The sequence below is a fragment of the Alnus glutinosa genome, chromosome 5 (assembly GCF_958979055.1).
Source record: "Alnus glutinosa chromosome 5, dhAlnGlut1.1, whole genome shotgun sequence".
NCBI classification, from domain to species: domain Eukaryota; kingdom Viridiplantae; phylum Streptophyta; class Magnoliopsida; order Fagales; family Betulaceae; genus Alnus; species Alnus glutinosa.
Window position 1 is genome coordinate 24,824,536 of NC_084890.1, and position 72,089 is coordinate 24,896,624.

The 72,089-nt window shown below is 36.1% G+C and overlaps 5 protein-coding genes and 3 long non-coding RNA genes across 8 annotated transcripts in view; 4 read left to right on the forward strand and 4 right to left on the reverse strand.

Moving 5' to 3' along the window:
• Positions 1-6,569: 6,569 nt before the first annotated feature.
• On the reverse strand, positions 6,570-7,643 carry LOC133869146 (phospholipase A1-Igamma1, chloroplastic-like). The gene has a single exon (XM_062306106.1). It carries the CDS (start codon positions 7,641-7,643, stop codon positions 6,570-6,572), a length of 1,074 nt encoding a protein of 357 aa, XP_062162090.1.
• An 11,823-nt stretch (positions 7,644-19,466) lies between these two features.
• Positions 19,467-21,207, reverse strand: LOC133869147 (uncharacterized). The gene is made up of 2 exons (XM_062306107.1): positions 20,989-21,207; positions 19,467-20,342 (listed from the first exon to the last, which is right to left on the reverse strand). Exons 1-2 carry the CDS (start codon positions 21,205-21,207, stop codon positions 19,467-19,469), a joined length of 1,095 nt encoding a protein of 364 aa, XP_062162091.1.
• A 14,174-nt stretch (positions 21,208-35,381) lies between these two features.
• On the forward strand, positions 35,382-37,108 carry LOC133869148 (beta-galactosidase 15). Its single transcript, XM_062306108.1, has 5 exons — positions 35,382-35,715; positions 36,011-36,131; positions 36,631-36,743; positions 36,846-36,912; positions 37,001-37,108. The coding sequence occupies exons 1-5, from the start codon at positions 35,687-35,689 to the stop codon at positions 37,106-37,108; spliced, it is 438 nt and encodes a 145-aa protein (XP_062162092.1). The 5' UTR covers positions 35,382-35,686.
• A 76-nt stretch (positions 37,109-37,184) lies between these two features.
• On the forward strand, positions 37,185-38,004 carry LOC133867580 (uncharacterized). The gene is made up of 3 exons (XR_009900111.1): positions 37,185-37,346; positions 37,433-37,521; positions 37,624-38,004. It is a non-coding gene; the product is annotated as an uncharacterized LOC133867580 (long non-coding RNA).
• Positions 38,005-39,133: 1,129 nt separating this feature from the next.
• LOC133869594 (tyrosine decarboxylase-like) lies at positions 39,134-40,654 on the reverse strand. Its single transcript, XM_062306627.1, has one exon. It carries the CDS (start codon positions 40,601-40,603, stop codon positions 39,134-39,136), a length of 1,470 nt encoding a protein of 489 aa, XP_062162611.1. The 5' UTR covers positions 40,604-40,654.
• Positions 40,655-41,564: 910 nt separating this feature from the next.
• Positions 41,565-44,424, forward strand: LOC133867940 (uncharacterized). The gene is made up of 3 exons (XR_009900238.1): positions 41,565-41,829; positions 43,915-44,050; positions 44,144-44,424. It is a non-coding gene; the product is annotated as an uncharacterized LOC133867940 (long non-coding RNA).
• Positions 44,425-60,488: 16,064 nt separating this feature from the next.
• On the reverse strand, positions 60,489-70,915 carry LOC133869149 (tyrosine/DOPA decarboxylase 5-like). The gene is made up of 4 exons (XM_062306109.1): positions 70,885-70,915; positions 66,009-66,447; positions 60,825-61,033; positions 60,489-60,764 (listed from the first exon to the last, which is right to left on the reverse strand). The coding sequence occupies exons 1-4, from the start codon at positions 70,913-70,915 to the stop codon at positions 60,562-60,564; spliced, it is 882 nt and encodes a 293-aa protein (XP_062162093.1). The 3' UTR covers positions 60,489-60,561.
• Positions 70,916-72,061: 1,146 nt separating this feature from the next.
• Positions 72,062-72,089, forward strand: part of LOC133868451 (uncharacterized) — a 1,645-nt gene continuing 1,617 nt past the window's right edge. Inside the window, exon 1 of the long non-coding RNA XR_009900340.1 lies at positions 72,062-72,089. This exon is cut by the window's right edge and continues 57 nt beyond it. This is a non-coding gene — a long non-coding RNA (uncharacterized LOC133868451).

Genomic DNA, 72,089 nt, shown 5'->3' on the forward strand with positions numbered 1-72,089 from the left:
CTCAGTGTAACCCTCAATAATCCCAGCACCTGACGTTAAATGGGCATATACAACTTCACTGGACCATGATTTGCCCAACAGACACTTCTTACAGGGACACACAATGACCCCTTTTCTATTCGAATGTTCGCGTGCAAATTTCACAAACGCCATAACCCCGCGAATATACTCTCGCGAACTTCGCGGCAACTTCATCCAACTCTTGTCCATATTTAATTCTAACTACATCACAAAATAGTCCAAATATTTCAAGTTAAGATAATGCAAGAGTACTAATTAACCCCTACGATAGATTGGGAAAGAGATAAACACAAGACTCATACAAGAGTACTAATTTCAAGTTAAGATAATGCAAGAGTACTATTTGTTTGCTTTTGTCATTCGCTCAAGAAAAAAAGTAAATAAATAAAAATCTAGCTTTCTAATATATTAGTTGAAACTTTTTTTGTCGATCTAATGTTTAGTTTACATAATGGAGAATTGTTGGTGTAAGAGAAGTTCAATCCATATACTCGATCTCTAACATGATTCAGTTTTATTTTTATATTTTTATCCTCATGAGCACCTCCTATTGGAAATATTGAAGAAACTAACAAAAAGAAAACTACATGGATATTCATTCTTTATCACAATATTTTAACCTTTATTTATGTAAATTTTTACAGGGAGAGGAACTAAATAAATTAGTACAACTGTTCCGATCCCTCCAATTAAAACCGAATAGTACTAATCATGCAAGGATTTTTATTCCATTAAAGTTAGCTAATTCAATTCTCCTTATAATATATATATATATATATATATATATATATATATATATATAAGCTTAGGAGCTAGCCAAATAATTCTCTTGAAAAACCTAGAGTATATATTGGAGTTCCTTATTTTGTGGAGTACTGTAAATTACTCTATACGGCCACTGTATATATCCCTCCATCATAAAATGAAAAATAAAAAATAAAAAATTTCTCAATAATAAAAATAAAAATAAAGGGGAACATTATATATATAACTAGAGAGAGTGGAGAAACTTTCATAGGACGAAAATCTGTCCGCTTTCTTTATCAATTAGGTGTAAACTCGGATATCCATCCATCCATCATGAAATTGGAGTCATTATATACAGTGATCTCATAAGCAATTGAAGGGAAATTTCACATAAGTTGTTACTTGCATTGACTTTTGATCAATCTTTTAACCTAATACTTAAGCAGTTGCATGTTTAACAAAGAGTGACAGAATGATGGTACGTTAGTGTTCAGATATATATCATATATGAAAGTGAAAATATTACAACATCAATTAATTAATTGTTAATTTCCACTTAGAGCCTGTTCTAGAATCTAGATATGTTTCATAAATAAATTTTTACAGGGAGAGGAACTAAAGAAACTTAATCATTCCTTCAAACTTCTCAAATAGGTTCCCCCATAAATTAATGATACCCCAAATGGGCCTAACCATATAACCATTTCCATTCTAATCTCAAAGCACTCAAAACCAAAATCAATTGAAGATCCAACACCTGTTTTAAGACCTCAATTCCATAGGAGCACAATCAATTTGAAGAAAATCAAACCGGAAAAACAAAATCTCTATATCATTTATGCTATAGAAACACACCAGAAATGGTGGTTCTGTGTGCAGCATCAGTGTCAAGAGGCAGTTTATCCACCATGAATTGAATTTGGAGGATCTCTTAGATAAGTTGGTTTGGCTTTTGAAGAGATTCTACTGAGATGTTTCCATTGATATTTGATTGTATTGCTGGTATAAAATTAATGTGAAACAAATCTTTGGACATCATTGATTTCCAGAGGATTCCTTATTTACCACATAAGAAAGTTTTGAGATTTCATTTAACATTTAGCCACTAAGTACTCTATAGACAATAAAATTCCTAGAGCAATTTTGGACTAGTGATAAGTGGTTAGAAGTTAAGTTACCAAAACAGTTAGTATGGTTAGGCCTTCCATATATGGCATGTACAAGGGCAAATCAAAATTTCAGATCATCTATTGGAGTAAGAAGTTTATGGGAATGAGATATTTGACATCTGTAAGTTCATTTTGATGAAAGTGATATTTGAGTTTTAGGTAGTCTAATCTATTCTCGTAGGCATATATATGTTTAATGCAGCCGATTTGTTCTTCAAGCATATATAATCATTTTGATAAAATACTAGTTCAGCCATGTGTTTCCATATTTGATTTATATGACATAATTGATGGTCTGAACTTACATTTAACAGCCTGGAAAAGGCTCGCCTGATTTTGTACTTGTTCTAACAAAAAGTAGTAAGTAACCATTTCCATTCTAATCTTAAAGCACTCAAAACCAAAATCAATTGAAGATCCAACACCTGTTTTAAGACCTCAATTCCATAGGAGCACAATCAATTTGAAGAAAATCAAACCGGAAAAACAAAATCTCTATATCATTTATGCTAAAAGGCCTAACCACAATATTCCTTCAAATAACACCAATACAAATTAAATCAAGCAGAATAAACATCATAATGTAAAATAACGGACTTAAAAACATAGACAATATTATTCAAGTTGACAAAAATAAATCCATTTCAACACATATATCATACGGCCAACCCCCAAAAATTACCAAACTTGAGCATCAAAGGGCCAATCGGCCATTCACAACCTAGAACCAAAACCCAATCGGTTTGAACCAAAGAGGACCCAATCCATTCAACAGAAATCAAAGAGGGAGAGAGTGGATGATTTTTAACACGAAGTTGAAAGGAAAAAAAACCAACCTTTAAATCGGAGAGAGCGCCGGCAGAGGGAGAAAGCGCCGGCAGAGGGAGAGAGCGCCGGAGAAGGGAGAGAGTGCTGGCGGCAGCGGGGTATGAGAGACTCTGAGAGGGAGTGGATGAACTTTAATTTCAGCTGGAGAACGTACGTGCAGATCGATTCGAGGGTCCTGTGCGTTTTTTCCCCATTTAGATCTAGGGCTTCGACGGTTTGAGAAAACCGTCCGGAATTAGTAATTCCGGACGGTTTTCTCAAACCGTCTATAAATAGTATAGACGGTTTTTAAAAAACCGTCCGGAATTAGAAAATTCTGGACGGTTCTAATTCCGGACGGTTATTTAAAAACCGTCTATACTATTTATAGACGGTTTTAAAAAAAACCGTCTATACTATTTAAGGACGGTTTTAGTAAACCGTCTGTATATCTTTTTTCCCGACAGTTTTACCAAAAAACGTCCAGATTTTTTTTTATAGACGGTTTTTTAAACCGTCTATAAAAAAACCGTCAATAATTCCCCTTTTTTTTGTAGTGTTTATATAAAATATTCATCTCAGTTGGTCCGCACCTTTATTTTTTATAATGATAAATGATACCAAAATGTCATTATCTGACTAGTTATATGCTAAAAAATAAAATAAAAGATAAAATAAAAGGTCAGAATCTAGACAGCCGACACCATACGGTTCCAAGCCAAGTGAACCAGGATAATGAACAGGATAATGACTTTGCTATATATATATCATTAGTGAACCAGGATAATGACTTTACTATATATCATTCCAAGAAATGATAATGACTGTACTATATATCATTACAATATACAGGAGTGCGAAGGAACTGAGTTACGAGGTACTTTCGAATCAATATTATTTAGAGGCTATGAAGTCTAAAGAGACCTCTTTCAATTTAGTCTACAAAAATATCGTATATCATTTTGTTTGTGAGAAGCGCATATTTGTGTTTTTTTTAATTTAAATATGAAATTTCATTGATTGAAATCTCAGATTTAATTATAGCTAGTTTTCCGACCCCGGTACGGCGGCACAGTAGAGTTGGTGTACATGTTGAAAAAGGACGTACGTGTGTGTATCGGGTAGCCTCCCCTTCCCTGCCATGCCAGCTTTGGGCTTTAAGGCTTGTGAAGCACATGTTTTGGTCCCCCACTAGTTGTACGGCCCAATAAAGTTTTACAAAAAAAAAAAAGAGTCATTCAACATGGAAGAACAGGAATGTTACTGCTACGAGCATCTCTAATTTAGTTATTCAATATATATATATATATATATATAAAAGATGATGAATAAATCAATTGATGTGATTTAGGAGCACTAGGAGTAGTTTTTCTTACACATTTTTTTTTAATTTAATGAACTAAATTACTTTTTAGTTCTCTATTTAAATATATTCCACAATAATTTTTATTATCTCCTCCTTATAGCATTTAAATATTTTTTAAACTAAATGCTATGAGAAAGAAAAAAGAAGGATAAATTATTTAAATATTGTTTCAAATAAATGCTAGAGGAATGAGAAAGAAAAGACAAATTTTTTATATTAAAATAATGTTAAGGGAATCACTTTTACTTCCTTATATCTAAGATATAACTTTTGGTTTCCTTGGTAGTTCTTTAGTTTAGGGAACAATAAAAAAATCTGATTCAATGGAAATTTTACGAGTTTCTCTATATATAAGGAAAGGAATGAGATTTAAGGAAGCTTTTGTTAGTGCTCTAAAATGTATGTTTTTAACAAAAGGGGAATGTTTGGTAAATAGTTTTTAGACTTCGAGTAAGTGTTTTTATAATTTTCTCTAGTCCAAAGAAATTATTCATCGAAATAATGAGTCACCATTGATATCGATACATTTGAGATTGCCAAATGTTCGGAAGTTCCTCCATTCAATCCTTTTCCTTTTTCTTGTTGCTGGATAATCTTGATCATATATATGTATAAGCTCTTTGACACTCTCTCCCTTAGAAGCTAATTTTTACGAGTAAGTTCTACTTAAAATCTGTATCAAGCTTCTTTTTTTTTTTTTTTTTTTTTTTTTTTTTGGTGTATGATTCAGTGTATGATTAGTACTTGAATTTAGAAATAATACAGAAATGGAATAAGAAAGAGTCCACTTCAAATTCACACTTTCAATTCGACTAAAGATATTGTTTTCAAATATATCATTTGTTAAAATTTGAAAAAAGTGTCTCCTTTCGATAAATAAATGCACAAAAGCATCCTTCTAATTAAGTAATGAATATTATTAGGATTTTGAAAGTAAAGAACTCTCTACATTCCTAGCTAGATCAAGCCCAAAGAAAAAGATCTTAATTAAAACTCCCGATGGCAGTACTGTGAATTTTCAGGCGGGGTTGACGTGTAGTGGCAGCAACAACATTGACGTGCATGGACTGCTTAGAGAGAGAGAGAGAGAGAGAGAGAGAGAGGAAAAGGGAGGAGGGCGCGGGACATGCAAAATGTTCCGATCCCTCCCCAAATATTTATTAAGTAACGACAACACTTTTTCAAAAAAATTATGTCGTTTGGAACCAAAATAGCGTAATGTTTTTTAACAAAATGTCCTTAAAATTTATGTCATTTAGTAATAATAATTAGTTTACGTTGTTTTCTAAAACGGCACAAACTAAAACAACACAAATTGCCGTTTTTTTTTTTTAATGCACGCACATTCCCAAGCTCAAGGCTTATGTGGGAACACGATTATCATCTTCAATTAGGAAATAGTCTTGCAATTAGGTCTTCCATTTTTAGAATATTGACACTTAAATTGTATATAATGCCTAAGAGAAATGATTCCTACACTCATTTCTCACAACAGCCCCACAACAAGCTGATGTGGCGGATAATATTTTATTATTTTTTTTGTTTTCTTTTGTTTTCTTTTTGTAAAAAAATAATAAAATATTACCAGCCACGTCAGCTTGTTGTGGGGCTGTTGTAAAAAATGAGTGTAAGGATCACTTCTCAATGCCTAAAGCATTCATCTGTAAATTATCAAGAAAAGTATTATAATACTAGTACTCCTTTTTATTTTCACTTAATTACCACCGCTTAAGTCAACCGTGCTCATTCCATTTACGGCTGAATGAAACCCATCAAAGGCGGAGATTTTTGGTTCATCCATCCCAATGTACCTGTTTATTCTTTTGATTTTAAAAGGAGAAACATTAAATATTACGCATCCATCCTACTAGATTGACGTGGCAATGCTAATCGACTCTTGCATTTTTTTTATATATTAAAAAATATATATTTACCTATAACTCATGATCTTTCATTACTTCTGCAATTAAATATTCAAACTTTAAAAAATGTCAATTTAAGGTATCCATCTTTTAATTTTAACCATTCCCTTAGAATTTTCCTTTAAATCCTATCAAAATTTTCAAAATACCATTTTTTTTTTTTAAAAAAAAATAAAAATAAAAATTTTCAAAGATTTAGGCATGCGTATTTTTATAAATTTCGTTAAATTCTGGCCAACACTTCAATCTTTGCAAATTTTTTTTCTTTTTTTTAACAAAAATTTCTAATGAATCGAATGAATGAAATTTAAAAAAAAAAAAAAATGATACTTTAAATTGACATTTTTTAAAGTTTAAGTACTTAATTACAAAAAGTAAAAAATTAAATATTAGGAGTTATAAGTTTAATTTATATATATATAGTTTGAGTATGTGCATGCTAGCTGGATCTAGCTAATTACACCAAATATGTCCCAACATAATTTACGGTTTATATATATATATATATTACAAACTAGAGCATATAGTACAGATTCATTAACTGCGCGCATCTTGTGCTTGCATTCCAACTGCAAGAACATTCACGGTACTTTCTTCCCTACCAGCAGGTGAAGGTATGTCTTCTGCATCTCTCTTTGGTTTTACCCATCTACCATGAGCATTACGTATTAATCCCTTGTTGGCCAATTGGTACCAACAACGTGGGATCCTAAGCTCATCCACCAACATATCACACGCCTTGTTCACTAACGCAACATCCCTCCTCGCACCAGACCGAAATGTTGTGGCACTACTAAGAAACCCGTCCACAAGATGAAGGTATGTCTCCAGGCTATGGAACCCCATCAAGTCGAACCCACGCTTGAGGTACGGCGATGACCGAACGTCGAGCTTCAGTTCGGCTCCGACGTGGGTGTAAACCCATTCCAATGATCCGGTGATATCATCAAACTTTTGTAAGCTCTCGTTGAAAACAAGCCCCGGCATCCGAGGGACTACGTCTTGCTTGATTACCACCCTCAGTGTTTTGACTCCCAGCTGATGAAGCTCGTCTCGGAAACCAACGTTGCCGACCCTCGGTGCGCCGAAGGAAATCACGTTGACGGGAAGGTTGGGAATGGTTGCTGCGGCTTCGTAAGCATTGAGCAGAGCCAGCGCGCCACCCAAGCTATGTCCGGTGATCGTAAGGCTTACTTCTTCACCTTTTTCCCTGTACATTTCCACAAGCCTTGTCACTTCTTTCATTGCTTGCTCTGAGGCACTTGTCTTGTTGTACCTTGTAGATTCATTCTTGCTTGTGTAAAGGCTAAGAAACCCATGTTCGACTTTAGCATCCCCTTGCCCAAATGGCTTCAACTTCCTATGCATATCCTCGTACCACTCCGAGGGTGCCACGGTTCCACGCCACGCCACCACAATATCCCTCCGCCCGATCCTACGTGTCTCCTCGTTGTCGCTGACCGCCACATAGCCGATCCAGTTGGAATCTTTGCTCCACGTGTCAGCCAAATGTGACCTCTCCAGCCACTGAGGCATATGTATATGCGACATGGCATAAATATAGTTGCTAACCGTGTAGCCATTTCTTTTAAGGCCTAGTTTCTCAAACATGTTTCTTGGGTTGTATCGGCAACTCCCGCAGTACTCGGAGAAAGAATCAAAATCAAAAGCGTCGTATGTTGCCTGTGCGAATTCTCCATATTTGACGATCTCTCGTCTGAGCCAAGGCTGAAGAGGATCCAAAAGATTGTCCCAATCCGAGGAACCGTGTACGTCATCTTACGAATAGAAACATTATTTTTTTCCATAGAAAAAACTGCTCTCTTTACATGTATATATAATATTAGACATTAGGCCACTACTCCTGGTTTCATGGCTAGAAACAAGGATAAAAGATAAATGATTGGTCCCATGTATGTATAATATTAGATATCTATTCCTAGGCCACTACTCCATGTTTCATGGCTAGATTATTAGACATCTATTCCTAGGCCACTACTCCTTGTTTCAAGGATAACAACTCACGCCTACACTCCCCCTCAAGTTGGTGCATACAAATCCTTAATGCCTAACTTGTCAAGTGAGTTGTAGAAGTTCTTGCTGGACACTGCTTTGGTGAGTACGTCTGCTAGTTGATCTTCAGATTTGATGAAGGGAAATCGAATTATCTTGGACTCTAGATTCTGTTTGATGAAGTGTCGATCTACCTCCACATGTTTGGTTCGATCATGTTGGACAGGGTTATGTGAGATATCAATTGCTGCTTTGTTGTCACAAAAAAGATCCATTTCGCAACTAGGAGCAAAACCAATTTCGGTTAATAATCTTCTGAGCCAGAGAAGCTCGCAAAGACCTTTAGCCATCCCCCGGAACTCAGCCTCAGCACTTGACAAAGCCACCACGTTCTGCTTCTTACTTCTCCATATAACTAAGTTCCCACCGACAAACATGATGTACCCTGATGTGGATTTTCTGTCTGAAATATTTCCTGCCCAATCTGCATCCGTATATCCCTCAACCTTGAGATGATTATTCTTCGAGAACATTAGTCCCTTTCCCGGAGATGACTTTAAGTATTGAAGAATTCTGATCACTGCATCCATGTGCTCATCACTAGGATTATGCATGAACTGGCTTACCACGCTTACAGTATATGCAATATCTGGGCGTGTGTGAGAGAGGTAAATGAGTTTTCCAACTAATCTCTAGTACCGTTCTTTGTTTGTGGGTACTTGGTCTGGGTGTTCGCCAAGTTTATGGTTTTGGACAATTGGTGTCTCTGCAGGTTTGCATTCTAATAGCCCCACTTCAGATAGTAAATCTAAGGTATATTTTCGTTGGGAAAGAAATATACCTTGTTCTGATCTCGCAACTTCAATTCCCAGAAAGTATTTTAGTCCTCCCAGATTCTTCATTTCAAATTCTGTTCCCAGCTGTTGTTGGATTCTTGATATTTCTTCTGAATCATCACCAGTAATAATCATGTCATCTACATGGATTATTAACGCAGTGACCTTGCCCAATTGATGTTTCAAGAACAGTGTATGGTCTGAGTTGCTCTAGATATAACCATATTTCTTCATTGCCAAGCTAAATCGCCCAAACCATGCTCTGGGTGATTGCTTCAACCCATACAGTGCTATTTGTAATTTACACACCACCTTAGACTCAGAATTGGCTGTGTAGCCTGGTGGAACATCCATGTAGACTTCTTCTTCAAGATCACCATGGAGAAAGGCGTTTTTTACGTCAAACTGGTATAGTGGCCAATCAAGGTTTGTTGCAAGAGACATCAACACTCTAATTGTGTTCAATTTTGCCACTGGCGAGAAGGTCTCTTGATAATCTATGCCATATGTTTGTGTATAACCCTTTGCTACTAGCCTTGCTTTGTATCGATCGATTGAGCCATCTGCTTTGTGTTTGATAGAGAATACCCATTTACACCCCACTGTCTTTTTTCCTTTGGGTAGCTGGACAAGAGTCCATGTTTCATTTTTTAGTAGTGCTTCCATTTCTCCTTTTACTGCCTGAGTCCACTTTGGGTCTGTCAGTGCTTCATGGATATCGGAGGGGACCCGACATGAGGAGAGCTCATGTATGAATGTCTTGAGTGGTTTGGATAACCTGTTTGTGGACACATAGTTGGTAATTGGATACTTTGTGCTCCGTTCTCCAACATCTGGGGAATATCTATTTGGTGGTTTGCCACGATTATGCCTGAAAGGTAATGTATAGCCAACAACAGGTATCCCTATATTGTTAGAGTCTGGTGGTAGTGAAAAAGAGTTTACCTCAGGAATATTCTCAGGAGATGGGCCTTCTGGTACTGGTGAGTGAGGGGGGGTGTCTCTCTCTTCTTCAGATTGTATTGGCCTGTCTCTGGAGTCAGTCTCTGGGGACATATCAAGCCCTGTGTTTGGTCCTTCCTCTGTCGCTTCCTCATTACTGTTCGGCCAGTCGAGCTGTAGCCAATTCGGCTCTTCACTATTAATCTCCCCCTGACGAGCAGAATTGGGTGCTGGAAAAAATGGTTCAGTTTCCAGAAAAGTGACATCCATGGTCACATAGGTACGGTTGTGGGCCGGATCATAGCAGCGGTATCCTTTTTGATGTACGGCATATCCCAAGAAAAGACATCGAATGGCACAAGGGTCCAGTTTCGTGCGCTGATGCTTAGGAAGATGGACAAAGGCGACACAACCAAAAACCCTAGGAGGTATCATTAACATCGTGGGTAAGGAGACATATGTGGACAACGTATGTAACGGAGTCTTAAATTCCAATACTTTGGAGGGCATCCGATTGAGGAGGTGCACAGCTGTGGCCACGGCATCAGCCCAATGTCGGCTCGGCAGATGAGACCCTAGTAATAACGCCCTAGCAGTCTCAAGAATATGGCGGTTTTTTCTTTCAGCCACTCCATTTTGTTGAGGGGTATGGGGACAGGAGGTTTCGTGAATAAGGCCATGTTTTTGGAAGTATTCATGAAACTCCCGATTGATGTATTCCCCGCCATTATCTGATCTCAAAATCTGTATTTTAGCTGAAAACTGGTTTTGAACCATAGTGTGGAAATATTTAAAGACACTTAGTACTTCAGCTTTGTGTTTCAACAAATAAAGCCAGGTCATGCGGGTGCAATCATCAATAAATATTACAAACCATCTAATGCCAGAAACTGTAGAAATTGGAGATGGACCCCACACATCTGAATGAATTAACGCAAACGGAACATGACTTTTATTCATACTCAAAGAATAAGAAGTTCGATGACTTTTAGCAAGAATGCATGTTTCACATTTGAGGTCAAATAGGGACATGTTGGAAAACAAATCAGGGAATAAATGCTTCATATAGCTAAAAGACGGGTGTCCTAACCGACGATGCCAAAGCCAAATTTGCCGCTCTTTATTGTCAACTGGATGATGCATGTGATGTGCGCGGCCCATGCTGAAATCATCTACGTAATAGAGTCCCCCCCGTCTAGTACCACGCCCAATGATCTCCTTGGTAAGAATATCCTGAAGCAAGCAAAACATAGAGTACATAAGTACAACACAATTTAGGGAAGTGGTGACCTGGCTCACGGATAATAATTTATGGGAAAGGGAAGGAACAAGTAGGCAATGGGTCAGTGATAAAGTGGGAGACAAGGTGACAGTTCCGGCTCCTGTGACTGGGGAAAGTACCCCATTGGCATTGGCAACACAAGTTCGCTTTGGTGGGGTTTTTTCTGCAAAATCTCGGTCATCAAACGTCATGTGATCTGATGCTCCAGAATCAATAACCCATGAGCTCTCATCACCCACTGGAGAGGAGCTACACAGGGCAGTGCTAAATTTACCTGGGTCTGCGGTTGGTGGGTCACCGGGGGCTGTCTCGACCAGAGGAGAAATTGAGAGTTGAGGTTCAGCCGTAGCCACTGTAGCCTTGCCACTCCCTCCGTCAGAACCTGGACCATCATGACGTTTCCGTGCTTGTAGTTCATTCCACCACTCCGGGTATCCATGGAGTTTAAAGCAAGTGTCACGGGTATGCTTTGAATTACCACAGTGAGAACACTTTGTTCCATCAGAGGAGGCACGTGGTCTTGAGGGAGTGCCAGCTTTCCCACTGCCGAGAGACAGGGACTTGGTCGAAGGTGAGGAATGTTGACCGGGCTTGAAGCTCTTTGACGCCAGAACTGCTCCTGGATTTTCTGTAGGGGCGCCAGAGATCATCTCAGCCTGCCGGACAGCTTCCCGGCGGACATAAGCGTATGCCTGTTCAATGGTTGGGAACGGCTTCATCTGCAGAATATCCCCCCGGATGTTATCCAGCCGATCGTCCAATCCATCCAGAAATGTATACACCCGATCTTCCTGAATTATGGTGTTGTAGTGCTGGATATCGACCACACACTCCATCGGGTTTGGGCGGCGGAAATCAATCTCACGCCAGAGGCCCTGTAGCTCGGTGAAGAATTTTTCCAGTGAACCACCTGCTTGCTTCAGACAGGTCACACGTCTCCGGAGATCATAGACTTGAGAGGTATCACTCCCGTCAAAGTACGTCGTTGCAATGGAATCCCACACCAATTTTGCCGTTGGAAATCTGATAAAATTCCCAATCAACAATGGGTCCATTGAGTTTATCAGCCAACCCTTGACAATGGCGTTGTCCATGCGCCATTTTCGAAAGGATGGGTCCGTTTGTGGGGGTTGATGGATGTCGCCGTTGATGTAGCCCAGTTTGTCCTTGCCCGAGATGTACATCTCGACCACCTGGGACCAGGGTGCATAGTTGGAGCCGTCCAACTTGATGCCGATAGCTGCTGTATTTTCTGTCATTGGAGTTGAAGCTTTGGTCAAAGCTTCATTCATTCGGGTGGTCAATTCGGTGAGGATGGATGCCGATGGAGGTTCATTAGTTTGGTCAGTTTGGTCAGGGTTGCTCATGGTTGTGGATGAGTGGAATTATTGGGTAGGTTTAGAGAAGAGAGGTTTGGGCGGCAGGGTTAAACCATGCTCTGATACCATCTTACGAATAGAAACATTATTTTTTTCCATAGAAAAAACTGCTCTCTTTACATGTATATATAATATTAGACATTAGGCCACTACTCCTGGTTTCATGGCTAGAAACAAGGATAAAAGATAAATGATTGGTCCCATGTATGTATAATATTAGATATCTATTCCTAGGCCACTACTCCATGTTTCATGGCTAGATTATTAGACATCTATTCCTAGGCCACTACTCCTTGTTTCAAGGATAACAACTCACGCCTACACATCATGCCACTTGTGCGCTATGACCTCCTTGGGAGAAGTTGTGGGAGTGGAGTGTTTCTCTTCGGTAAACGAGCTCCAAATTGATTGGTGAAGATCGGTCCGGGGAGGGGTTTGAACATGGAGGTGGAGGAGATGTGAGAGTGATTCGGCGAGACGTAAAGCCGGATTTGATGGTGCCTTTGCTTGGGGGCGATCGAGAAGAGCTTCTTTATGGGCATGGATTATAGAAAGCCTGGATTGTGTGGTTGCACGAAGATGAGTGTAGATCATCGTGGATATTGCCATGATTAATTGGTTGCCGGCCAATTAAGCTGATTAACGTATGATCACCTTGGGAATGCTTGGAATTGTTGAGAGAATGTGGGGGAGATGGAGTGGGTATATATATATTGCTAGAGCCTAGAGAGTTGAACTCGCCAGGACAAACATGGTCTTGGAAGACTTTTTGTCACGCGGAGTCGTACGTGGACTAGGAAATGTTAAAACCTTGACTTGTCATATCTTATATATATATATATATATATATATATAAAGAGTAAATTGTTTGGTTAGCATTTTAATACCACAATGTGCTAATTACAGATAAAGCGCGGGAACTGCATGATTTTTGAAGGCGTACGTACAATTTGGAGTTGAATTAACATCAAATTAAGAGAGGTAACTAAACTAATTTCCCTGGTTAAATTAACATATATAATATTTAGTACAAGTACACACGAAGCTGCAAACCTTTTTGACTTTTTAACAGGTCGGCGGGTTGGTATTTTTACGTCACATGTGTGTCATAAAAAAAATAAAAAAAAAATAAAAAGAATTCAGTCAATTACTTTTTATTGCATGCAAGGAAAAATTTAATTAATCCCACAATTTTCTAAGGAGAAAATTAATTTAAGGGTTATATAATAATTAGAAACATTTACAAGTACTAAATTTTCCTAAGTTTTCGGTTTTTTTTTTCATCTACTATCTTCTAAAACGTCTTATTAAGTACTCATCAATTTATAAATTAAATCCATATCTGAAAATTCATTCTCTCTTTATCTCCGATATTCCAAATGCATGCATGGTTTCATTAATTAATTTTTGGAAAAAGTTCACTTATAATTCTTGAATTTTCACATATTTTGAAAGAATGTACCTAAACCTTAAAACATTTCAATTTAGAATATTCAATATTTAAAAAGTTTCAATTTCAGTCTTCCGTTCAATTTTTTTCGTTAAATCCTGTCAAAATTTTTAAAATACCACTCCTTTTGTTTTTAGGAAAGAAAGAAAAAAAAATTGCTAGAATTTGGGTGTTAGTTAGAAATTAACGGAATTTGTAAAATTACTCATGCCTGAATCTTTGATAATTTTTATAATTTTTTTTTAAAAAAAAATAAAAAAATAAACACATGGATATTTTGAAAATTTTGATAGGATTTTAACAGAAAATTCTAACGGGAGATTGAGATTGAAACTTTCTGAAAAATTAATAAATACCATAAATTGAGACGTTTTAAAGTTTAGGTACATTCTTTAAAAAATGTGAAAGTTCAAAAATTATAAATGAAATTCTCTCTTAATTTTTTAATGAGTTGAATCATCTTTGTAAAACTTATTATTTGCATAGATTAATTCAATGAGTCTAATTTCTTTGATAAAGCAAAGGATCCATTCTAGACCAAATATATATAGTATTAATGCTTTATTATTTAAGGTTCTTTAATTTGAACCAGTCATTTCAACTTTTATGTCGTTTACAAACATATATACATGAAACTGGAAAAAAGAAATGAAAGATTTTATTGCCAAATGTGTTTAAATCAAAAAGTTTTCAATCTTGAAAATACTTTTCAAGGAACAAACATCATAGAAAAGTTCTTGCTCAAATTTTCAAGATTGGCCAGCTCCGAAGACTCAATGAAGAAAATCAAAGTACGGAAAACGGGACAATACATACAAGTTAAAGTGAGAAGAGATCGAGTGAATGTTAGCTAGAGGCGAGTAATTTTTTACTTTGATTTGTGAATTAGACAAAAACTTAAGATGAAATTAACGGGTTAAAATTGAGAAATTTGATCTATTTAATTAATTAAGTCGGATTATGATTGACCTATATATATAATCTTACATCTAAACTTCGACTTACATGATCTAAATCTAACACGCGAAATTTAAAACTGACAATTTTTAACACGACTCATGAGCCCGACACGAACTCAACACAAAATTAACGAATTAAGATTAACAAATTTAACACATTTAATTAAAATGATCGAATTAAAATAATAAGTTGTATCAACACGACCCACACATAACATGCATATATGCAAAGATAAATTGTTACCCTAAGTTGCTATTATTTTAAAATCAACCCAGTAAGTTATTAGTTTTGGAGAGGAGTGTCTTTAATTTCTTTATTTTACCGGCCCAATTGAGTAGACGAAAGAATATACTATTGGGTAGAAGTAGACAAGAAGCTGCAAACTTTGTTGACATTCAACACGTACACCTTGGCATTCCAACTTCCCTGTGTGAATGAAGCATTCAGTCAATTACTTTAATCACCTTTCTTTTAAGCCACACGTCGCCTTTTTTTATCCAAAGTCTTCTTCTTTTGTTTTTTTTTCCAAAGTCTTCTTATTCCTTTAGGCCCTTACATAGAAGACACATTCTCCTTCTCTCTTTCACGTGTCTTTTTCTCCGACTCTTCCCCTCTCAAATGTCCTTCCCTCCTCAAACAAGAAGCCACTTACCCTTCCTTCTCCAGCAAAAAAATTATGCTTCTATGAAATTTCAAGAGGAAACTTTAGAGCAAGCAATTGTAACATGAATTCTCAAAAGAATTATGTAATCTTGTATTTTTATATAATCTGTTATGTCAACCGGAGTACTTAATTTCTTCTATTTGTAAAACTTTTAGTTTTGAAAATGAATCTAAACCATCAATATGAGAATAAATATCATGTTTGAGAAAACTTTCAAGATTAAGACAATACTTTTGCAAACTATCATCTTCTAGTAATTTTAATATCTTGAAATTAAATAAAAAACTAAAAATACTTTTGTTTACATTAACTGACGCCTTCATTGTTTTTCTTCTTTTTTTTTTTTTTTTTTTTTTTTTTTTTTTCTTAGTGACAAAGAACCGTTCAAAGGTTCGGTCGACATTTCGTATACCCACCCCTGCCGGTTAAACCCAGAGCCCCCTCTTCACACGGATCAGATAATATTTTGACTTCACCGATAGACATAGCTTCAAAGAATTATTTGCACACAAGGAGTCAAGGAGATTCGAATCATAAACCAAATGAGAATGCATGCCACAAGACCAAGACCCTTACTACTTAAACGAACCCCTATCATTTTAAAATCAGTCATGCATTTTCTCTAGATTAACCACATTTTATTTCTACCAATGCTATTAATACAACTACTATATAGGGGCCTACTATAAGCCTTAGGCACATGCCGAACTCGTCTAGTAGAAAGCCGGCCCCATGATAGGCCCATAAAAGTTGAATTTTATTTATTTATTTTTCTCTATTTTACATAAACTAGTAAAGCCAAGTTATTAATATCCTTTGTTGAACATGTTGAACACGTTGAAAGGTACGTTTCTTAAATAACAAAAAATAAGGGACGTGTTATTTTTACATCACATTATCTTACATTAATTCTACACTAAGATACATTAGATGTGGGATCCATGCACTACAAGAATTTTGATCATTAGCGGCCACATTATTAGCGGCCAACGCATAGTGGCCGCTAATGATCATATTATTAGCGGCCACTTTTAAAAGTGGCCGCTAATAATACACTATTAGCGGCCAAACACAATTGGCCGCTAATAGTCGCCGTTATTTGTAAACTATTAGGTGGCCGCTAAAAATGGCCGCTAATAACTTGGCGGGGGAGGTGCGGAAAATTCCGGGAAACTATTAGCGGCGATAAATATTTGATATGCAGGAAATATTGGTTAATTTTGATTCAGCAGTCAAGTAGTCCTGTCTCCAATGAATGCCATAATCTATCTTAACTTCCAAAGGAAATACTATGTTATAAATATTCAGTGCACAGATCTTAAAATAAACAATGACAGTTGCATTATGCATAAATTTTTGTATGAAGTTGATGTTGCTGTTAATGGATTTCAATGAGGCAGTCCTGGAAGCCTCTTGCCTAGCAAAGAATGTATAAATAGACAATACCTTTATTATTAAAAAAAAAAAATTGAATGCTTTGCTTTTGAGTATTACGATAAAGTTCATTTTTTTCCTGTCCAGGTCTCTTCATGCAAAAATTTACGGGCCTTTTCTATAATAACTTTGATGTAACATCTCTATGCATTTGTTTTATATCGAAATGTAAGCAGTATAATCAACTTAGACATTTTTCTGTTCATTTCAAATTCCAAATTTCATCTTTTCAGCCTGTTTGTAATATGTAAAAAGTTAGAATTGTATTAAGTTTCCCATCTATTTGTATGTTTTATCCTTTTCTTTCTTGTGTATAAATTACGAAATGTGTAAACGAACCTAATCATTTTTAAACATCCATATGACAGATTACTGATTAGAAATGATAAATGCACTCGATATTGCATGCACTCACATAGGCACATGCATTGTTGTTCAGAAGATTCTATTTGTGATGTACACTGGTTTCTCATGTAGAAGTTCTTCATGAATACAATTTGTGCATGATTTACAAAGTTACATAGCTTTGGTGTTTATTAAACATGGTACATAAGCCTTTTCCAAAACTGAGATGCACTTTCTCATCCTGCAGGTTTCGATTATGTGCTACAAATTGTGAACCTTGTCGGTTTCTGTGTGAAATTATATATTGGTACTTGTGGCTCTCCCAAAACTCCTTTATGGTGAGGGTCATTGTTGGACTATAGAACTGAACCTTCCAATTGTCTCAGAGCTGTATAAGTTGTACATTTTGTTATTGACTTCATTTGTAGGTGTTATATGATCAAGCTTGATACTGGAACAAGTGTTTTCTTTAGAGAAACGATTTACGCAAGGGTGTTTAGCATATAGAGATTTAATTAATGCAGTGAATATATATATATATATATTTTTTATTTTTTATTTTTTCAATTTTTTAATAGTATTAGCGGCCACAAATGTGGCCGCTAATAATTATATGTGGCCGCTAATAATTAAAACAATCGGGTATTATTAGCGGCCACATACGTGCGGCCGCTAATGGTAGACTATTAGCGGCCACACATGTGGCCGCTAATAATACTCGACAGTTTTAACTATTAGCGGCCACATACGTGTGGCCGCTAATAGTCTATTATTAGCGGCGATTTTAGACTCAGTTAACAATTATTAGCGGCGGATAAAATTACTTTTAGCGGCGAACTTGGTGGCCGCTATAAAACAATTATTAGCGGCGAGCAAAAAAAGTGGCCGCTAATAGTCTTTAGCGTCGGACTATTAGCGGCCACTCTTTAGCAGCCAAATTTGGCCGCTATTGAGCAATAGCAGCCAAAATAACATCATTAGCGGCCAAATTTGTTGGCCGCTAATAAGCAATTTTTTTGTAGTGATGTATATGAGACACACATATATAGGACCCACATGGATGAGTTTTACACCCTATATATTTTGGTGTAGAGTTAATGTAAGATAATGTGACATAAAAAAATCATTTCCTAAATTTTTATATTTGACTGAAACAACAAACAATAGCTACTGCATGCGCATCACTGAATCAGTACTAGACTAGAAAGTATCCTAACAATTGGCTTTTAGAGAATACAACCTCATGAGAAGATCCAGTCCAACTCATATATATATATGTGTGTGTGTGTGTGTGTGTGTGTGTGTGTGTGTGTGTGTGTGTGTGTGTGTGTGTGTGTGTGTGTGTGAGAATACAACCTCATGAGAAGATCCAGTCCAACTCATATATATATATATGTGTGTGTGTGTGTGTGTGTGTGAGAATACAACCTCATGAGAAGATCCAGTCCAACTCATATATATATATGTGTGTGTGTGTGTGTGTGTATATGTGTGTGTGTGTGTGTGTGTGTGTGTGTGAGAATACAACCTCATGAGAAGATCCAGTCCAACTCATATATAACATCTGGCTTTTAAAAACGATGACCCTACAAGACCCTGGTCCAACATCTGGCTTTTAAAAACGATGACCCTACAAGACCCTGGTCCAATAATCCATTTCTTGACGACAAAGCTCCATATATACCTACCGCTTGACAGTCAAATGCGACAGATTCCCATCATAAAGTTAATAAATAATAAATCCTTCCTTCGTCGGAGTTATATGAAGCAACAAATTCATTTTCTAGATGACTAATACTTTTTGTGGTGCTTCGTGCAGCCAAAACATTATCTTCATAATCCCGAACAATAGTGCCAAGCCCTATACATATATCCCTTATTCTAATCCACAGCTACATCCCAATTAATTTTAGTCATACATGTGGCGGGGGATTTCTTCCATTGTATTGGCATTACTTCTAGGGTATGACTCCACGCATCAGGCTCTCGTGCATTGATTCTCTTAAATTCATCAAGAGAGTTACTGGTTTCTTGAAATACTTGGTTTGGGTGTGTGAAGACTCCTCCATGTACTACTGAATTCCTTCGAAACCGTACTTTTCTTGCGACAACCACCATTAACTCCAGTTCTACCAAGTCACATCGTCCCAACATCTCCTCAACCACATGGAGAAAAGTGAGTCCTTCAAATAGGTTGGAAGTTGTTTCAGCTCTAAGATTGGTGCCTGGACAATAGACGGAACAAGCGTAGTGTTAGTTGGCACAAACAATTCAAAGGGAGGTGCATACTTACTTGGATGAGGTTGAGAGGCTTCAAGGAATTGAATGACTTCAATTATATCATCATTAACATTCTCACAATTTGACTTAATGTCTTGCTTTGTGAAATTGTGAGTGAGAGTGGCTTTCATTGGATCACTATGATGTACCTGAAAAACTTTCTCCACAACATTTTGAATTAGACAGATATTAAAACAATCAAGGTTGTATAGGGGTAATTTCAATGCATCAAAGACCTTGAATTCAATTTTCTCCCCATTAACTTTCATGCTCACTGTACCCTTTTTTACACAAATTTTTGTATCTGCAGTTCTCATAAAGGGTCTTCCCAAAATAATAGGTAGAGGTAATGGCATAAGGGATTCTTCCATATCCAGCACAATAAAATTAGTAGGCAAAATAAATTGATCTACCTTTACTAAGAAATCTTCCAAGATACCTCTCAATCTTTTAATGCTTCTGTCTGCCAATTGTAAGGTGATTGAGGTTGGTTGGAGCTCCCCCAAACCTAATGTCTCATATACAGTGTATGGTAGCAAATTGATGCTTGCCCCCAAATCTAGCAATGCACAATCAAAAAGTTGGTCACCAATCTTGTAAGGAATAGTGAAACTACTTGGATCTTTCAGCTTTGGTGGCAACTTCCTCAATAGTACATCACTTACTTCTTTTGTTAAAGCAACCTTTTCATGATCCCGGAACTTCCTTTTATGAGTGCAACAATTCTTCAAAAATTTAGCATAAGAAGGGATTTGCTTAATTGCATCTAATAAATAAATGTTTATTTCAACTTTTCTCAAAGTTTCAAAAATGTCCATAAGTTGATTTTCTTTCTTTGGCTTTACTAAACTTTTAGGGAAGGGTGGTGCATTCACCTTCTCCTTTTCTCTTACCTTGGATGTTGTGGTCACTTTAATTTGTTAATCTTCTTGATTTCCACCTAACCCTTTTACGATCTTTCCCAAATATTTTAAAATGATCCTGGATTTTCTTTCTCAAAGTAATTGATGGGGAAATTTGAATTTCTTTTGAAGACTTTAATATGTAAAATTAATCCCAAAAGTGAGTAAAATTTCATTAATTTTTAAATCACTCTTTTTTTTTTTTTGGGATAAGTAAGTAGAGAATTTTATAAAAAGCGTAAAGGCGCCCCTAAGCATGCAGGAAATATACAAAATGACACCAAAACAGGAAAGAGAGGGGAAGGGGAAAACACCTGAAAAACCCAAACAGAAGGAAACCCAAAAACCCCCTACAAAACCAGCCCACAAAACCTAGAGACTAATACATCACATTAGGTTGCTTTGCCTTGCCCCGGCTAGAACCAAAACCTCTGGCATCATAATTAATCGAGCACTCTAGGTTCTTCACTTCACGACTCCCTTTAAACTTATAAGAGGAAACAGGAGCCTCTAGACGATGTTTCGCATCAATTAGAGTCATGAAGTCTAAAAAGTCCTTCACATTCCCCTTGTGGGAGACCCCTAAAGTATTAAAACAGAAGTTAAGATCAATCGCTGCCTCGGGAGGACCACCAATCTCTTCAAAACCACCTCCCCGCGAAGATTCACTCACATCTAAGAAAGACATAAAAGGCGGGCACCCAAGCACAGGCTGGACCGAAGAGAGTGGAACCACACCCACTCTGACGAAGGAAGAGCCGCGTCGCTTGGGACAAGGAAGCCACGTCGAAGGAGAGGCTGACTGCCCTTGTCTTGAGCAGGCGTAGACTTAGCAGGAGTTGACAAGGGCTTGGGGACAACCCCACATAACGGCCTAGAAAGATCCTTGGGAACACTGAAAGTCTCAAGAGCCTCCGCAAGTAGCTAGATGCTTATCCAATTTGCTAATCTTGTTCTTCCAAGAGTATTTAAGCACCGATTCGGATTCTGATGGGTAAATAGGCGCGCCAGACTCTGACATCACAGGGAGAGAGTAACACAACCTTTCACCTAGAGCATCCGCGCCTGAAGAGCATGGTCGCCGAGAGCTGGATCAAACCCAACAAAAGCCGGAGAAGGAACCGTCTTAGACGAAGGCTGCAAAGGAGGATCCCCACACAGAGCTGACCTCACCAAAGCAGAGATAGTCGGTCGAACACCCAGTGTCGCGGCCCTTGAAAGGACACCAAAGCCCTCGGAAACAGAAGTATCGTCCGTCGACGACACATTAGAAGCTTCAAAACTGGAAGGAGTAGAGGACTTTACCACGAGTATCTCAGTGGCAGAAAAAACCGGAGGATAGGGAGAGGAACGCTTTTTCATTGCCAAAAAAGAGACTGATGAAAAACCCACAGCTTCTGGCGCCGAGGCACCCAAGCCCGAAGGAACAGAACCCATACCCGCATCAGGACCTTGAACCGGAGCTAACCCACATTTCTTAGCCTTCTTAATGTAATCTACTCTTCTAAGACCCAACTTAGTGGTCTTTTTAGAAAAATACCTACAGCCCACCCTTCTGGACCTAGCCCTAAAACGCATTCTGCCCAACCCAAGGCAACACTTAGTCTTGCCCATGCTTCGCTTCAGCCCATCAGAGGAAACCCATCCCAAATGAGACCTATGTGCACAAGCCCAAAGAAGCCACTTTTCAAAAAATCAAGAAGCTTCCTGAATATCCCCAACTCCTGCACTGCAACGTCACCTACAACCTCAGCAACATCGACTGCATCCTGCTTCTTCGAACACGCAAGAAGGTCCTTACCCAGAGGACTGGGAGAGGAACTCTCCAGAGCATAGCAGTCGACCGCAAGGCCTTTACCCAGAGGACCAGAGAAGGACCTCTCCAAGTCGTAACAACCCACCGTGACAGCCTTCAGGAAGTTACTCTCTTTTTTTTCTTTTTTTGATTTTTTGTTCATGATAAGTTTTGGACAGATAGGATCTTCTCAATCCCCACCTCATCCCTTTACCATATTTTTTTAATGTTTTAAATTGACCCCAGATTTTGTTTTAAATTGACCCCATAAGTTTTGGACAGATGTTTTAAAATGCAAAATTAGTCCTTGTGTTTTACTTGATTTGTAATTAGCTCCATGTGATATCAAAATGAACTTAAAACTCCTAACAATTTACTTCGTGCAACCAAATTCTGTCCACTGAATTAACAGATTCTGATAGTGCGACATGTCAGAGCCAATACAATTTTGACACATATCCTACTTTCAGTCTCAGTATTACACTAGCGGAACCTGTTAATTTAGTGGACAAAATTTGATTGTAGGGAATAAATTTTTCTTTTTGGCATACCTCACTGTTGTTGGGTAGGAATGGATGGACTGAAAAGCTATATGAATTTTAGGATTAGTTTGAAAGCCTTTATCCATCAAAAAATAAGAAAAGGTGCCTGGCATAAGGCTATCTACTTGCTCTTTACACAGGATATAAAAACCCCTGACGTTTGCTCAATCTCATCTCCATGCTCTCTGACTGAAATATTTTCTTCTCTTGATGCAGAGAAGCGGCGGATCACGCTGAGGGAGCAATTGAACTGTGAGAGATTCAATATTATTGTTTGATGCAGTCTTGTTATTTTTGCTTTTTTTCAATGGATGAACCTAACACTCTTACCAGATATTTAGATATAATCTAGTTTTGACTCTTTGCGGCCCTTGAACACTGCAGCTTATGAACAATAGGCTGGCGTAGGATTGAGTTAGCGTTTGTTATAAAAGCAAAGATTTGGATGGTAGAATTTCTAGACTTTCAGTATGGTTTTTGGTCTCTGGATCTAACTTGGATAAATAGGTCGGAAATTTTTCCGATGACAGTAACTCAATTCCTATCGGTGTACTTCAACCCGGGTTTCACCGTAGAGTAATGCTACGGATACCAAATATTTTACCAAGAGATTATTATCAAAATGATGTGAAGCTTATTTATTGGAAAGAATCAACACAATTAATACTAATGAATAAGCTTCACATGCATTATTTTGGTAATTATCTCTTGGCAAAAGATTTGATATCCCTAACAAAATATTTGAAGTCCCTCATCTAGTTTGATCAAATGGTTGTTCTATTTGATATTCGTTCTTGAAAGTGTCCTTAACGAAAATAGACGCTATAGTCTAATCTTGAGGGGATGCATGTCAAGAGATTAAATCTTACCGAGTTATATATTTCGGGAGGAACGAATCAACCTTTATGGACAATGCTCTTGCATGATTATAGTAGTGTGAGATCTTTTTTTATTATGACTTTATTTTATTACAGTATAATACAGTATGCGGTTTAATATCAACAAGAATATTTTGTACCACCAAAATTATTTCTTGGTGCGCTTTAGTATTGGGTTTTCCTGATCCATCCTATATAAACCACCACCAAGTCATTGGGCGTCATCTGAAACAATTAGCTCTGTTTCTTTCCTGAGAAACAAACAGAGTTTGTGTGTACTTATCGCCACCCATTGCATAGCACCAAGAAACCCAAAAGCAAACAGAGCTTCTAAGCTTCATAGTTCAGACACTCATTAAGCTCTTGACTCTATTATTCTTTGTAATAAAAACACAGCAAAATAATACCAGAATTTTTTGATATTTAATAATAAACAAGAAAATGCGTTTTATTATTAATAAATAAACACAATATTGGACAATCGTACCTGAAAATTGATGCTATGTTTTGGAAAAAAATATGGAATTGGAAGAGCCACGACGTTATTCGTACAGAGTTTGGGACCACTTTTTATTTATTTATTTTAGCATGTTTGGGACCGAGAGGCGGGGACCAGCATCATATAATTGGACTATCTTTTAATAAAGAGATATAATATGCTGCCACCCTATAATATAACTATTAACTTTATTTATTTATTTATTTTATTGAACAAAAAATCAAAAAAATCATATAAATGGGTTAGAGTTTGGTTTTATTTATTTTTTAAATTTAAAAAAATTATGTCAATTTTTTTTTATTATTCAAAAGTCAATAATTATGTCAATAGTTATGCATTTAAGTGACAAAATATCATTTTTCTTTAACAAATAGGTCCAAACAAAAATTATTTAGCCTAAAAGCATAAAATAAGACAAATTTTGAAAAAATCTTGTGCCCCAACAAAAGGTTGTTGAGCCAATTAACGTAGTGAGATTGTCAATTTTTTTTTTTTTTTTTTTTTTTTTTTTTTTTTTTTAACGTATGTTTTTTGAGCCGACCAACCTAATTAATGTTCTGAAGCGGCATTACGATGAGGAGGATCTGATCATGGATGATAGATTAGGAGTCTACGTATACGATTACTGTCCTTATAAATTATTTGTTCGAATTTAAAAGAATTTAGATTGATAATTATGAAAGATTATTTATAGAACTTACATGACTAAATAAAAATTGGGTTGTCTAACCACTTATCCGGTTGGATAGGTCCCTTAAGTAGTCTCTTATAATCGCTTGTTTGAATCCTCTTAAATTTAGCCAAATAATTTAAACTTGCTATGATATTTATGTGACATTTCCGATGTTGTTTTGTAAATATTTGTATATATAAAAAGTCGGCTAGGCATGTCACCTAGGGTTAATAATTAGCTCCTACAATATATTAAGCCCGTGTTAATTAATATTTTAATACTAGAATGAGAGAGTAAACTGTGGGAGTTAATGTATGGATTTATGACATCTTAACTTTAATGTCACGTTAAATAATTATTTAGGACCAAATGACATGTGAACTATGTTAGTTGAAAATGTGAGATATATTGTTGAGTTAAGGCTCGAACTCAAGATTTTTGTTTTGATATTATGTTAAATTACAACATATTCTAAAATCTTAAGTCGACAGAAAATGATGGATTTAATTTTTAGGAGTAATTATCTTTTCCCCCCATGAACTACCCGCCTCTGTCAATATGCCTACATGAATTGACACTCACACCACCCAACCCCATCGAATTACCGTTTACTTATCAAAACCCTCATTCCGTTATGGAATATCGTTAAATTAGATAGAATATTCTCTTTTTAGACGTTAAATCTTGTTAAAAGACAAAAATACCATAAAAAAAAATCAATATTTAAGACTTTAAAAAAATAATTAAAAATTAAATAAAAATGAAAAAATAATTTTTAAAAAATAACTTAAACAAAAGGATAAATGAAAAATCAGGTTATGTGGTTGGCCTGAATTATAAATCGCTTACTACGGTATATATAAAAAAAATCAAATAATTCAGAGGTTATTAGGGTAGGCCAAAATAAAAATTTAGTTTATACAGTCAAATTTTGTCAAAGCACTTGACGAATTCCATTAGTGTGTCACGTCAGTATCAATAAAATTAGAACACGTTTCATTCTTAATAAAAAAAAATACTAATATATTAATAATCACTACAAAAAAAAAAAAAAAAAGATCCTTAGCGGCGACCCAACACGTCACCGCTATTGATCACTCAATAGTGGCGACAGACGCCGCTGCTAAAACCATTTTTTGTCACCGCTAAGTGGTTTTTGAACTGAAGCCATGTGTCGTTGCTATTGACAAACCAATAGTGGCGACAACTGGGTCATCGCTATTTGTGAAGTATTAGCGGCGACATATAGGTTGCCGCTATTGGTCATGTATTAGCAGCGACCTATTAAAAAATCAGAAAAATAAGTATTATAGTGTCGCCGCTAATACTATTAAAAATTCAAAAAAAATATATTTTGAAAAAAATATTCCTAGGTATCAATAACAAAACAATACCAATAAAAATAATAACAAAAAAATTACAAATGTATACTTTGTCTCCGTTTTTGGGTCTAACTCCTACATTATGCACATCATCTGAAGCAATCAATGCATTTCTACCTTTGTCTTTCATGAAGCCTTTCTCAGAAAGGTTGGGACCTGAAATTCAGTAAAACCCAAGATAAAAGTTCAAGGAACAGAAGCAAGAGCATAAATTGAAAAGGCGATTAGGTCTGGATCATCTATATTTAATTGACAAAGTTTTGCATAGTTGTATCATTTAAAGTTCAACTGTAAACAGAAACAAGAGTGTTGGCCTGATGGTTTTGCACTGCATTTGGGGTGCTCTGGTGTTTAGTTTTGACAAGCTAAGGTAGCCAAAGAACGATGGAATACCAAACCCAATGCTTCGAAATTGTGCATATATATACTTCTCAAAGTGACTTAATCAAACAATCTGCTTTCTAGCTAGTTAAATATTCCTTTCTCGAACGGCAGAAAGTTTCCATGCCTACAAAAATTTACAGAATGTATATAAAAGTATCATTTCTAAAAACAATCTCATTTGTTGTAATGCAATCCCAAGTAGGCAAGTATCATACCCATAGGTTTCATTATCATATAAATCCAACACACAGCAACTCATACTCTTTCAAAAAACATTATTTTCTATTGAGATTGAAAATCTCAAGATAATTACATAACAGAAAAAACAATATAGAAGGATAAAAATTTCAGAAGGACTTAAGATCAGGATTCACATGGAGAGCAAGCGGACTCACAATGCACCAGAGTACATGGTCGGAAGGGGAGCCACAATAGACTTATTTATTTTGTTAATCAGAGCTTGCATATCCTGCTTAGTAAAACTAGACAGAACAGGAAATTGTTAAAGAAAATTCAGCCAAATAAACAGGAGCTCAATGCAAAAGGGAAAGAAACCATTACAATCGCATATTAATTGATTCCAATGACATCTAACAGAAATTATCTAAGGCTTGAACTCACTATTAGGATTTGATTTGACAGTGAACTACCAAAGTGGGCAGAGGACTGTGGCCGGTGACTCTAAAGGTCCTTCAAGGACGGTGATGGCTAATGATGGGTAAGGGCCTCCGATCCAGAGACGATAATAGCTAGCTAGTGACGGGGAAGGGCCGCCAAAGTTGTGAGTTGAGACCACGTACACATCACAAGTTATTCCATTTTTGCATGCCAAATAACAGAATATTTATTCTATAAAAATAGTTACTTCATTTTTACGTACCAAACGTGTCTTTAGTACGTTCTATTGAGACCACAAATCACAAGATATTTAACTTTTTTCTTTTTCTTTTTTTCAAAAAAAAAGTGCCAAAAATATTTATGCTATATTTCGCACTCATTTTAGGAGACTCACTTCGCAGCGGTGATGTGATGTGATATGAGTAGAATGGAGATAAAAGACATTGTTTTTAGAGAGCTGATACTTGCATAACTTACAGGTTGTGTACAACCCACTCACATGAGTGAGACCCACCCATGTGAGTGGTTGTGCACGTACAAGTCTATTGTTGTTGAGAAAGGACGTGTATGTGTGGTGGGAGGACTTTTTCAAACGTCGTTGTAGGCTCCCCTATCCTGCCAGCCTTGGGTTTTAAGGCTGAAAAAACACATGCTATTATATATTCTTGGTAGCCCCGGCCCCCTGGCCTCCCTGGCCTTCTCGGCCACTAGACGTCGTTGTACGGGCCAATAATAAGACGTGGAAGAACAGAGCGTACGTTACTGTTATTTAACATGGACAATATAATGCATGCTGGTATTATATATAAATCATATATAGACAGTGACACAGGCATTGAGTTGCTGGAAGAAAATTGGGTACCATATAGGTACCATATATGCACATGGTTATAAAGCATAGACGACAGAGACAGATCCACTTGTCAAATTTACATCATCTAATTAAAGATCAACTTGAAGCTTTCACAAAGCTCCTTCCAGCTCCCAAAGAAGTCAAACTCTGGGACAATCTCAACGTCAATTCTCTCCGAGTGAGCTTAATTGAGGGGCCGGGCGTATGATGACATGCATGAAATGATCGATCAACAACAGAGCCGTACGTGTACACCTGCAAGGGAAGAAAGGATGAGATAAAGAACAAAAGATAATCAAGAAATAGATATAAGATATAATTAATTGTAGTTCAATTACAATTGTAATAGCTGTTATTACTTTTATACTTAACTCTATTAATACAACTCACGGCAACTCACCAAAGTGTGAAGTCAAAGCCAAATATTATTCAAACACCGTGTACGTACGTTTATTGGAATAACAAAAAAAAAAAAAAAAATTGAATACAAGGGGGGAGGCCGGGTACAATCCTCCGAAAACACCAAACCGGCAAATACGTACAATTCAACCACACAGCACGTGCAGCTACAAAACAAACCAAACACCAAACATGCATGTGCACCAAACAACAAATTATACATTCAACACCAAACGTACCTTAAAACCCTTAAACCTTAAATGCATATCCGTCAAACACAATGTATGGATATTTTTGTTTCTATTGTTTTTCTAAATTCCCATAAATTATGCATCCATATAATACTGAAATCCAACACAATAATGCAGCAGTGTTTTAAGCATCATGCACGTATGCATTTTACATTATCATGCACATGCAAAAATAATATTACTAAATAACATTTTTTATATATATATATATAATGCAATAAAATTAATTACTAAAAAAATAGCTAGTGTTTATTACCTAGATGTGATGAAGATTCTGGAAATTAAGGTGGGAGGAGTGGCGGCAGTGGTGGGGGCCGCGGCACCAACAGGGGAGGAGGCTGGCCGGAGAGAGAGAGCGTAGTAGTGTACCAAACTGTCAAGAAACTGGGCGGTGGTGACACCGATTGTGGAGGAGGCCAGGGAGGAGCGGTGGTGATGAGAGAGAGAGAGAGAGATCTTAGGGGGTGTGGTAGGGGACATGTGAAAAATGACCTGTGCATGCCCCCCAATATTCCAAGTGGAGTTGCTTTAGTTAAAACGACGCCAACTGGAGTCGTTTTTAAAACAAATCCAATTGTTTTTTAATTTTTACTCAATTTTTTAATTTTATTATTTAAACTATGAAGGAAGAGTTTTTATTTGATGACAAGTTTTCTATATTTTTTGATAGTTAGAATTGACTGTACGTACCTATAAAAAAAACATTAATTAGGGTTTTGGGTTTAGTGTTGAATGCTTAATAGTTTAAGCATTCAACGCTAAATTTATTAAATCTACTTCAACACGAGCAAATATTTGGTTTATGGCTATATATAGTATATAGCGTTAATTAGGGTTGTACATATATTTATACTATACATACCAAATATAACTTATATATTTTAGTTTAATGCTATATATAGCATATATAGAGGTTAGGGTTATATATACATATATAGTATATAGTACTACTAAATACAACTTATGTAAGATGGTTAATCTAGTGCTATATATATATATATATATATATTGTTAGGGTTTATACATATATAATATGTATGCTAAATATAATAACTTATATATATACTCATATTTTGGTTCAGTGCTATATATAGTATATAGGGTTAGGGTTATGGTTATAGATATATTACTAAATGTGATGGGACCGGGTAGGTGTGTACAACCGCCAATAATTGCTAATTGGATAACCAAGAAATCAGAAATAGCCGCAACCAGATAACGAGTAGGGTTTTAGGAAACCGGTTAAAAATATAAATAATTATATATATTACAAATAAAAAAAAATATAAATAACTGCAGCCGGTTGTACACTCGTAGGGTTAGGAGTGTGGCGCCCGAACCCTAAGACTCCGAGTGGAGTCGTTTTAGACCCTTACGATTCTAAGTGGAGTCGTTGTTGGTTAAAACGACTCAAAGTGGAATCGTTTTTGGTTGAAACAACTCAAAATGGAGTCATTTTTCTTTAAAATGACACTAATAGCTTGATTTTTAGTAGTGATTAGCAGGAATTTATAAGATTCACACGCCTTGGAATTTTATTTTCTTTATTTTTTTCTTAAGGATAATAATGTTGATACCTTTTTATTAAAGGAGAACTGCACTTATAACTCTCAATCTTTTATCACTTTTGCAATTAGGGTATTCATCTTTCGTTTTTTTTTTTTTTTGAATTTCAACAATCCGTAAGATTGTTTGTTAAATTCTATCAAAATTCTTAAAATACACCTATGTTTCTTTTCTTTCTTTTTTTTTAAAAAAATAAAAATAAAAATAAAAATGTTTAAAGATTCATGTATGAGTATTTTTGCAAACGGATGTTAGGGCAAAAGTGAATGTTGAAACGACACCATTTTGAAGTTTTGGTGCAAAATTTTCACCTTAGCACCATTGGTTCCTGATTTTTTATTAACAAAACGGCTTGGTTTTAAATCTAATGTCAACGGCAACCTATTTTTGTCCCCGCTAATACTTGACCAAATCTTTTTTTTTTTTTTTAAATATAATATATATATATATATATATATATATATATATATATATATATAAATAAAAGAAAGATCATAGTTGATTTTCTGTACCTTAGGCTTTTTCTTTTTTCTTTTTTATTTTTTCTTTTATTTTTTCCCCTTTCGTTTAGTCACTACAAGAAATTCGCCCATTAGGGGCGACACTATTAGCGTCCACATTAAGTTGACGCTAATAATCGACTATTAGCGTCGACTTTTAACAGTCGACGCTAATAGTATACTATTAGCATCAACCCTTGACACTATTAGCGTCAACAGAACAGTGGACGCTAATTCTTAAAAAAAAATGACTATTAGCGTCGACAAAAAAGTCGACGCTAATGTGTCGTTGCTAATAACCTGGCGGGAAATTTTACCTCGCGCGGGTTGAGAAATAGCAGCGACATTTCAGTATTAGCGTCCACTAAAGTTGACGCTAATAAATTATTATTAGCGTCAACATTAGTGTCGACGCTGATGTGGTATCTAATGAATCACTTTAGCGTCGACATCGAAAGTGGACGCAGATAACCTATTATCAGCGTCCACATCTATAAGTTGACGCTGATAATATGTTATTAGCGTCCACTTTCAGTCGACGCTAATAATCATGTATAAAAAATTGGTTTTTTATTGAAAAAATTGAAAACTATTAGCATCGACCTAATTAGCGTCCACTATACGTCGACGCTAATGATCCTTTCATAACAAAAAAAAAAAAAATCATATAAACCTATTAAACCTTTTTTTATATAAAAAAAAAAAAAAAAAAATTAATATTGGAATCTATAGAAAAAAATACTTCTTTTTATATTATAAGTAAAGTTTTTTTATTTTTTAGTTTTTAATTTTTGGATTTTTTATCTAAAATTTTAATAGCTTTATATTATTTTATATAAGTTAATTTTTTTTAATAGGTTTAAATGATTTTTAAATAGCATAATTTTTTTTAAGGAAAAAACTACTATTAGCGTCGACATGCACCTGTCGACACTAATAAGTTTTTATTTGCGTCAAGTTTGTTGACACTGATATATAAACTACACCGTTTGATGAAAAATTTTAGGCGGGCCGCTTGGCGCTAGTAATTTCGCACGAAATTTTTATCTCTGCTCGTTTTCCCCAACTCAAATATTCCTTTGCCCTAACATCACAACTCACACCTCTATCTCGCTTCCTGTATCTTTGCCTGGGCTTCGAGTTCTGTAGAACTAAATGGTCATGGTACCCTGTAGAACCCATTGACCACCGTGACCGCCCAGAAGAAAAGAAGAGCCAACGGTCCAACACCCCAACAGTCCAACACAAACGTCCAACAGTCCAACACCCCTTCTCTCCCTTCAAACCCAAGTCCCTCTTCCCTCCCAACAGTATAAAATTTCTCCCTTTACAAAATTTCTCCCTTCTCTTCTTCAGTAATTACCGAAGGCAGGAAACCAAGAGGGTCCCTCTTCCCTCCCAACTGTACAAAATTTCTCCCTTCTCTTCTTAAGCAATCACTGAAGGCAGGAAACCAAGAGGATTTGGTTGGGCAACTACTTGAGGTAATCCTCTCTTTCTCTCTCTCTCTCTCGCTCAAATCTTGCTTTCTTTTCCTATTGGGGTTCAAATTTCAGTGTTAGTTGATAATGATGAATTGGTAAGCTTTCTTTGAATGCCCATTTGAAGATTTAAGTCAAAATTGTGGGAATTGTAGAAATTTCAGAGGTTTTGGGGAAACATATTTTCAGAGATTTAGGGCTAGAGGACGAAGGAAGAAGACAACTAAACTCTCCTACCAAAACGGTGCGTATAACTTTAATAGAATCTTTGCGATTTAATATATAAGAGACAAACATTGCAGTGGCCGAAAACGTTTGACTTAAGAGCAAAGTGCACATGCAAGACTTTTTCTTTTTGCTTTTTTTTTACTCTTGGCACAGACTTCGATTTGTCAAATAGAGGTATATATTTAAAAGTTAAAACCTTGATGTGTGAAACACTAAAACGTAGTGCTATTTGGGTATTTACAATTTGTCAAATTATCTTGCTGTAGATAAATAAGAAGCCTTTCAACAATTCAACAATTCAACAATTTGTGATTTTGAATTTTTTCTTACATAATTTCTTCTTAATTACTTCAATGCCTTTAACAATTCAAATTAATTGCTCAGTTTTTTTTTTTTTAATAGAACCTGAGAAGTGAGAGGTATGTAATCAAACTTTTACTTTAATTAAGCTTTTATATTTAAATTGCTCTTTTCTAAATTAATTGTTTATGAATATAGTTTTTGTTATATGTTTTAATTATATGAAGTATATAATTATAGTTACCTAACATTATAGAGAACATCAATGATTCTATTGAGTTCCAATTTAATTATAAATTAACACACTAGGCATGAGAATAGAAATTGTAATTAAGTTACATTTCTGCCACTGCCTTGAACATTAGGTAAGTGAGAATTTTGTTGGAAATGCTGTAAAATTCTTGACAGTTAACTGGTCCGAAGCATTAGTTATAAGCTCGAGGCATGTGCAACTAACTCCTTCCAAACCCAAATATTGAATCACCTAAATTAAGAAGCACATTAAGGCATGGATTTCCTTTGAATGTTTGGTCATTAGCTCTGTTTTCACTATAGTCAACAAAGGCTTTAATAATGTTATCCTCAGAATTTGTGATCCCAAACAACTAATATATATATATATATATATATATATATATATATATATATATATATATATATATATATAAACTTAATAAAAATGATTGAAAGGACAAATTTGTCTAATTATTTTTTGTTTTGAGTCTTCATTAAAAAAAAAAGTTGTATTACCACTTTTGAATATTAATTATTATTACTTTAAATGGCAATATCATGTATGTTATTTATTGTATATGTCAATTTTGTATTCTGATTTTTTTTTTTTAAATCATTAATTAGTTGTTCGCTTATTAATTAATTCTTTAGTTAAGTTGAATTTTATGTTATTTTTAAGAGTTCATTTTTGAGATTTTGAGTCAATTTTTTTTACTCGATCTCTCTCTCCTTTTCAGTTTTTCATATATATATATATATATATATATATATATATATATATATATATATATATATATATATATATATATATATATATCCAGATTAATTCATATTTTATTACCATGGGTACCTATTTAAGATTAAAAGAATTACTTACAAACAAAATAATTACATATTATAATGATTGAATGTGTAATTATTTTTTTCATTTTTTTTTTACCATGATTAATTAAAAAATGCTATTTTTTTCAAGTGCCTTTATTTCTTAGGAGAATCTTAATAGGTATGTATTAATAAGAAGGATCTTACCATTCCCTGCACGATTTGTTGAGTGCCAAATTAGCCATCAAAGGCAACATCCCTTGAGTTCAGTTGATCCTATAATAAATATATGGAAAAAAATGAGAAAACTCTAAATGCTAAATAACAGTCATAGTCAAATGAGAAGTGTTGAAAAGCAAGAATGTTTTGCTATTGCATGCATAATGGTAGCTATTAAATCACATCATACCATGTCTTGCATTGTCTCTTGCAATTCATAAGACATATAAATCACATGTGTAGTTTTTGTTTTCTTTGTTATGTACCTGTTTCTGTTATGTATCTGTTTCTTATTGACCTTCCTTGTACTTGTCCATAAAGGTAGGAACAAAGTTACATTTTATAGGAACGTTGTGATGGATAGGAGTTGGATGCGGGATACTACCCGTTGTTCAGCGCGATTTCAAAAAGGTGTTCAAGAATTCATGAGAATGGCAGTTAAATGTATGGATGTACGTGGTATGATATTGTGTCCATGCAAAGATTGTGCGAATCGATGTTATCGTCATATTAACATGGTGAAGGGTCACTTGTTTATATACGGATTTAATTCGACATACACTCGATGGATTTTTCATGGTGAAGATGATCAGGTTGGGGTAAATACTTATGCAAGCATGCACACTGATACAAGTGAAACAATAGAGGAGGTTGATGCAGTTGAAGAATTGATTGGCGATGTTTGTATGGGGACATTCCTAGATGCTAACATAGGAGAATCCTCTACTTCACAAGGTCCCAAGACCGGTGTTCATGAAGAGATCAACTCCTTTAATTATCAATTGTTGGAAGATGGGCTTCGTGATCTCTATCCAGGCTGTAAGAAATTCACAAAAATTGCTTTCGTACTAAAGATGCTTCATATCAAGACGATTTGCAATATAAGTAACAAAGCATTTGATATGATGATTGACTTGATAAAGAAGGCCCTCCCAGATGGAGAGACATTGCCATCTTCGTACAGAGAAGCAATGCGATTAAGGCGAGACTTGGGCTTTGATTACGAAAATATACATGCTTGCAAGAATGAATGTGTGCTTTTTTGGAAGGAATATGCAGATAAAGTGGAATGCCCAAAATGCAAAACTTCTAGATGGCGTAGTGTCAAAGGCGGAAAAAAGAAAATACCTCAAAAAGTCTTACGGTACTTCCCAATAAAACCACAGCTACAACGGTTTTTTATGATGAAAGAGATAGCCGAAGAAATGCGGTGGCACAAAGATAAACGAAAAGATATTCAGACAATTTTTGGTTGATCAACTTTGAGTTAGTAAACCTACTTTGTATTACATTAAGACCTTCAAACAACTTTCAGTTTTAGAACTTTGAGTTAGTAAACCTCCCTTGACATGTTTATGAAGGTTAAAGAACTTTGAGTAAACAATGCAAGGGAGTATATATATATATCTTAATCAGTCTTTTTAAAGTGTTTGCAGGACGACAATAGATATAGATAGGCAATATTTTTGGTTTAGTGGCGGTGGTGACTAGGCCATTGGTGTCGATTGTGAATGGTACTGACCTGTTCTGCAGGTTTGAGGAGATGCCTACAGACAGATTTGTTGAGAGCAGGTAGATGTTTTTGCCTTTTCTCATTGCAAACATATATTATCTCTATGATTAAACTGTTAATTTGCGCTTGTCATAAGAAAGTCTATAATTATTTTTCATATCCATAGTATGCTTCTTTGAAAATCTTTTATATCTTTCCAGCTCTGTTTCTGTTGTACATCTCCAACTATTTTGTTCAGTTTCGTAAGGTGCTGCATTTTATGATTTTGGAGTTCTATATATCATTTATTTACTTCAAATCATTTAAATATTGTGTTTATCTATAATCTAGCTTCTGATCTGGTATGTTTTATAGTGATGAGGACGTTGTTTGTTTTGCTAACAAGTTACACCCAATGGATGCGTTTGGCTTTGAATGTACCTTGGACAAAGTAATTGAAGAACTTAAGAGTTACAATGACTTTTCCATTCACCGGGTAATTATTTTGGGTCCTGTCAATGTCTCTTTTTATTTTGTTCTGTACTTAAAGATTTGATGGACTATCTTCTATATAATTGCACATTTTTTTATTCTCAATGGTTGTAAGTGAAATTCTATGTTGCTTGTCTATGTTGTAACTGTTGGTGCCTTTGATTTTATGATATATTTGTAAAATGGTTGGAGTCGAAGTTTGATGTAAATGACAGATTTCACATTTAGGTAACTCTAAATCAATGCGTTAATTAGTTTCTATGAACTAGGGAAGCTTGTAAACCCCATCTGCGCACTGTGAGTACTGTCCACAGTGCGCAGATGGTGAAACACAATTGAGACTTACGTTTTTTGGAATGCTCATGAGGCTCAACGTCGTCAGGTTTTCTTTACTTTTCTTCTTTTTTATTATTATTATTATCAGTTTGAATTTTTTTAATTTATTTGGTTTTATAAATAGAAATTAATCATGGGAATTGACATTTTTATTTTCTATTTTTTAGTATGACTTTTCAGGAAATCTTGACCTCGTAAGATATATCAAAACCATACAAGAGGAAGGACTTTATGCCGTTCTTAGGATTGGGCCATATGTATGTGCAGAATGGAATTACGGGTAATTAATCATATTAACTTTAAATCTATCAATTTTCTTTTACCTTTAATTTCTGGTTTTTCTCTTACTTTCATTTATTTTTAAAAAATTCTTGCCATGCAGAGGGTTTCCAGTGTGGTTGCACAACATTCCAGGCATCAAGTTCAGGACCAAAAATGATGTGTTTATGGTAATTAATTTAAAAACTTTGATACTTACAATTAAATTAAATTCTCTTACAGTAACAAGAATTTAATTATCCGTCTCAAATATATTAGAACGAGATGTCAAATTTTATGACGGTGATTGTGGACATGATGAAACATGAGAATCTCTTTGCTTCACAAGGCGGGCCTATAATTATTTCTCAGGTCTGTGAATTATAATTAAAAACAAATTTAGTTATTATTATTATTATTTTTTTTTCTGCTTATGCCTATTTTAATTAAATTTTTGTTATTTTCTTCGCATGATCAAAAGATTGAAAACGAGTACGGGAATGTTATTGGGTCTTACGGAAATGATGGAAAAGAATACGTTCAGTGGTGTGCTAGTTTGGCTGAATCCTACCAAATTGGTGTTCCCTGGGTTATGTGTCAAGAATCGGATGCTCCATCCCCAATGGTATATAATATAATATTGTCCATTATTTTTTAAAAGTATATAATTTTTATTTTTTTATTTTTTTATTTTGTTTACATTTTGTACAGATTAATACTTGCAATGGCTGGTATTGTGATCAATTCACCCCTAACAATCCCAATAGTCCTAAAATGTGGACTGAGAATTGGACTGGCTGGTATTTATTTATTTAATCTTTTCCTTAGTTTTGTTAACAAATTACGAATATTGTAGCATTTTCTTTTATATACCAGATATCTAACAAATTATATGATTTTAGGTTCAAGGGTTGGGGTTTACAAGATCCACACAGAACTGCTGAAGACCTTTTTTAGCAGATGGGGTTTACAAGATATCTAACAAATTGGATGTCTTGTACGTTGTAACAGCAATATCATTTGGAGTTGGGCAAATCATATTTGCTTGTATATATGAAGCCAAGAGTTTAGCATGCCAAGTTAGCAAGCATTTGTAAATCATGTGTACAAATTAAAAATTTAACCCTTGTTACCCAACAGATGTAAGATATTGACTACATATGATGATTATACCACAGAATTTTCCATTAATTGATGTTTTTGATTAGTGGGGCATAAAGGGATCGATATCGTGGCTAGTTGCTTAATTAGAAGTTGTCATTAGCCTTTCTTCCTATTTATAAAAGGATCAATTTTTGCACATGAGCACAGGAAATATATTAATGGCGTATTAAATTTTTTTAGGGTATTAGCGTCCACTGGGTCGACACTAATAAGCTATTAATTTTTTTAAAAAATAGGGTATTAGCGTCAACGGAGTTGACGCTAATAAGTTGTTAATTTTATTAAAAAATGGGTATTAGCGTCGACTTAGTCGACGCTAATAAGCTGTTAATTTTTTTAAAAAAATGGGTATTAGCGTCGACTTAGTCGACGCTAATAAACTGTTAATTTTTTAAAAAAATGGGTATTAGCGTCGACTTAGTCGACGCTAATAAGCTGTTAATAAATTTTTTATTTTTATTTTTAGTGTATCAGCGTCCACAAGGGTTGACGCTGATAATAGAGTATTAGCGTCGACATAAAAGTCGACGCTAATAGTCTATCATCAGCGTCGACTTAAAGTGTATGTGGTACAAGTTTTAGCGTCAACTGTATATACCATTAGCGTCGACTTATGTCGACACTAATAGTTTATTATCAGCGTCAACTATTGTGTCGACGCTGATGAGCGTCAGCGTCGGGCTTTTAGCGTCAACTTATTAGCGTCCAAAAGTTGACGCTAATACTCATTAGCGTCGACTTTTGGACTTTTAGCGTCCACTAAGAGTCGACGCTAATGAGCAAAATTTTTGTAGTGAGTTCATAATAGCATAGCTGCGCGCATGCCAAATTTCGTTAAGAGAAAAATGTAATTTGAAGGTATTTGTTTTGAAAATATAATGCAATATCAAAAATATGTAAAATCGAGAAAAAAAGAGAATGATAGATACGATTTCAAAATATTCATGTAATCAATGCTCATAATAAACACCCTTATATATGTTTTTGTTTTTGGTTTTTTTTTTTTTTTTTTTTTAATCAACGATTTATTGAGCATAATAATCAAGCCAGCAAAGATTTAAAAAGAAAGAAAGAAGAAGTACAAATCCAACATAAAAAATAAAAATAAAAATTAAAAAAAAATTACAAATTCATAACATAAAAAAACATAAATTATCTAAATATTACAGATTAATCGGTGAAAGGGCGGTCATACCCTCTTTGACTGGTCTGTCAAATGTTGTCCGGCATGATAACAAAAGCTTAGTTTTAGTTGGTGCTTAGTATGGCAGTTGCATGGTCCTGCACCACTTTCCAAGCCATGATAACGTGGCGTTCCTCTACAAGAGTCGCGCCGACGGCAAACCGTATGACGTACACATTACCAACCATTGCATGCGTCATGTAAACGCGGCCTGACATGTTAATCGACTCCAATAACTTCTGGTTAACCTCATTTGAACTTTCTTCTTCTACGTCCACCTTCTTCTTCTCATCAACGTTACCATTTTTGTGCGCTGCCTTTGGCCTACCCATTGCTATTGGCGAAATCCTAAAACAAACCATAGCAAAATATCTAGGGAGCACGATTTCAAACCTCTTGTCCATTGCTACAAGCCCTTCAAAAAGCCTGGCCATTTCAACATGACTTCTCATGAAGTTCCTAAGGTTAGCCACGCCATAGCTTCTGAGCACAAACCAGAGTTTCAAGGCTCGGAATCTTCGGCTTAGGGCTATCTGCCAGTCTTTATAATCCACCACTTGCCTTGAATCGGTGGCTTTATTCCTCAAGAACTCAGGGTTGGTTGAGAGTGATTTTACCAAGGCACTCGGATCTTTTACCCAGAGGCAGCAACAATCTAAAGTGGTTAAGAACCATTTATGCGCATTGAGACTAAATGAGTTCGCACCCTCAACACCGTCCATGAAATGACGGAACTCCGGACAAATGCATGCACTTCCGGCATAAGCAGCATCCACGTGGACCCACATGCCATAATCTTTTGCCACGTTGCACAACGACCCCAGTGGATCAACGGCAGCTGTGGAAGTAGTCCCCACAGTGGCGCAGAGAAACAATGGGACCAACCCTGCTTTAATGTCTTTGCGAATTTGGGATTGTAGCGAGTCTGGTGAGAGCGCAAATGATGTTGACTTTGTGGTTATGATGGCTCTGAAATTCTTGGGGTGGATTCCGGCTATTTGTGCTGCTTTTTGGAGTGCACTGTGCGTTTGGTCAGAGCCATAAACCACCAGCTTTCCCATGTTGTCTCTCCCGATTCGGCATAGCATTTGATCCCTCGCAGCGACGAGTGTGCACAAAATGGCCTCACAAGTGGTCCCTTGTAGCACACCCCCGCCGTTGCCAGAGAAAAGGAAGGGCTTGGGCAGCTTGAGCATCTCTCCAAGCCAATCCACGACTATTGTCTCCAGTTCGGTCGCGGCTGGAGATGAAATCCAGTTGAATCCGACCACATTGAATCCGGCACTAAGCATCTCGCCTAGAAACCCTGCAATGCTACTAGTACATTGGTAGTAGGCGAAGAAGTTTGGGCTTTGCCAATGTGTCATACCAGGAATTATATGCTCCTGCACGTCTTGGAGGATGGTTTCGATGGGCTCTGGATTATATGGGGTGGACTCCGGCAAGCGTTTTCGGAGATATCCTGGTTCCACTTGACTTTGAACAGGGTATTTCTCAACATTCGCATAGTAATCAGCTAGGAAGTCTATCACCATGTGCCCTTGCCGCCTGAACTCTTCAGGGTCTAATGGATTGTTCTTAAAGATAGAAAAATTTAGGCCAGCCATATTCGGCAAAGAGAAAAGAAATGGTTCTAGCTTCACAAGGGAGAGTTAGTAGTGTGGGAAAGAAACGAGTAATTATGGAATAACTATTGGCTGGTTGATGAGATAAAATGAAGCGAATGAATAGATTATATAGAATCTTAATTAGTGCCGGCGTGCCGCCACCTTTGTACGGTTCATGTTGGGCCCAAGCTGTCTCTCTTGTTAATTAATGTTTCAAGATGATATTAAAAATATATGCAAATGAATAATGAAGAAAATCTATCAATATATCACAATCTTTTCACATGCCAAAAAGAAACTGATGGAATAAGTTGAGAGAAAAAGTGATCGAATATATATCAGTACTTTGAGTAATGATAGGCAGGGGCCATCCTGCCGGCCCCTGCCCGGCCCTTTCCAACTTGGAAAGGGCCACGTCAGTTTTTATTTATTTTTTTTTTAAAAAAAAAAATCAAAAAAATCAAAAAAATTCAAATTTTGAAAACAAAACCAGATGTCTTTCTCATTTTCGCACATTTCTTCTCCGAGCTTCCCCCCAAATTTTCCCTCCCTCTCTCCCCACCGCCGACCACCGTTCCGAGCCCGCACAGAACCGTCGTTCCACCATTCCGAGCCTGCCCAGCACCGTCATTCCACCGTTCCGAGCCCGCCCAGCACCGCCGACCACCGTTCCGAGCCCGCCCAGAACCGTCGTTCCACCGTTCCGAGCCCGCCCAGCACCGTCGTTCCACCGTTCCGAGCCCGCCCAGCACCGTCGTTCCACCGTTCCGTTCTGCCCGCCACCGTGCCGAGCCCGCCCAGCACCGTCGTTCTGCCCGCCACCGTTCCGAGCCCAGCACCGTTCTCCACCTCCGGCCAAAACCTAGGGTTCCATCGACCCATTTCCGGCCCAGAACGACCCAACTCCGTCGTTGTTCCAGTTCCGGCGGCGACCATTCGACCATTCGTTCTCCACCGTCGTTCTCCACCTCCGGCCAAAACTTAGGGTTCCGGCGACCCATTTCCGGCCCAGAACGACCCGCCACCGCCGTTCTCAACGCACGACCCGGCACCATCGTTCTCAACGCACGACCCAACTCCGTCGTTCTTCCAGTTCCAGCGGCGACCAGCTAAACCATTCGTTCTCCACCTCCGGCGACCCATTTCCGGCTCTGGTACCGATCTCCCCCATTTTTGCGTTTTTTCAGTTATTTTCAGAGTCGCTTTAGTTCTTTGCTGTGATTTATTTGTGGTTTTTTGCTATTGGGTTTCCGGTTTACTTATTACAATACCACTTATATTAGGAAGAATCTATTACAATACCCATCAATTCATAATATAGTGGCATCATAATGTACCATAGACATTTTGAACAATAATACTCAAAGGAAGGGTTGAAATTAGTTTCTAAATGAACAGACTCTCTGTCAAAGCAAAGTCCTCCATAAATCTCCATATAAAAATTCAAACAGAAAAATCAAAGAGTCCACTTCAATCAAAATAGTCGGCAAGAATTTCATACCCATGAGAGTTCACAAGAATTGCTCACTCTTTCCCTGACCCATAAGCTTAGACCATAGTAGTAACCCCCACATTAGCCTTGGGATTTGCTTGATACATGTCATTTTGAGCGATTCTATGCACCTTCTCTTCTTCTTCAGTCTTTGAAGCTTCATATATATCCAAAAATAGGACCAATAGGATTTGTTTCTCAAATCATAGATTTGACCCTCCTCTCTGCTCTTCTTCAAATCTGGCCTCTTGGAAAGTTAATTCAACTCAATTATGAAATCAAATAATTTAATTATAAAACTAACATGTAACAAATATTCCAAGAAATCAATTCTACTTTGCCATACAAAAAGCAATAATTTTAACTAATCAAGAGTAATGGAAGATTAATCCTTTTGCTAATCAAGAGTAATGGAAGATTAATCCTTTTGCTAGATAATCAGGGAAGAGGGAAAACTCAATCCTTTGAATTCTCATTTGCTTAAATGACTAAATGTTGACTACCACATTGTCCATCATTTAGTTTTAGAGAGACTTCATCTTTCTTCATAAAGATCAAATGGTGACTTTTGAATATTGTATAGATTCTAAAAAAAAAATGTACATCTTTGATTGTTTTTAATAAGTTGTATATTTAGATGGTTTGAGAATCATGTCTATTTATATTATTTGATGTCTTGAACGTTGGACTTATCACTTAAGGAACGTTGGACGTGCAATAATCGGACTTAATTTAAGTCTTATATTTTGAAAGAGACTTTCCATCTTCTTTCTTCTTAGCATTTAATTTATTTATTTATTTTTTTGGTTCTATATTTTTCATTGGCCGGCATTCACTCCTTCCATTCTTGACTCTACCAATCTTCTATGCTTGCACTGATTCGGCTGACTTTTCAAAGTAAACAATAGCCTGCTCAATGTTGTGTTCGGACTCGTACAATTCAGCAATTTCCTGTGCAAGGAAAAAAAAAATTCCAAATTCACCAAATCACAAAACAGATTTACTGCCTGATCTAAGCAAGATATGGCCTCTGCATAACGAAATTTTGTTTAGCTACAAACAAAGTTTTTCCCACTCAACTGAAAGAGAAACAACCTAACAGATAATACAAATAAATAGGCAGACAACTACATCTACAATTCATATACGGCCCTACATGCAATAGAAAGGTGATAACATGTGTGGTTAATGCCTATAGTGGAAAATGCTGCTGTTTCTTGGGAAGTTACATAAGCAAATACTTTATAAATTCAAGCACCTATCTTATATATGCAATCTGTTCACTATATCTTTTTCTTCTTTCACTTTTGATTGGTAAGATTTGTTCACTATATCATCGATTCTCAACAGAACGGTCTATTGTTAAAAGCATGGAATTTGATCATGCCAGAAAATTTAAATTGACTAGGGTGAGAGACCAACCAAAGGAGGACCTAGGTACTTTCAAACTTCACGGAGTCATGTTTATAGGAAACGTCATGCATGTAAGCCAAAACCATACATAACATTCACAGATGTTTTCTTATAGCAATGATCCTCCTAGTTATTCGTTAATAACCGCATGCATAGAAGATTGGTAGAATTTGAGGATTTTTTTTCTTTTTATTATGTTAGATGGATTTTGGTGGAATCTGAGCTTGTCACTTATCTAAAGGTTATGATTGTATATTTCTTGTTTGAGTAACATATATTTAGCCTCCCAATTCAATATATAGGAAATTCTCATGTCATGTGCTTCTGAATTTAGGCACAAGTAAATGTCTACAACAAGTGATTTGTCAAGCGGTCATCCGTTATGTAAGTGTGGAATTCCTGCACGTCTAAGGTACTCTTGGACCACATCCAATCCCGCTAAAAAGTGGTATGGATGTAATAACTACAAGGTAATTTTTGTTATATTTTTAAATTAGCTTTGTGTTATATTTCGTCGTTAGTAGTTCATGACATTTTTGTTGACCCTTGTTTTTTTCATGTAGAAAGCCGGTGATTGTGATTTTTTTGAATGGGCTGATAAGAAGATGTCTGCATACGAGAATGGATTAGCGCAATATCTGAAAGAGATGGAGGAGAGAAGACAAGCTGACAATGACAAAGTTGAGGAATTAATTGAAAAAAAATGCAAGGAACAATTAGTGCAACATTTGAAAGAAATGGAGGAGAAAGTTGAGGAATTGATTGAAAAAAAATGTAAGGAACAATTAGCGCAACGTAACGAGAAGATGTTTCGTGTTTTGTTGTTAGTTGTCATTTTGCTGTTAGCCTTTTATTTTTGTACTTATAGTGAACCTAGACATACTAACTTGATGTTAAAATGAAATTATGAAAACAATTTAGTTGTAAGAGACTTTTTTCTGTTTGTATGAATATCCTAAATGTATGTTAAACTTAATTGTTAATGGTAATGAATGGTTGGTTTTGGTGTTATCTATGGTAAGGAATGGTTGGTTTTGGTGTTATCTATGTCTCTGATGTTATACTCTGCTTGTTCTAAATAATTCTGCTACCTTTTGTTTCTAGGTAATCTACTTTTAAATGCTGCTTGCTGTAAGCACACCTTAATCCAGCTTTTATCCTTAATCATGCATTTTTGAATGCTGTTTACTTGGTTTGGTCAGTCTCCAGTATTACAGGGCAGTTCGAATGGTCAAGCTACGCAAGGACAACATCACAGGGTTTTAAAAGGAAGCTCTAAAATGGGTAATGGGTTAGAGAGGCAGTTGAGTTTTCATAGGCAGTTGTCTGGTGGACAGTCAAGGCACCACGACGATGTTAGATCACCTTCGCAGAGTGTAGGGTCTCATGATATTGGATCAAATTATAGTTTCGACAAGAAACGAGGAATGAGAGAGAAGAGTAGTGGTAGTTTATATAGGACTAGTAGCCAGAAGGAGCTTGAACAGCTTCCGATAGGTGGAGTGGAATTTGTTGAGACGGTCATTGCCCGAATAGTTGCTGAACCGGTACATGTAATGGCTAGGAGATTGCATGAGATGGCCGGACAATCCATAGCGTGTCTAAAAGAGAGCGTTCACCAGATCATGTTGAATGTTGACAAGCGACCACAACTACTCGCGTGTCAGAAAGCATTGCAGAACAGGTCTGACATAACCATGGAGATGCTACTGAAATCCCATCGAGCTCAGTTGGAAATTTTGGTCGCTTTGAAAACTGGGCTGCCAGATTATCTCCAGCAAGACAACAGTGTTTCACCTACTCATTTGGCTGAGGTTTTTCTGAACTTGAAATGCAGAAATCTTACTTGTAAGCAGTCTTTGCCTGTGGATGAATGTGATTGCAAGGTTTGTGTGCAGAAGAATGGTTTTTGCAGTGCTTGTACGTGTCTTGTGTGCTTGAAGTTTGACATGGCGTCAAATACATGTAGTTGGGTTGGTTGTGATGTTTGTCTTCATTGGTGCCATGCGGATTGTGCGTTACGGGAATCTTATATTAGAAACGGAAGGAGTGCTACTGGCGCTTATGGGCCGACCGAGATGCAGTTCCATTGTGTTTCACTTATATATATATATGAGTGAATTGTGATTCACATAAACATGTCCATCCATTTATTAATGCATCATGTCTGTTGTAAACTTCTCACACAAATTGAAGTCAAACATAATTACATTAGACTATTACCCAAATACCAATCAGCCAGACACAAATCAAAATGCAAACCAGAAATCCACAATCATGGCCAATAGAAACTTTACCCACCTTGGATTCTAAGACTATTTAAACCTAATATCAATTTCAGAGATCCCAAAGAAGTATAACCCAGAATGATGAGCAGAACTCATGCAATCAATCAACAAACTTAAATCCTAAACTCAACTTCCCCAAAATACTATAACCCCTTGCTCAATAAGAAAATCAAAAAATACAATTATGCTACAAAACAAACCGGCAAAACCAAGCCAACGAACGACACCCATGACTCGATTATCTTCTTTTTTTTCCTATTTTATTCTAATCCCATAAAATACTCACAAAAAAGAGACAAAAGATCAGAATTCCTAGAGCAAAAACCGTCCAATCCAGCGACAAAATGATACCCACAAAACCCAAAACCCCATCTCCCAAAAATTATACGATCCCATTTTCCTCTAATAGAAAAACACATCGAAGGAACAAGCTTAAGACCAACAGACTTGTAAAGAAAAAGAAGAGGTCATCAACTTGTACAGTGAGATACACATTTGAAACAAGTATGCCTAATAGTCACAGCACTTCAACTTATATTTTAGGCATAGACATCATAAAGAATTGCGTAAAGGGTAGTGAGGCACTGCAACAACCAAATCATCAAAGATCCACTAATACCACTACCAAAGCCATGGTATAAAGAAGAACAACATGGCGAAACACAAATTAGCCTACAGCTAAATCACCACATCCACTCGGTCACACCATGAAGCTATGAGACAACATCACACATTCAGAAATGATAGCATCAATAATAGTAACAGCTGAATAAGCATAGTTTTACCCCAAGTTACACCCAAAATAAAAGCATGCAAGAAAGGCATTGACCATACCATAAAGTAAAGCCAAGAGCAGTAAAAGATTACATGGCCCAATATCAATTACATCAAAAAACAACTTACAGCTATAACAAATAACAGAATAATCTATAACATATAACATCCGAAAACAAAATAATAAATTATTTATGACTTGATTAATGGCAACTTATGCCTCTGGACTTGATTAATGGCAACTTAAGTCTCCCCTCTGAAGTCCTTTGTCCCAAAGATGAGAAAAAGTAGCAGAAATAATAAAGGCTTTGACATGTTTTCATAACACGAGTTAAAGTAGCAGAAATAAGATGAGAAAAACTAGCAGAAATAATAAAGTAGCAGAAATAAAATAACACGAGTCTGATATTTTGCTAAATTTCAAGACTATAGAGACAAATTCCTGCATCCTAAATTAAAGGCTTTCACTTACAGCCGGGGAAAAGACAAAAAAATAAAAATCTCAGGGCATCCCCAAAAGAGAGAAAGAAGAATACATCCCCATCCTCAAACCCTGTGATTTGAATCTGTTGACAATGCACGTACATGACCACAAAAGCTTCCTCTCATAATTTATTGTGTTTACCCAAAGTGCTCGGGGAAGTTCTCTACGGTCTGTTTCCCCCTCACAAGACTCCTTCCTTCCTAGTGACACTTGATGTTTCTGTAGATCCTCCTCACAAACAAATTAGAGCCCAAGTAACCAACAGCTCCTACACATTTAAAAGGACAAAATCAGTGTTACAAGCTAAGAAATATATAACATCCTTCATAATTTGCAAGTGACCCGTGCTATAATGGGAAACAGTTTCCTAGTCAGAGAATGTGATATACTTTTTTAATCAAAAAGACCTTACCACTTACGACAAGTATATAAAATATCCTTCGAAAATACATGACGATTGTGAATTCCCAAACGTCTGAAACAAATACATCGAACAATTAATATATATGAAATTAAACTATTAATCAACATGTATGAATCAAATGCACGTATATGAACTTTTTTTCCCCTCCTTTCAGTACCTGTGTAAGTACACTATGTTGTGTTTCAATCACTTGGTCATGCTGCACATCAGTTGAAAAAAGCAACGGATCTTCACTTGTGTCCAGTTCATCTACTAGCGATCTTTGGCATGTCTTCAAAAAATAAAATATTCAAAAATGTTAACATTAATATTAAAATTACACATCAATAAGTACACATACAACGACTTTTGAATAGTTGAATACCTTCTTTCTTTTCCTTCGCTGCTCGGGATTTGCGTTGCTCTGTTTCTTATTTCCTCCTTTTGACGACTTTTTTCTCACCACTTTTTCAACCACAGACACTTTTCTGATTGATGGTCGCGCGCCTTTAGTTCGAGCCACAAGAGGACTACACACCTCCACCTCCATACAATCCATGGCTCCATTATCGATCATAGGTGCACTTGGTAGATCTTTTGCACTTGGGAGTGATTGGGAAGGTTGACTTTGTTCACAGCTTGGACCGCTAAATTTCTTAATTAGCATATCAACATACTTTTGCAATTCCATGCAATGGTCCACGTTTGGTGCTGCAATAGCGGCCAACTTCAGCACATTGTTGCTCAGTTCAGCATATCGATCTGCAGTAGGGTTGCCACTCAAAGGATCATAACTACTCTTGATTAACTTATATGGCCGCTTCAAATCCTTCCTCCATCGATTTAGAAAATACTTTTCGGGCAACAAATCCACATCTTCAAATGCAGTCAACACGGATATGGCATGTTTGCACAAAATTCCTCTTGATTCAAACAAACGGCAACTACAATTCACTTCACATACAGGGTCATTGTAGCAAACATTAAAAACGATTTTTTTCCTATAGGATTCATTAATTTCTACCTGTTCGATCACCTGATAGGTACGAATTCCACATTCACTTTTTAAAAGAGAAGAACCACAATACATAATCGATGAAATCTCCTTCTGAACTTCTCTAAACTTTGCATGGGTGTAAATTTCTTGGAATTGCTTCTCAAAGGGCCAATGGCTCACACATGAAATGGTGGTATTGAAGGAATCGAAATCAGCAACATTCTCAACCTCAACCTTCCTGCGCAAAGCGTTATCGTATTGATCCACAAATTCCTTCAATGAGGTGGACGATTGCACATAACCATCAAAAAAGGCATTCATACTCTCACTACGTTGTGTGGTAGTCATGCCGGCCCAAAATACATCATTCAAATATGTTGGTACCCAAAAAGTCCTTTCACTGTATAAACCACGCAGCCATGCATTCTCTTCTAGATTATAACACTCAAGCATACTCTGCCAACATGCATCAAACTCGTCACATGTATGAGAATTATACACACAATTTCTTATGGCACTCCTAATGGCATAGTATTGTGAATGTGATCCAAACTTTTCCGGAAGTTTTTTCAGTATATGCCATAAACAAAATCTATGACGAGCATTCGAAAACACCTTCTTAATAGCATTTTTCATGGCCCTATCTTGATCTGTAATAATTGCCCTTGGCGCACGGCCCTTCATGCATTTCAACCATGCCTCAAACAACCAAACAAATGACTCCGTATCCTCACTTGAAATTAATCCCGCCCCTAAAAGAATTGATTGACCATGATGGTTTACTCCCACAAAAGGAGCAAATGGCATTTCGTATTTGTTGGTTAAGTATGTTGTGTCAAATGTAACCACATCACCAAAATCTTCATATGATGCCCTACTTCGTGCATCAGCCCAAAAAACATTTCTCAGCCTACACTCATCATCCACATCTATATCAAAATAAAAATCATCATTTACTTTCCGCATTCTATTGAAATAGTCACGAAGTGCTGCGGCACCTCCTATACCAAGGCGAAGGCGTCTTGAGTTCGCAATATAATTGCGACACTCTCTCTCTCCAAATGTAAGATTCTCAACCCCCCGCTTCAACGGCTAGTGCGTTATAAATTTTATTGGTGCGGATTCCAGCTCTATCATCTATATCAAGCTTTCTCTTCGTAGTAGGATCCAACTTCTTGTTGCACCGAAAGTATCTCGCTTTACCTGGGCTTAAGTCGTGATTATGCCCTAGATTTACATTTGTCACATACCACGATGTATCCACTAACGTTGCTTTCAAAGTAGCCTGACACCCCGTTTTGCTTGTTTTGCTAGCCTTGCACAGGTTGTTACTTGAACTGGATGATGCTTTGCCTCCGCGAGCACATGTCAGACTGATGTAGTGTACATCTCCATTTTCATACTTTTTCTTCTTCTTTTGTGTCACACCAAAGCCTGCTTGCTTTCCATAATTCCTATAATAGTCAACGACTTCCTCTTTGGAGCCAAATAGCATACCGCTCTTAGGCTCCTCAACAACTTTATCTCCATCTATGAGCTTGGCCTTGGACCGACAATTATCCACACCATCATTCAATTGGTCATTAGCAACAATTTCATTTCCATCTATAAATAAATAAATATGGTGTAAAGAACCCAACTATAAATAATAACATTTATTATGTTACAAAAATTAAAGGTAAGCATGAAGTGTCCAACATACCATTTTGAGGGTCCATTTCAATGGGCACAACATCATCAAGTTCAATCTGTGTCAATGAACAATCATCTTCGTGTTGTGAAATCAAGTCCAATTGTGATAAATCCATTTAAAAATTTCTGTAACAAATAAAGATTCATATCAATGCATTATCATTTAGTTCATTTAGTTCACCACGTAGTAGCCCCAATTCAAACACAGCACAAATTGGTTCCTAATTTCAATGTTACAGAAAATGCAACATAATTACTCCAAATTGTTTCTAAGAATTACTTTTCCAATCCATTTTTCTAACAGTTTAACCCCCCCCCCCAGAAAAAAAAAAATAAATAAAATTATCACCATCCCAAAACAACACCAACAACAACCATACAAAACTCAAATACATCACACAATTACAAAACCAACAGAACATTTTCATTCAGAACAAGAGCAGAGAACAGAGCATATAGACACTACAACTTCAGTTGCAACTTTCCCGGCCCCATCCCCTCATTTCTGTTCTTACCACCACCAGAACCAAACTAGCAACAAAAAAAATCATTCACCATAGCATTTTTTTCTTTTGCAAAGGAAACTACAGAAGACTACAACTACTGCAACAAATTAACCCCAAACTCTTTAATTGCAACTTACCCCTTTCCCCGCATTTCTTTTCTTAACGCTACCAAAACAAACCGAAGACAAACCAATACCATCAGAAATAACCCATCAACACTTTCTATGAGTAATCAGTGCAACAAAAGAAAAAGAATTACCAACATGACATGTTACAATTAAGACGATTTGAATGTGGCTGTTATAAATTCAATATTCCATAAAAATGATAATCAATAGCACAACATGACGTGAAGAAAGGAGTAAGAGACACATAAAATACAAGGGAAATAAAGATTGCAACTTATAAAATAAAATAAAGATTACACAGATGAACCACCAGATTCCACCTATGGTCATGGCCTCAAATTCTTCCGCTACTAAATTGCACTGGGCACAACCCAAAGGATTGGATCTTTCTCTCAACCAAGCATCAAGCATGGCCTTTCCATAAATCAGAAATCAAAAAAAGATGGAATAGAAGATGGAGCAACAGAAAAGGAGAGCAAATTAACCTGACTTGAAAATGGGCGAACCTGCTCTTTTTGGCCGGAGGTGGAGATGGAAGAGGGCCGCCACTGGAAGACGGCCGGTGGGTGGGCTTTGGCCGAAGATGGAGAACGACGGAACCACGGTGGAGAACGAATGGTCGAATGGTCGCCGCCGGAACTGGAACAACGACGGAGTTGGGTCGTTCTGGGTCGGAAATGGGTCGATGGAACCCTAGGTTTTGGCCGGAGGTGGAGAACGGTGCTGGGCTCGGAACGGTGGCGGGCAGAACGACGGTGGTGCTGGGCTCGGAACGGTGGCGGGCAGAACGACGGTGCTGGGCGGGCTCGGCACGGTGGCGGGCAGAACGGAACGGTGGAACGACGGTGCTGGGCGGGCTCGGAACGGTGGAACGACGGTGCTGGGCGGGCTCGGAACGGTGGAACGACGGTTCTGGGCGGGCTCGGAACGGTGGTCGGCGGTGCTGGGCGGGCTCGGAACGGTGGTCGGCGGTGCTGGGCGGGCTCGGAACGGTGGAACGACGGTGCTGGGCGGGCTCGGAACGGTGGAACGACGGTTCTGGGCGGGCTCGAAACGGTGGTCGGCGGTGGAGAGAGAGGGAGGGAAAATTTGGGGGGAAGCTCGGGGAAGAAATGTGCGAAAATGAGAAAGACATCTGGTTTTGTTTTCAAAATTTGAATTTTTTTGAATTTTTTTTTTTTTTAAAAAAAAAAAATAAATAAATAAAAACTGACGTAGCCCTTTCCACGTTGGAAAGGGCCGGGCAGGGGCCCGGCAGGATGGCCCCTGCCTATCATTACTCCAGTACTTTTGACGATAGTGAAGTTTTGTTTTGAACTTTGTGAAGAGAGAGAGGGGTCAGGACAAGGCATGAGAAAGGGAATGTTGAAGACATATATAGAACTAAAGACATGTTTGGTACGCATAAATGTAATAACTATTTCTATAGAATATCTTTTCTGTTATTTGGTACGTAAAAATGGAATAAATTAACTTAATTGTGATATGAACGTGGTCCCAACTCATGACTTTGGCGGCCCGTCACTAGCTATAGCCGTCTCTGGAGGCTCTTTCCCATCACGTGTCATCACTATCTTCTAAGCCCCTGGCCTCTAGAGTCAGTACCGATCATATATAGTACTCCACCGCCCTCTTTGGTGATTCATCGTATCGTTGTCATTGGCCACACATGGGAGAGATGACGGATACGAATTGATATATATATTTATTGCCTAGATCAGAAAGAAAAAAAAAAACTGTTTTTTTTTTTTGGTGATATTAATTATATAAGTAACGATATTTTAAGAAATTTGGCTGAAGTCTTGTTACAATATTCCAGTTTAAAAAATTGATCATTCATGAGTTGTCATGAAACAAACGAATATGAATAATTATTCTATCATACCTTCTTATATTCGTGGTAATACTCACTATTATTCTTAAGTAATCATCTTTCATGTGTACCTAATGTATCCTCAATATGAAACTAAACTTATTTTTGTCACTAAAAAGATTAAAAAATAAAAATCTATGCCACCATGTGGGTATGAAACTAGCTAGTATATATATATATGCCGCGCTACCACAATCACAAGACATTTCATTTTTTTAAAGAAAAGTTTCATTTTTTTAAAAATAAAAATGACAAAAAAAAATAATGTTGTACTTTACATTTATTTTATCATATTCATCTAGTATCGGCGAGTGACATGAGTTGAAGAGAGGTAAAAAAATCTAATTTTTTTGGTGGCTATTCAACTCGAGTAATGATAAAAAAACACATCTATTACACATTATATTCATTACACATCCCCATTCACATGGAATGAAGCCCATGTAATTGTGAGTCTCGATCACCCCATGCAAAGGATCAAGATATGTGTAATTGATGTATACCAGAGTGTTTTTGTATCATCCCATTGAGCTCGCACCATGTCGCAATGTGTGTGTAGTATGAGAAAATTAGGTGCACGTAGATGTGTGATGGGGAGGACTTTTGTGTGTGGGGAGCTAGCTAGCTTCTACCGTCGTACAGTACTAAAGTGTGAGTACTGTACCTGTTGTTGAGTACTAGACGTTGTACGGGACAATGCATGCTGCTCTTATAAATCATATATAGACAGTGCTACATGCATTGAATTGCTGGAAGAAAAATGAGTACCATGTACGTATGGTATATATATATATCGACGGAGACAGAAAAATTGATGCAACAAAATGTGTTCGCACGTGTTATTAATTTGTTATATGACCTACATACATACATACATGGCGGGCCAATATATTTTAGAGATCAAGGCGATAATTTTAAACCAGGTTTTTTTCTGTGGGCTTCACTTTCACTGATTGTTGTTTTTGTAGAATTATAACTTTTATTTCAACAAGTCTTTTTCTGAGGGTCCCATTCTTTTCATTGGCTTTCTTGTAATCCACATCTTTTTAGTTGAGTCTCCTAATAGGAGAGAAAATGCACTGTTTTTTTTTTTTTTTTGTTAATATTATAATTGTTGTCTTCTTGGGCCTCTAGCTATTTATTTTTCTATTGAAGTTATAGAATCTTCAAAGAAAATATCATGTTTCTTTTATTTTTTCAAAACTATTACAGATTATATGATTGGGCCTTTTTTTTTTATTATTCAAACAATCCTATCTTTGAGGGCTTTATTCTATTGGAAAAAAACCGTTTTATCTTATGATTATGCTTTTTTTTTTTTTTTTTTTTTTTGTCAAACAAACTTATCTTTGAAAGTCTTATTTCACTTAAAGGCTTTAGAGAATCGCTTCCCTCGCCCTATGGTTGAGTAGGCCCCGCCTACAAATCCCTTTAAGACTTACCTTGGCAGCAGTCTAGCTACCCGTATGAGCAAAAGCTTGTGGCCCTGCACATCAAATTAGTTACGTACGAAAGGGGGCTAGCATGTCAGATGGTAATTAAATAGAGTAATGATTGCATATCACCCAAAGATACAACTTTTCATCACATTGCCTATATGGCAAGGTGGTCACCCACCTTAATTTATTTTTAAAAAATAAAAAAAAAAACTCAAAAAGTAGTGGGGGATCACTTTGCCACATAGGCAATGTGGTGAAAAGTTGTATCTTTAAGTGGTGTTCAATCATTACTCAATTAAATAACATAGTAATGCATGACAATAATAGGACGGTTAGGACTTGCAGAGAATTTAGTAGAAGCTACAATTCTCTGCAGATTGTTTTTAGCTCAGGTTGTTTGTAACCGACTCGAGATAGCGTAAGTAGAGGTTTTATGTTAACGCAGATACATTTTTCTATTGGCTAAATTTTATTTGTAGCAATTTGTTTATTTTAGTCCGAGTCTTGTTTGGCTCAAGTTTGGATACAAACCTTGTGGTGGTGGTCTTATGTACACCTTTATGGTGGTCTTATGTACCCTCTTTCATGATTAATGAAAGTGTTTAACTTTCCCTCAAAATAAGTAGAAGCTACAATTGAACCGTTTGGTTGCATAAAAAACTACAAGAAATTTGTTCATTGGCAAAAATTTATAAGATTCCCTCGCCTTAGCTTGGAAATGGTTTCTTTTCTTTTTGTTTTTTTTTTTTTTTGGTTTTTTTTTTTCCTAAAGGACAGTAATGTTGATACTTTTTTATTGAGGGATAATTTCACTTATAACTCATAATATTTTATATTTTTGTAATGAGGGTATATATCTTTAAAAAGTGTTAATTTATGGTATTTATCTTTTAATTTTTTACAATTTCAACAATCCATTAAAATTTTTTGTTAAATTCTATCAAAATTTTTAAAATATCACTTTATTTTTTAAAAATTTTAAATAATAAATTTTTTCAAAAATTCAAGTACGGTCATTTTTGCAAAAAAATGTAAAGACAAAAGTGAATGTTGAAATGAAGCCGTTTTGAAGTTTTGGTGCGAAATTTTCACCTTAGCACCATTGGTTCCCGCTTTTTTATTAACAAATCAGCGCTGTTTTAAATCTAATATATATATATAAAGAGAGAGATCGAGTTGATTTTCTACCCAACCATATATATCTACCATTTGATTTTCCGCAGTTGTCCTATATACTATCTGGCCATGTAACTGTACGTTAGGGTTTTTTTTTTTTTTTTTTTGGTTGGTTTTGTTCATCATAGCATAGCTGCGCGCATGCCAAATTTCATTAATGCTCCGTTTGTTTTGACGTAAAATGGTTTTTGTCATAAAATGGTCAAAGGAAAGTCATTTTTCTAAAAAATATTTTTCGCCGAAAGCATTTTTCGATGTTTGGTGGGTACGGAAAATCACAAATATTTTTTATATTTTCATTCAATCATATTAACCTATAAAAATTAATTTTTATTTAAAACATATAAATATAAATATTAATGTAAAATAACATAAAAATCACTGGTGACGAGATTCCGTCACTGATCGACAGGATTCCAGCTACTTTTACCGGATTCCGACTACTATAGCCAGAATTTGAAATAAAGGCCAGAATCCGGACAGTTTCGTCGGAATTTGGGTTGGCTGGATTCCGGCGAAAGTGGCTGGATTCCGGCAAAAGTCACCGAATGCCGGCCAAAACTGCCTGAATCTGACACAGAACGGTCGGATTCCGGCCAGATGGCTGGAATACTACCAGTTTGGTCGCCGAAATCTGAGCTGACCGGATTCCGGCGAAGGTGGCCTGATTCTGTTGACGAATTCCAGCGACATTGACCGGATGTTATCAGATTCCGATACCGGCAAGATTTCTGTGGTGGTTGACTGCTTGAACGTGAAGGTTGAGTGCGTAGTTTAAAAGGGGTCGAATGCGTCTGGCGTTTTCGAAAAATGATTTACGATTTTAAAAAGCGTAAATCATTTTTCTAAATTTACTAAGCATTTTTGGTCAAACAGAAATCGTTTTCCGGTTGACCATTATTTTCGCCCCCACCAAACAAAGGAAAATGCCAAAATCATTTTATGCCGAAACAAACGGAGCATAAGAGAAAAATTGTGGCTCGGCCGCTGTAGAAGGAAGAAAAAAGAAATTTAGTCTCATGATAATTAACCACTTTTTTTTTAAAAAAAGTTTACATATCCCTTTCAAATTATCACGTAATTAACAATGTTTTCCTAATCTATCAAAAAATTGTCAATCTCCCCCAATGCCAGGAAAAAAATAAAAATCACCCTAAAATTTTTTCAATAAGTCAAAAATATTCTTATAAATTTGGAGAAAAAAAAAACCTAAAAACCAAAATTTATGTAGGAATTCCACTCTGGTGGGTCTTTACAATATTCGTAGTCACATTCGCAAAATGCAGATTGAACTTTTACATGTAGTTTTTTTTTTTTTTTTTTTTTTTTTTTTTTTTTTTTTTTTTTTTTTTTTTTTTTTTTCTTCTTCTAGAAGTGTAAGATTTTTGTTAGAATTTCATTATAGTTCTTATTACTACTAACAAGTGATATTTATTATAATTTTTATTACCACTAACAATAAAAAAAACTCGTATAATTTTTTTACATCAAAGTACCCATTCGATTCAAAATTATAATTTCAAATTTTCACGATATCACAAACACACAATAATATAAACTACTAGTAAAATAAACTAAGCAAAATTTATAGGGTCCAAGAAAAAGGGCACCTTTGAGCGTAGACTCTTTCTTTTAACAAGATTTGCCAAAACCCCAAACAACAACAATGATGAGAGTCATGTCATAACAATGCTGCAACGTCCAAAGCCTAAATGATACACCCATTTAAAAGTCAGAACATATTTGAACAAATATATAAAAGAGAATTACCAAGAGTGTCTTGCAACATGAATGTATTTTAACGGGCAATATTATCTCACAAATGCATTGATCTCTTAAAGACAATGAGAACTACAGTAACAGAGTTACAAAAAACAACATATTTCCTTCCATCATTGATTATTTTCTTCTCATCGTATAACAGTATTCACTATCACATCAGATTCATTGGATCATCTTGTTCAGCAATCTCAACACAGCAACAAAATCTTTCCATAGATTAAATTCCGCAAAACTTTGGATCAAGTTTTGCCCTCTATTGATCAAGTCAACATCAAAATCCAAGACCATTCTATAGGCATTTCAATTAGAGGAATAGTAAGTTAGTAACCTTCTATCAGGTTATCGACTTGGAATCCAAATCTCTTGTAGAGAATCACAACAGGAGTCCTTAAGGGATCAACATGAAGCGATATACGGTGCACATTTCAGGTTCTGGCAGTGTTCTGCATTTTTGAATTGCTGCTTTCAACAATGCCGCTCCAGTCTCCATGCCCTTGCCTCCTACAGTTCTCCTTCACTGAGTTTGGCTTCCATCAATCAAAAAGAACACAAATTGAATAAAATACATCAAGTTCAATACAGACTAAAAAACATGAATAATTATACATACTCTCACCAGTTGCGTATCTAAGGGCTTGCCATCAGTCTCAACCGAAGACCTCTAGCACAAGACCGTCCTTTCATGTGCACAGGCTGGATGGATCATGGACCTAAGACAGTCCTGCCTAGGTGAATCATAAAAATTTGAAAAATCAAAGGCACAAACACATAACCTTAAAGTGAAATCATCTTACGAAATGTTGATATGGCATGGTTGTTAACTACAAGAGGAAAAGGGGAAAAGGGGAAGAATCGAAAGATAGAATGAAAACCTGGGAGTGGAAGGAGAGCCCAGCGATGGCGATGAATTTGCTCTTCTTGATTTCTCTCTGGAATGTCACTTTCAGAGTCTCGGTGCAAATGGGTAGGGGAGACGTGTAGGCTTGGTGGTCCTTCATTGCAGAGGTGCAGGCTTCACTTCAGGCTTGTGATTGTGACTTGTGAGCTCAAGTCTCAAGGCGCAAAAAAAACAAACCAAGTTTGAATATTTGGTTAGAAGTTAACAGTAAAAACTAGGAATATATTTGGTATTTCAAAATGAAAGAGGGTCAAAATAAAGGTAAAAAAAATCTAATTTTTTAGGTGGCTATTCAAGTTTCAACTCAAACCTTGTCGCAATATGTGTGCAGTATGTGAAAATTAGGTGTACGTTGTAGATGTGTGATGGGGAGGACTTTTGTGTGTGGAGGCCTAGCTAGCTATAGAAATGCTACACGTATTGAAACTTTTATAAAGAGAGTTTTATTAAGATGATGTAGAGAATATTCATTAGTACTCGTAGCATTTTTTTTTATTAATTGTTTTGACCATCTCCAATAAATAAGCTACACATCAATTAATAAGACTTCATTTATAAAAAATTAAGTACATGTAACATTTCTTAGCTTGTTAACTTCTATTCTCGTACAGTAAACTGTGTGCTATGTTGTTGAAAAAGGATGTGCTTGTGTGGTTAGAGGACTTTTTCAATCGTCCTTTTAGGCCCCCCTTCCCTGCTAGCATTGGTAGCCCGGCCCCCTCTCTTCTCAGCCACTAAACGTTGTACGGGCCAATAATAAGACGTGGAAGAACAGAGCCTTATTGTAAATCATATGGGTACCATGTACGTGTGGTTATAAATTAAGCATATATATATATATATATAGATGACAGAGACAGAAAAATTGATGTAACAAAATGCATACACACGTGTTATTTGTTATATGACCTATAAATATTCTTGTTAAAATTCTTGACCTTTCATTATTTTTGTAATTAGTGTTTCTATATTTAGAAAATGTCAATTTAAGGTATCTATATTTTAATTTTTTTCAATTCCAATCTTACATTAAAATTTTCTGTTAAATTCTATCAAAATTTCTAAAATACAACTTCTTTTTTTTTTTTAAATAAACAAAATTATAAAAATTTTCAAAGATTCAAGCACGGTCATTTTTGCAAAAAAATGTAAAGACAAAAGTGAATGTTGAAATGACGCCGTTTTGAAGTTTTGGTGCGAAATTTTTACACCATAGGGCTTTTTATTTTTTTATTATTATTGTATAGCTGCGTGCACGCCAAATTTCAATAATAGAAAATTTTTGGCTTGGCCGCTGTAGAAGGAAGAAAAAAGAAATTCAGTCTCATTATAATTAACCAAACTTTTTTTTTTTAAAAAAAAAAAATTCCCATATCTCTCTCAAATTATCACTTAATTAACAATGTTTCCCTAATCTACCAAAAAATTGTCAATGTCCCCCAATGCCAGGAAAAAAAATAAAAATCACCCTAAAATTTTTTCAATAAGTCAAAAGTATTCTTATAAATTTGAAAAAACAAAAACTAAAAACTAAAAATTATGCAAGAATTCCGCTTTGGTGGGTCTTTATAATATCCGTAGCCACATTTACAAAATGCAGACATCACTTTTAGATATCTGCATCTGCATATTGTTTTTACTAACCACGGTTGTCAATTATGTAGTAATTTGAGGGTATATGTTAGGGGTGTTCATGTAGATATTCGCGTGGTTATTTGCGATATCTGCATTCGGAAAATGCGGATATCACTTTTAGATATCCAGATCCGCATCCGTATCTTTTTTTACTATCAGTATTTGCGCGGTTATTGTGGTTATTATTCGATATTCGCGAATAGGTAATGAGCCTATTTTAGCCGCTTTTAAAAATAATTTTGACCCATTTTTTGTCTTTTAGGCTTCTTTTGAAAAAATAATGCAACACCAAAAATATGTAAAACCGAAAAAAGAAAGAAAAAAGGGAAAACAAAATGATGGATACAACCTCAAAACATTCATGTAATCAATGCTAACAAGAAACACCCTTACATATATATATATATATATATATTTAATCCACAATTCAATGAACATAAAAATCAAGCCAACAAACATTAAAAAAAAAAAAAAGAACCATAAATTATAAATCCAATATAAAAAACATAAATTATCTAAATATTACACATTCATAAGTGGAATATATATATATAAATAAAGGATATGCTGGTGCGTGTAACCACTATCCTCAAGTGCGTGCGGATAGTGATTTTTGCCATCCGTATCTACTAGGTGTGGATGCATGCAGTTAATATCTCACCGCATTTACACCCTTAATAATGAAAACTGAAAAAAAAAAAAAAAAAAAAAAAAAAAAAAAAAAAAAAAAAAAAAAAAAAAAAACCGAATAGGAGGCAAATACAATACTCCGAAAACACCGAACTAGCAAATACAATTCAACCACACATGCAGCACGTACAGCTACAAAACAAAACAACCCACTACTCATTTCCTTCTTTCACTGGTCTGTCAAATGTTGTCCGGCATGATAACAGAAGCTTAGTTTTAGTTGGTGCTTAGTATGGCAGTTGCATGGTCCTGCACCACTTTCCAAGCCATGATAACGTGTCGTTCCTCTACAAGAGTCGCGCCGACGGCAAACCGTATAACGTACAAATTCCCAACCATTGCATGCGTCATGTAAACTCGGCCTGACATGTTAATCGACTCCAATAACTTCTGGTTAACCTCATTTGAACTTTCTTCTTCTACGTCCACCTTCTTCTTCTCATCAACATTACCATTTTCGTGCGTTGCCTTTGGCTTACCCATTGCTATTGGCGAAACCCTAAAACAAACCATAGCAAAATATCTAGGGGCCACGATTTCAAACCTTTTGTCCATTGCTACAAGCCCTTCAAAAAGCTTGGCCATTTCAACATGACTTCTAATGAAGTTCCTAAGGTTAGCCACGCCATAGCTTCTGAGCACAAACCAGAGTTTCAAGGCCCGGAATCTTCGGCTTAGGGCTATCTGCCTGTTATCTACTAATGTGCTTTGACTAGTTACTTGTTTACCTTGGTTGTGTTTTTTGTTAAACCTTGGTTTGTAGTAGGTGAAAGTAAGTAGGTGTTATGTATCCACGTAGGCTTCTAGAAACATGTTTGTTAAAGGCTCTTTTTGTTTTGTATGTAAATGAAAAAGAAGTTATGTATGGACGGATGAGATATGAAAAAAAGAAGACTCCCGAGAATAGAAGAAGAAAGATTCTGCAGAAAAAACCCCTTCCATTTTCTCTGTTTTCAGCTCTGTTTTTACCTCTGTTTTGTTCACTTTGCTGCAGAAATTCTGCAGCAACCTTCTCTTATTATCTTGTGTTTCCATGTCATAATCTGCTGCCCTTTGAAGTGTGTTTTGCTGGAAAAATCAGCCAACAGATTTGGTATCAGAGCTTGGTTCAAAGAAAGAGTTTTTGGGCAGAAAATTTGAAGACAAAACAGAGGATTCGTTGAAGAAAAAGCCATGGCCAGCACAAGCAATTTGAATTGGAGTAGTGTTCAAGTTCCAGTTTTTTCAGGTGAGAACTATGAGTTTTGGTGTATAAAGATGAAGACCTTATTTGTCTCTATAGATTTATGGGACATTGTAGAATCAGGATATCAAATGCCTGAATCAACATCAAGTTTGACTGAAGCTCAACAAAAGGAATTGAAGGAGAACAAAAGCAAAGATGCTGGAGCTCTAGGAATGATTCAAAGGGGAGTCTCAGAAACTATTTTCCCAAGGATTATGGGAGCAACAAGAGCTAAGGAGGCGTGGGATATTCTACAAGCAGAATTTCAAGGAGACAAAAAGGTAAGAGCCATCAAACTCCAAACTCTTAGAAGAGATTTTGAAAATATGAGAATGAAAGAAAATGAAAGTGTGAAAGATTATTCCACTAGATTTTTGGAGTTGGTAAATCAAATGAAAGCTTATGGAGAAGATATGATTGATCGTAGAATTGTTGAGAAAATTTTGATAAGCTTATCTGAAAAATTTGATCCTATGGTGGCTGTTATTGAAGAAACTAAAGACCTCTCTAGTTTAGGTGTTCAAGAGTTGTTGGGTTCATTGAAATCTCATGAGCAAAGGTTGGAACGACACTCCGAAAAATCAATAGAGAGTGCATTTCAATCTAAGCTCACAGTTAATGCTAAAAATCATGAAAAGAAAGCATTAACTCATGAACAAAGTGAAGGGAATCTATCTAGAGGAGGTAGAAGTTATAGAGCAAGAGGAAGAGGAAGAAGTCCAAGAGGAAGAGGTAGAGGTAGCTATGAAAGAAAGCCAAGTGACGAAGGCTCTTCACAAAGATGTAATATTTGCAAGAAGAGTAGTCATGTTGAGAAAGACTGCTGGTTCAAGGGAAAGCCACAATGTTTTCATTGCAAAAAATTTGGCCACTTGCAAAAAGATTGTAGATTATTGAAGAACAATCAACAAGCAAATTTCACCGAGGAGAAAGAGGGTGAAGGAAGCTTATTCTATGCATGTCAACATGTTTCCGAGAAGAAGAATGATACATGGTTCTTAGACAGTGGTTGTAGCAATCATATGACCCCGGAAAAAGAAATCTTTATTGACATAGACACCTCATTCAGCTCCAAAGTGAAGATGGGAAATGGTGTTGTGGTGGATGTTAAAGGAAAAGGAAGCATTGGAGTTGAAACCAAGAGAGGACTGAAGCAAATTCATGATGTTTTGTTTGTTCCGGAGTTAGATCAAAACTTGCTTAGCATTGGACAGCTCATGGAGCATGATTATGCTCTTTACTTTAAAGGACGTAGTTGTACAGTGTATGATGCAGGGAAAGAGAAATTGATTGTGGCTGAAGTTAAAATGGCTCCAAATAGAAGCTTTCCACTCACTTTCAAATATACAAAAGATATGGCTCTAAAAGCTAGTGTACTTGATGAATCATGGTTGTGGCATAAAAGATTAGGTCATTTGAATTTTCAAAGTCTCAAGCTACTACATCAGAAAAATATGGTACAAGGGCTTCCTACTATCATTGAAAAGAATGAAGTTTGTGAAGGTTGTGCTCTTGGGAAGCATCATCGACAACCATTTTCAAAAGGAGTAGCATGGAGAGCTAAGAAGATGTTAGAATTGGTGCATACTGATGTTTGTGGACCGATGCAAACTCTTTCTCATTCTCAAAACAGGTACTTTATTCTCTTTATTGATGATTATAGTCGCATGACTTGGGTTTATTTTATGAAACAAAAATCTGAAGTCTTCAATATCTTTAGAAAGTTTAAATGTCTTGTTGAAAGACAAAGTGGTTGTCTTATTAAAGTCTTGAGAAGTGATAGAGGGAAGGAATATACCTCAAATCAATTTCATAAATTCTGTGAAGATGAAGGCATGGAAAGGCAATTGACAGTTTCTTATACTCCACAACAAAATGGGGTATCCGAAAGGAAGAATCAAACAGTAATGGAAATGGCCAAATCAATGTTGCATGAGAAAGGTTTACCAAAAACCTTCTGGGCTGAAGCTGTATACACAGCTGTTTATTTGATGAATAGATGTCCAACTAAGGCCGTGTGGGGTAAAACACCATTTGAAGCTTGGAGTGGAAGAAAGCCATCAATCAAGCATCTTAGAGTATTTGGTTGTATTTGTTATGCTCAAATCCCAAAGGAGAAAAGATACAAGCTGGATGAGACAAGTGAGAAGTGCATATTTGTTGGCTATAGCTCAATGTCAAAGGGCTATAGGCTATACAACTTGAAAACTAACAAAGTAATCATCAACCGAGATGTCTTATTTGATGAGAAAGCAAAATGGAATTGGGAGCAAGATCAAGTTGAAGATCAACTTGTTCCCACGACTCTTTTACAACAAAGACCAGCTCAAGAAAATGAAAGCAATGATGACAACACTCATCCATCATCAAGTTCAACTTCATCACCAAGCTCACCATCATCTCCAAGCTCAAGTTCAACATCTCCAAGTTCAAGTCCAATGAGATTAAGGAATTTGGATGATATTTATGCAAGATGTAACTTTTGTGTTGTTGAACCTGAAAATTTTGAAGAAGCAATGAAAGAAGAGAGTTGGAAAAAAGCTATTGAAGATGAGATTGAAGTTATTGAAAAAAACAAAACATGGAAGCTGGTTGAGAGACCTAAAGACAAAGAAATTATTGGTGTGAAGTGGATCTACAAGGTAAAATACAATGTAGATGGTTCAGTTCAAAGAAACAAAGCAAGGCTAGTTGCAAAAGGGTATTCACAGCAGCCCGGAGTTGATTTTCATGAAACTTTTGCTCCTGTAGCTCGCTTGGATACAGTGAGAGCTCTAATTTGTCTAGCAGCTCAAAAGGGTTGGTTATTGTACCAACTTGATGTTAAATCAGCCTTCTTAAATGGAGAGTTGAAAGAAGAGGTGTATGTTGAGCAACCTCAAGGATTTGTCATCCAAGGAGAAGAAGAAAAAGTATACAAGTTGAGAAAAGCTTTGTATGGGCTAAAACAAGCTCCTAGAGCATGGTATAGCCACATTGACAATTATTTCAATGAAAGTGGTTTCAAAAGGAGCAAGAATGAGCCAACCTTGTATGTAAAGCATCAAGGTAATGTGAATTTGCTTATTGTTGCACTATATGTTGATGATTTGATTTTGACTGGAAGTAGTACTGAAATGATTGAAGAATTCAAGAAAGATATGGTGAAAAAGTATGAGATGAGTGATATGGGGCTGCTACACTATTTTCTTGGTATTGAAGTGTATCAAGACAAAGAAGAGGTGTTCATTTCTCAAAAGATGTATGCTGAAAAAATTCTGAAAAAGTTCAGAATGCTTGGTTGCAAACCAATGGCTACACCCCTTGCTGTCAATGAAAAACTAAAAAAAGAAGATGGAGGAAAAAAGGTGGATGCTACACTCTATAGAAGTTTGGTTGGAAACTTGCTATATCTCACAGCAACAAGACCTGATATCATGTTTGCAGCAAGTTTGCTATCAAGGTTCATGCATTCTCCAAGTCATTTTCACTTTGCAGCAGCAAAAAGAGTGCTTAGATACATTCAAGGCACCACAAGTTATGGAATTAGATATTGCAGAAAATCCATTGTGAAGTTGATTGGCTTTTGTGATAGTGATTGGGGTGGTTGTGCTGATGATATGAAAAGCACCTCAGGTTATGCCTTTTCACTTGGATCAGGTGTGTTTTCTTGGTCCTCAAAGAAGCAACAATCAGTTGCTCAATCTTCAGCAGAAGCAGAATACATTTCAGCAGCTATGGCAACGTCTCAAGCTATTTGGTTGAAAAGAATCCTTGAAGATATTGGTGAGAAACAAGAAGAGGCTGTATACTTGTATTGTGACAATAAATCAGCTATAGCAATGGCAAAGAATCAAGTTTATCACAGCAGGACCAGACACATTGCAATCAAGCATCACTTCATTAGAGAAGCAATTGAAGAAGGAGAAATAGAATTGAATTTCTGCAGGTCAAAAGAGCAAGTAGCTGACATTTTCACCAAAGCCTTGCCAAAGGAAAAGTTCCAGCAACTCAGAGAAGCATTAGGAGTTCAAGAACAGCACATTAAGGGGGAGAATGTTATCTACTAATGTGCTTTGACTAGTTACTTGTTTACCTTGGTTGTGTTTTTTGTTAAACCTTGGTTTGTAGTAGGTGAAAGTAAGTAGGTGTTATGTATCCACGTAGGCTTCTAGAAACATGTTTGTTAAAGGCTCTTTTTGTTTTGTATGTAAATGAAAAAGAAGCTATGTATGGACGGATGAGATATGAAAAAAAGAAGACTCCCGAGAATAGAAGAAGAAAGATTCTGCAGAAAAAACCCCTTCCATTTTCTCTGTTTTCAGCTCTGTTTTTACCTCTGTTTTGTTCACTTTGCTGCAGAAATTCTGCAGCAACCTTCTCTTATTATCTTGTGTTTCCATGTCATAATCTGCTGCCCTTTGAAGTGTGTTTTGCTGGAAAAATCAGCCAACACTGCCAGTCTTTATAATCCACCACTTGCTTTGAATCGGTGGCTTTATTCCTCAAGAACTCAGGGTTGGTTGAGAGTGATTTTACCAAGGCACTCGGATCTTTTACCCAAAGGCAGCAACAATCTAAAGTGGTTAAGAACCATTTATGTGCATTGAGACTAAATGAGTTCGCACCCTCAACACCATCCATGAAATGCCGGAACTCCGGACAAATGCATGCATTTCCAGCATAAGCAGCATCCACATGGACCCATATGCCATAACCTTTTGCCACGTTGCATAACGACCCCAGTGGATCAACGGCAGTTGTGGAAGTAGTCCCCACAGTGGCGCAGAGAAACAATGGGACCAACCCTGCTTTAATGTCTTTGCAAATTTCGGATTGTAGTCCTTTTAGGCCCCCCTTCCCTGCCAGCCTTGGTAGCTCCTCTCCCTTCTCGGCCACTAGACGTTGTACGGGCCAATAATAAGACGTGGAAGATTAACAGAGCGTTACTGTTATTTAACATGGACAGTGCATGGTGCTATTATAAATCATATATAGCTGTGCGCATGCCAAATTTCATTAAGAGAAAAATTGTGGCTCGGCCGCTGTAGAAGTAAGAAAAAAGAAATTCAGTCTCATTATAATTAACCATTTTTTAAATTAAAAAAAAATATTCACATATCCCTTTCAAATTATCACTTAATTTACAATGTTTCTCTAATCTACCAAAAAAATAAAAATCACCCTAAATTTTTTCAATAAGTCAAAAGTATTCTTATATATTCGAAAAAAAAAAAAAAAAAAACTAAAAATTATGCAAGAATATATTCTGCTTTGGTGGGTCTTTACAATATCCATAGCCACATTTGCAAAATGCAGATATCACTTTTAGATATATGAATCTGCATAATGTTTTTACTAACCACGGTTGACAATTAAGTAGTAATTTGAGGGTATATGTTAGGGGTATACATGTGGATATTCGCGTGGTTATTTGCGATATCTGCATCCAGATCTGCATCCGTATCTTTTTTTACTATCAGTATCTGCGTAGTTATTGCGGTTATTATTTGCTATCCGCAAATAGGTAATGGGAGTGGTTCGGCCACCCCCATTATAAAACAATTTGTATTATCGTCATCTCCCCATGCGTGACCAATGATGACGGTGGGGCACCAGAGAGGGCGATGGCGATGGATGGTTAGGGCCGGCTCAATATATTTTGGGGTTTAAGGTGAAAATTTAAAATGAAGCTTTTTTATATTTAAATATTAAATAATATAATTTATTTTAATTTTTGTATTATATTTTAATCTAAAAATTATTCTTATCTCCTTTAAGATTCAATGTTATATTGCTCATAGCAAATCTATATAATTTTTTTTCTTTGAGTTTCAATTAATGTTTTATTCTTCTCTTTTTTAAATTTTTTTTATATATCCAAGTGCATATTTCTAACAAACTAAAACAATATTTGTAAATAAAAGAAACATGATCTATGATTAAAAAAAAAAATTATAATAAAAGAATAATAGAACCTGATTTATTGAAGACCTTTTAGCTTCCCATTATAAAAAGATCATCTAATTCTCTCAATCTATGACTACAAAACATCATAGTTGAACTCTCAGCAGTGCGCACCAAAAAAAAAAAAAGAAAAAAAAAAGTTGCAACTCCGATTACCCGTTATAGTGGTGGTTGTTTTTGTAGAGTTATGACTTGTATTTCAAAAAGTCTTTTCCTGGGCCCCACTCTCTTCATTGGCTTCCTTGTATTCCACATCCTTTTAGTGAGTAATTCTAATAGTATATTAAGTGTCCATAAAAAAATGAGGTAGCTTTTAAAATCACAATTTGATCAAAATTATCATTTGATCAATCACATGCTCAATGGTGATTTTAAAAGCCACCTCATTTTTTTATAGACACTTGATGAATACTTAATGAACATGTAGAATTACTCTATGTTAGTTGATTTGAGAAGCTTCTTGTGGAAGCTTTGTGAAGAAAACAGAAAACAAAAGAAAAAGGCCGTGTGGAAGTGAGAAGCTTCCGGAAAGTGAAAAAAAGAAAAAAGAAAAAAAGGGAGGATAAAAAAGGTTTTGTTGAAAAGCTGAAGCAGCTTCGGTCCTTAAAGGAAGGGTGCGATAGAAGACACATTTTTGGGTCCACTTTGTTGTGTGCGAGAAACACATTCTTCAGACAAGAAGAAGAGAAACCCGAGCAACAGTGAATGACGAGTAATTCTAAATGTACATTAAGTGTCCATCAAGTGTGCATAAAAAAATGAGTTGCCTTTTAAAATTATCATTGGGCGTGTGATTGATCAAATGGTAATTTTAAAAGCCATCTCATTTTTTTTTTTTATGAACTCTTAATGAACATTTAGAATTACTCGTGAATGACAACACTCTTTGGGAGAGAGATAAATCCTTTTTTTTATTCTATGTAGGAGTTTTAGAGTCTCCTAATAAGAGAAAAAATGCACTGTTTTTTTATTGGTATTGATTGTTGTGTTATTGGGCCTTTAACTATTTATTTATTTTATTGAAGTTAAAGAGTCTCCATAGAAAAGATCATAATTTTTTTATTTTTTTAAAAAACATTTCAGATTAAGATTAGGTTTTTTTTTTTTTTTTTTTTTTTAAAAAAAAATGTATTTGGTAATTAAATAAAAGTAATATATATATATATAAAAGAGGCTATTCAACTCACCCCATGTCACAATGTGTATATGTGGTATAAGAAAATTAGGTGTACGTAGAAGTGTGATGGGGAGGACTTTTTCAAACGTCCTTTTAGGCTCCCCTTCCCTATGGCTGAAAAAACACGTGCATGTTGCCTTTCTTTTTCAAGATTCTTGGTAGCCCCTCTCTATATTTAACATGGATAGTGCTGCTATTATAAACCATATATTTATAGACAAGTGCCACATTGAATTACTGGAAGAAAAATGGTACCATGTGTACGTATGGTTATAAAGCCAGAGACAGAAAAATTGATGTAACAAAATGTGTGCGTGTTATTTTTTATATGGCAAATAACAAAATGTACACATGTTAGCCGTTAAAACTTACATTGGCTGATGTTAGTACTGTGCACAATAATAATAATAATAAATAATATAAAATAAAAAAGAGAGATAGTAAAAAAAAATTAAGACATTTACGTGGTTTGACAATGTACCTATATCTACAGGAATGCAACCATTTTAACAATGATTTAATGTTACAATATCACATATTAATAATAAAATCCTACTGTACGGATATATATAGGAAATCCTAAAATATCTTGTACTGTCACGATACTCCATCAACTGGTAACTATATACTCAGGGGCGGAGCCAGCCCCCCCAAGTTGAGGGGGCCAAATTGAAAAAAAAAAAATTGGGGGGGCCAAAATTTGAAAAAACAATAAATTTTGGGGTAAAATTTTAATTTTTTTAATTTTTTTTTAAATTTTTTTTTTTTTTTTGGGGGAGAACCTTGAGGCTTGGGGGGGCCCAGGCCCCCCCAAGCCTTAACGTGGCTCCGCCCCTGTATATACTGGTATGTATTCTCGTATTACTTTCCATGCTCAAAAGAATATGAGCTACGAGTAATGGTATTTATCACCATTGTGTCATCCTAAAATTGATGTGACTTTTAAAATTATATTTGAATTAAAATTTAAAAGTAATTTACCATAAATTCAATAGTAATTTAATTAAGAGCCACATTAATTTTAGAAAAATAGAAAAAAGAAAATATAAAAATAACAAATAGCATTATTATTATTCCAACAAAAACAATTTATACCTAGCCGGAGGAAGTCTGAGAACAAATAACAAGTATGAGGTGAAGCTTGTGGTCCTGCACGTCAAAGTTACGTACGTAAGGGCTATCATGTCAGACAGTAAATAACACAGTAATGCGTGGCAGTAGCCAATAGGACATGTAGAGAATTTAATGCGCCGTTTGGTTGCATTTAGGTAAAGAGAAATCACGTGCACACTACTACAAGAAATCCGTACGTCCATTATCAAAACTTTCAGAAATGATTTGTGGGGACCATTTTATCCGTCTTTCAACTGGTATTTTTAATTAAAAATAATTTTTTAATCAAAAAGTAATTTTTGATGCGATAATTAAAGTTATTTTTTTTGATAAAAAAAATTATTTTTTCATGAAAAGGGGTGGGTGGGAACGGTTTCCGTCCCATGTGAATCACGCCTCCAAAACTTTATAAGGTTCCACGCCATAGAATTCGTACCTTTTTATCTACACCCGCAAAATGCATATATCATTTTTAGATATCTACATCTGTATCATTTTATTACTATTCGTATTCGCGAGGTTATTGCGGTTACTCAGTGTGGTTAATATCCGCTATCCACAAATAGGTAATAAGCCTATTTTAAATGCTTTTAAAAATAATTTTGATCAATTTTTAGTCTTTTGCGCTTGTTTTGTGTTTTGAAAATATAATGCAACACCAAAAATATGTAGAATTAAAAAAACAAGAAAAAGAAAAGAATGATTGATACAACTTCAAAATATTTCTATAATCAATGCTCACAAGAAACACCCTTATATATGTTTTAATTTTTTTATTTTTTTTTCAACGATTCAATGAGCATAACAATAAAGCAAGTAAACATAAATTACAAATTCAACATTTAAAAAAATAACATTACAAATTCATAACATAAAAAACCATAAAGGGGTAATTACCTTTTCCCCCCATGAACTACCGGCCATTGTCAATATACCCCCATGAACTGACAACTCGATCAAAATAGAGCATCGAACTACCAACGTTACATAATTTGCCCCCTTTCGTCAGTCAGACCCGTTATGTTGGACGGTCAACAGGTCACGTGCCGTTTTAGTTATTTTTTTTTCCCTCTTTTACCCTCATCTTTGTTGTCAGTTGATGGGGGCATGTTGGAAGAATGTGGTAATTCATGAGGGAAAAAGTAATTATCCCATTTTTTGGCCAATATATCTTAGCATGCACGTACCAAAGTTGGATCATGGATGGTTAATTATGTTACAGAGGTGTTGATCGTTTCATAAACAAAACACTGTTCTTCTTTGCACATGGCATGTACGAACCAAAGTTGGCCATATTATATGTAGCGCCCCAGATTTTAAAACATATTAATATTTTGAGTAAAGATGGAAAATAATTATTTTGACACTTTATTATTTAGTATAATAAATACTATGTCTATTAAACTTCGTAATAAAATGTTTTCATTTATGAAACGAACTAGACTCAAAACGGGTTTAAAATGTTACTCTAATGATTTATTAAATTGATAAAGACCTAGTGTAAAAGAATTACCTACTAAATAATTTAATCTACACCGAATGCTTTATTTTTCATAAACTAATCAAATCTATTCACATCCCCATCTTTGAAATACAACTCATTCATACACTACGGTAGTAATGATTCCATCCACTCATCACCCTCACATTTTTAAAATCCAACTTATTCTCCACTTTGATTTTAATATGCCTCCCTCATCATTTTGCCTCTTATTCTAAATATTTTATTACCCTCTTTTCTTCAACAACTTCCTTATTCTCGACTTCTTTCCATTCTCCCACCAACCTCTCCAGCTCCTACACTCATTACAGCCATTTACTCTCCAGCTCATGCACTCATTTTAGCCATTCACAATTGCTGCCTAAGCCTTTTCGGGCCTTTATAACTGACTGTCTCTCTTCAGAAAAGACTGGCACCTCTTGAGTACTAAGCTCTTCCTTCTTCCTTATTTTCTCCTTTCTCCTTCTTTTCTATTCTGCTTCTTCTCTATTCCTTTTTGTTACTCAAAACAGAGAGTGAGATGAAAGATAAGAGATCGAGAGGGAGAGATCCGGTCGATTCGTGAAGCCCAAAACCCAGCAGTAACCCAGCCCATAATCCATTCAACCCAAAGCCCACGAGCCAAACCTAGAACACTCAAGCCCATTCAGCAAGCCCGAGATCCATAAGCCCGAGACCCATCAACCCGGAACCCCGACCCGCCGGCGACCCGCCGCCGGCAGTTTCTCCGGCGACTTCTCCGGCAACTTCTCTTGCGACTTTTCCGGCCACTTTTCCGGCTA

Coding starts and splice junctions, on each gene's coding strand:
- LOC133869146 (XM_062306106.1), bottom strand. CDS start 7,643: ATGTTTGAGAAACTAGGCCTTAAAAGAAATGGCTACACGGTTAGCAAC.
- LOC133869147 (XM_062306107.1), bottom strand. CDS start 21,207: ATGTCTTTCTTAGATGTGAGTGAATCTTCGCGGGGAGGTGGTTTTGAA. Junction 20,343..20,988: donor AGTTTAAAGGGAGTCGTGAA/GTGAAGAACCTA, acceptor AAATTTTTGAAG/AATTGTTGCACTCATAAAAG.
- LOC133869148 (XM_062306108.1), top strand. CDS start 35,687: ATGCCTACAGACAGATTTGTTGAGAGCAG. Junction 36,132..36,630: donor ATGACTTTTCCATTCACCGG/GTAATTATTTTG, acceptor TCTATTTTTTAG/TATGACTTTTCAGGAAATCT. Junction 36,744..36,845: donor TGTGCAGAATGGAATTACGG/GTAATTAATCAT, acceptor CTTGCCATGCAG/AGGGTTTCCAGTGTGGTTGC.
- LOC133869594 (XM_062306627.1), bottom strand. CDS start 40,603: ATGGTGATAGACTTCCTAGCTGATTACTATGCGAATGTTGAGAAATAC.
- LOC133869149 (XM_062306109.1), bottom strand. CDS start 70,915: ATGCCCCCATCAACTGACAACAAAGATGAGG. Junction 66,448..70,884: donor AACTGACAACAAAGATGAGG/GTAAAAGAGGGA, acceptor TACAACGTCTAG/TGGCCGAGAAGGGAGAGGAG. Junction 61,034..66,008: donor GTGGTGGATTATAAAGACTG/GCAGTGTTGGCT, acceptor AGTAGATAACAG/GCAGATAGCCCTAAGCCGAA.